Source organism: Corvus hawaiiensis, chromosome 4 (assembly GCF_020740725.1).
Source record: "Corvus hawaiiensis isolate bCorHaw1 chromosome 4, bCorHaw1.pri.cur, whole genome shotgun sequence".
NCBI classification, from domain to species: domain Eukaryota; kingdom Metazoa; phylum Chordata; class Aves; order Passeriformes; family Corvidae; genus Corvus; species Corvus hawaiiensis.
The window spans coordinates 20,018,142-20,075,667 of record NC_063216.1 but is presented as its reverse complement, the minus strand read 5'-3'; the positions used below and the strand labels follow the sequence as shown (position 1 = coordinate 20,075,667).

The following is a 57,526-nucleotide window of genomic DNA, read 5'->3' as shown; positions in this document are numbered from 1 at the left end:
CATTGAACGTCCAGGCTTTCTCATAACAGGGATTTGTGGAACTGAATTTATAAACTATTTGGCATTGATCACTGTGCTGATAATATCAGGAGGGAGTCTGCTGCATAGAGAGCCTGGATGAAGGTCTTTATTTGGATGCTCCGTGTCCTGGATGAAGGTTGGTCTTATACAATCATTCATAGAAGTTGGTCATTCCAAACCTGTTGGAGTTCAAAGTTCATTCCAAGAACTAGCCTTCTTCTTCTTTTTTTTTTTTTTAATGCATACCTGTACCTTGGTTTGAAGTCTGTTAAAATTGGTACATATATTTCACCTCCTCTTAATTCAGAGCTGTGTTAACCCAGGTCTGGATTCTGCATATTCCAGAAAATGCCAGCAAGTATTCCCATTGCCTCATTCCTTAGGTAGTTTGAGGGCACCCAAGTCATGGTTTCAAGGCAACCTGAAAACAGATTTACCTCTTCCCTCCTGTCTACTGCTCTTCCTAAAGTCCAGCCATCCTAGGGTGTTGCCTATGTTTAGAACAAAGGCTTCATCTTAGTATTTTCTGGAGTGACTGATGGCTTGGATACGTTTAATTTTTTAATATATTTCCAGGGAGAGAGGCAAAGTATCAGTAACACTGCACTGACAGGCTTCTCCATTCACCTTGCCCCTGCGCCCCTGCTTGTCACTGTCTTTTCGGAATGTGTGAAGTGCTTGGCTTAAGGCTCTTGGCAGTAGGAAGCCAAGGGCACCATGTGGATCAGGCAAACAGTAGTTTCACAACCAGGATTTATTACAGAATCACAGAATAGGTCCGGTTGGAGGGGACCATAGTGAGTTATCCGGCCCCACCTCCCTGCTCAAGCAGGGTCGTCCTGGGGCACATGACACAGGATCGCGTCCAGAGGGTTCTAGAATATCCGCAGTGAGGGAGATACTAGGGCAGAAGGACGCGATGTGTCGCAGCCAGTTAGTGCAGCACTGGGCGGCTCGGTGCCAGCTTCGGGCTGGGCCTTTGCGGCGCCACTGTCCCCTTTTGCTCCCCACCCCACGCCGGCGCCACATCGCCGTTCCGAGCTGTTCCCTCCTGGAAAAGGCCCTTTCCCGCCGCCGGCTGATCCCGCCGGGGCGAGGCGGGCCCCGTGCCCGGGCGCGGGCCTGCGCCGGGCGCGCTCCCGCCGGCGCCACGGGGACGCGCGCGGGGCCCGCGCTCCCAGCGGCCGCGCGGGGGCAGCACCGGCGCAGCCCCGCCCCCCGGCGCGTTCGCGCGGGGCCGCCCCGCTCGGCCAATGGGAGCCGCCGCTCGGCCGGGGGGGCGGGGCCTCCGCCGAGCCCCGCCCCTCGCGGCCGGAAGGATCCGCTCCCGGAAGTTCCGGCGCTGCCGCCGCTCTGCGGGATAAACAGTAATGGCGGAGGCGGTGGCGGCGCTGGAGACAACGGCGGGCGCGGCGGGCGCGGCCCTGGGGTCACCCACGGCGGCTGCGGGAGCGGCGGCCGTCGCCTTCGACTTCGCGGCCGTGCCGCCGCCCTCCGCGGGGCCGGCGGGAGGCGGCTGGACCAAGCAGGTCACCTGCAGGTACGCGCCGGCCGCGGCGGGTGGGGGGGGGGGATGGGGAAGGGAAGCGGGCGGGCGCGGCCGCCCTTCCCTACTCTTCTTTTCCTTTCCCTTCCCTTCTTCCCGCACTGCCCCCCCCCCCCCCCTGCCCCGGGGCCTTTTCCCCCACCGCCGCCGCGCCCCCCCCCGCCCCTCCCCCCATGGTCACGTACGCGCCGCGCGCGCCCGCCCGCGGCGCGCACCGGCCCCGCCCCGCGCGCGTCCCCGGGGGCGGCGAACGGACCCGGCCCCGGGCGGGAGTGGCCCCGGGCGGGGCTACCGGCGGAGGTGGCGCGGCCGCGGCGCCGCCATCCGGGCCCGCCGGTGGGGGCGGTGCGGCCCGCGGGCTTTCTGCAGCCGCGGCCTCGTGCGAGGGTGTTCTGCGGCCTAGCGCCTGCGGCTGCCGCGCCGGGAGCGTTCCCGTCGCCTCGCAGGGAGCCCTGGGCCGCTCTGCATTGTGCGCGAACGGGCCCGGGGTGGTCGGCGCGAAGGACGCCGTGTAAAAGGAAGTCCTGCAGCCGCGTTCCGCAAAGCGCGACAAAGCAGGAAATGCAGCGTAATTTAAATGCTTGTGCGTTTCAATCGAAATTTAAAATTGGGAATTCATTCGTGATTGATATAGGGAAAACCACTCATTAAACCGGAGAACAGGAATAAGTCAGGACATGTTGCAAAATGTTCGAAGTGGCTCTGCCTGTGTCACATCGAGATTCTGTGTGCTGCGTCATTTCCTATCTGTGTTTTGCCTTAAACTATATTTCTGATAAATCTTCTCTCTGGGGTTATGCAAGCCGAACTGCGTGTTTTAAAGCTTGCCAGATGGACTATTTTTAAACCTACACTGCTGGTCGGTTGGCAAGCAGAAAGGAATTTAAAACAGTTTTGTGAACGTAGACATATATTAGTTAATATAAAAGCAAGGGGTAATCCAAGATTAACATCGAGGAGCGTCTCCTGATTTTTTAAAATGTACTTATTTAAATAAATTTTAAAAAAATTAAATTACATTTAACATGTTTCTGGGCAAATGAATTCCAAGTCACTTGGAAGCAAAAAGGAGCATCCCTTGATTAGGAAGGAAGAGGGTCTCGATCTTGATGGAGTGTTTTTTATATCTCTTCTGCTTGTTTTTTCCCCCCATTTGTTCCAGTGGCAAATTGCAGCAGCAGCATGAGGAACCGCTGCTCGGCTTTCGCAGGGAGCTCGCTCGCTGTGTCTGTTTCACGTGCCCTGCAGTGTTGAAAGCGTCCCTGTTCGCTGTTGCCCCACATTTATTTTGGCTAATGCCCAGCTAACTGCATCCCTTTGGGAAGCGCCGTTTGGCAGCGCTCTCGGGCTGCTGCTGCAGGCAGAGAGTTTCGCCTGCGAATCCCCGGGTTAATGTTTGATGCCGGTGATGAGGAAATGACCGGGAGCCGTGCTTAGCTCAGCTTTAAGTGAGGCGCAAGGTCAGTGCTCGCTCTATTTAACTTTGCCTCGTAATTTCTAGAGATCGAAAGGCTCAATTAGGCAAATTGGATTCGTGAGACAGAATAGGTATAGATGCAGGATCGATTTACCGAAGACAGTGACTGCCGTAGTACAGATGCAGTCAAGTTCACCAGTGTCCTGCAGTGCAGAGAGTCTAGGGAATAAATTTATTTGCAAACACTCAGGCCGCGTGGGAAGCTAAAGCTACTCTTTTGTAATGGTTAATGTGCTTTAATGTGAGCTTAAACAATGGGATCTTGGCCTTGGATCTAATGAACGTCTCCATTCTTTGTTCTCTTAGGCTAATCCTGCTAGTTATCCCATTGCTTGCTTTATTAATTTTTATGGGAGCATTCAAGTTAGAGGGAGAATAGCTTTACTCAGGCTTTAAAGTGAAATTAGCAATTTTGGCTTGCCCTTCTGGGAACCTGTGATAAAAGTTTTGGATTTTTAGGTTTGGTTTCGATAGGACATGTTCATATTTAAGAAGATAAGTTTTTTACTATTAAATTTTGTTTTACCTTTATAAATGAGCGGGAGGATTTAACAGTGAGAAGGAATTAAATTTCAAAACGAAGGTTTTTAGTGTAGGAGGTAGAGCAGTTTCTCTTTGAGTAATGCTGCACAATTCTTTTTGTTCGCAGGCTTTTTTAGTTGAATCATCATATGGGTGACAGTAAATGCTGCCTCAAAAACTTTTGGGAGATAGTCCCTTCAGTCTAAGGAGCTAGCATGTGATGGCTGGTGCAGAAATAACTGCTGTTTTATCGGAACTGGAAGGTTTAGAATTGGTAGCATAAGTTCTTGCTGCTCCTTTGAATGTCTGATATGATAAATAGGTTGGTTAATGAGTTTTAATACACCAGTGTGGTATCCTTGGGATGGATGATTAACATCTCAGAGTGAGAGACACAGTGACTAAGATGAAGGACTTCGATTTCTCCTACACGTACAGTTTTGCTGCTGTTACCCTTCTCCTTTTCTTGCAGCTAAAGTTTAGAAGTCTTAGGGTGAAATATAGGAAATCATGTTCCCTAAGAGATGATGAAAATAAGTTGGGTTTTTTTTTACTTTTGTGGTTTAGCAGTTTCAAGGCTTGCATTTTGTAAAAATTTATACCATTTTCATCTAGAATAAATAGCAGGGGAACAAAGCTAATTCCAAATTAGTTTAATGTTACGATCTTTTTCTTACTGATATATTTGAAATAAGAAAAAGAATGGTGGTCCTTACCAAGTTCCTCAGTCCTTCCAGTTCAGATGGCTACATGGTTTTATGGAGCAGTGCTATAGCCAACCTTTTTTTTCCAAAGGCTTGACAATGTTTGTTCTGTGCTTGTGTTTTCCAGATGTCATGCGACATTAAAAGTCATCAAGTTGACGTAAACAAATAACATTTCATTTATTTGTTTGAGAACTGAATGTAAATAAAACCCATAGTGACTAAGTGGTGTATTTTAAGAGCTGTCTATGTGTTTGTACCTTAGCTGTTTTTCCTGAAAACCTGGGTCAGGTATTTTTTTTTCTTTTCATGTGAAGAATGTGCATCAGTAAAGTAATGCCACCTTAATTCAGTGCAGCACCAGGGATGAGGTGTAGGGTACAAACCTCCTGGTAGCCTGCCTGGATTTCATGGCTGCTCTGGTCTGCATCTCCTGATAACTTCTGAAGGAGGTTATGGAGAAGGAACAAGGAGCTAAATGCTATTAAGATCAACTTTTTTTCCCCCCTTTTTCTTCAGGTTATTGACTCCAGCAGAATTTCATTAGCCAGTAATGTGGCTGAATGCCCACGAGCTGTGCTAGAGCAGTGTGCTTAGCCTCCTCTTTCCTGCTACCGTCTTCCCAGGAATTCTCGGTCTCTGTATGGCACCTGAAGAAGCTAATGAGTGCAGATGGCTGTTACCCTGAGCTTCCCTATCTGCCAGTCATGGCAGTGTCATGGGTTTAGAAGGAGGTTTGCTATTGGGTTGGGTGTAACATTCCTACTTAGCTGAACCAGTAGTTTGATAAACAAATTAACATTACCTGAAAGCAGAAACCTGAAGTAAAGAAGAGAACCCATCTGAATAAGGAAACCCATTGCAAGCTTCCTAAGCTCTAGAAGGAAGCATTGCCTATTGAGAAATACCCATGAAAATCAGGATATGCTATTTTGATCAAGGCATTCATAACTAGACACGTGTTGAACCTTTTTCAGTGATAAAATGCCAGTGCAGGCAATTATTAATTTTGTCTGGTTGTTCCATGTGTTGGTGTCACTCATGTCTTGTACAATCATGCAGTGAACTGAGCTGGGGAAATGATCTGGACTTAGACCCTGATGAGTTCTCTGGTCTGGTTCCCCAAGCAACTTAACCAAATTACACTCGTGTATTTGAGTTGGAAGGACAGAGAGCCCTGCCAGAATAAGTGCTTTTTTGGATGACAGCATCACAGAGGCTCAGCGAAAATCCAGTTATATACTTGTCTTGATCTAGTTTTATTTTTTCAGATGAAGTTACATGTGTTCTCTAACTACTTGACCAAATGCAAATTTCAGATGTCCTTCTACATGTTGCTGTAAAAGGCAGATAACTCATATTTCTCAGTTTTAAGGATGCTTTCTTCCTATAACCAGAATGAAGAGGGTGGTATCACTGTTGAGTAGGGTTAAATTGAATACTCTGCGTGTGTAAAGATGCTCTCCAAAATAAATTTCATTATCTTTTCCCAAAAATAATGCACTCTGTTTATTTTTTTACATAGCCAAAGTATGTTTTAGCCTAACACTGCAATTTGACATGTAAAGTGTTAAATTCTTTGTGACCTTAAAGTAAAAATCTTACCTCTCAGTGAGGAGGAGGGTTGTGGAGGAAGTTGGGGTGTAATCCTAAGACAAATACATTTTTTTCCCCTCCCACTCCAGCCTTCTTGTTCAAATAATGTTAAGTTTGCTGTATAGGATCGATGGCCTTTAAAAGTGATGTGTGAATTAGAGCCTGGGAGTGTTTTATGTTTATTTTTTTCCTTTTATAGCCTACTATTTCAATATAATAAATTATGACAACTTTTAGAATTGTGCAGAATCTGTATTTGCAGAGGATTTTTTAACATAAACTGGGAAGGAAGGAAAGGGATTTGGAGCTTCATTTTCCCTATCAAGCAGTGGGAGAATCTCATTTTGGGGCTTAGGTACTTAACGTAAGTCGTGTTGACCAAATAGTTTCTATCAGATGTCCTCACTTCAGGCAGGTACCTTTCTGTCAGTCACTTACTTCAGCTGTAGTGGTGTCCCAACACTTTGTTGGCTCAAGGAGCAGAGTGGCTGTGCAGGGTGGTTGGGCAGTGATCTGATCCAGATTAAAAATAACCATGGGGGCAGCAAAAGGAATGTCAGGTTCCATTGCAGCCATTTCCTGGTCTGTGTCAGCGGGTGGCTGTGAAGTTGCTGCCCCAGCACATGGGGAAGTGATGCTGTGTGGAAGTAAGCAAAGGGTGGAGACAGCATTTGTTGAAGAACAAACGTTAGATAAACTGCATTCTTTTCTTTTACCCTATTGGTGCAACTCCCACTTCTTGAAAGCAACTGAGCCAGAAATTCCAGTTATATTCTGGTTCCATTACTTCATGGGTGGTTGGGTTTGGTTTTGGTTTTGTTTTGGGTTTTTTTTTGTGTGTGTTTGGGGAGGAGGGGGATTCAGTAGGAGTTTTTTCAGTTGGTTTTGGTTTGGTTTTTTTTCTTGCTTTTGAGGTGGGTCTTTGTAGGTGGGTTATGCTGTTGGGTGGTGGGGGGGTTGTGGGTGTGACTTTTGGGGGGTTTTGTGTGGTTTTTGTTCACAGTGGAGAGTGCTGGTTGTATAGCAGGGATGGGTCTTGTTCTGTTTCTGCAACACGCTGCTCCTGGTGTGTGCTGGCATAGCTGTTTGTGCTGCCACCTGACCCCGCAGAGCCTCATCTGGGTCTTATAGTGCTTATTTTTTATGTAGGATCGCATTTCTTACCTGGTTAATATGTGTCTACAGGGTACAGACAGGGGATTTGGAGAGTGAATTTGAGTGTGAATTGCAGCCTGATGGCAAGTGTCAGCTTGTGGTCTGTAAAGCTAGTTTAGATTTTTTTTTATTCTTAGTATGTTGAACACACTGTTAGTATTGCACATGGAGGGTTATCAGCTCTTTAAACACTCAGCCTCAGGTTTTAATATTTCCTTAAAACTGGATTGCAGGGGTAGCTCTGCTTATGTCACTTGGTGCGTTGTTCACTGGCTTTATCTGACTTCTTAAAAGTACAGTAGACTAAGTAGCTCTGTAGGAGTGCGTGCAGTTCAACATCTTAGCACCTTTCCTGGCCAGGAATATCAACTTGAATGTACTGCTTTGTGAAGAGTTGTCCTAATCTTAGTTGTGGCTGCTGAAAGATGATCCCTGTGTCTCTTGTGCTGGCTGTGAGGCTGCACTCAGCTGATTGGAGGGCCTGGTTCTGCTGACTGCGCAAAGTGCTGGAAGTGTGCAACAGGAGGAGGGCAGGACTGCCCCATTCAGCAGCAGCGTGGGCTTAGATGGGTATAATCTGCTTCTCAGCCTTCCCTCAAGTGGTGTTTTGTATGAGACCTAAATCCTCACAAGTTTTCTTGTTTACTAGGTCTTCATATTTCCAGTGAGTTCAGAGTTTGCAACTTGGTACCTGGGGGCAGTGTGGCTTCTTTCTAAACTGAAGTGTTGGTAAACATTTATGGATTCAGTTTTTACACAGGACTTTTTCCCCCTTTTTTCTTGGCTAATACTTTTATGTGGATTGGGAAAGGTGTACCTGAACTTTTACTTTCAGTTGTGGTTTTGATGTGAATGTACTGAATCTGAACAATTATGGTGCATTAAATTCCAAGAAGCTTGTTCTTCTAGGTTAAAAATTTTAAAAAAATTGAAAACTACTCTTCAGTTTTCTTGAATAACTGAATTGAAGATGCTAAACTAAACATGTGCTATTTGACATACAAAAATTGATCAAACTGTCCTCAGAAGCTTTGAAACTGTCCACGTTTTTCAAGACAAGCAGGACAGTGTTGAAGCAGGGTGCTTTGATTATTGATTTGGCTCCTATTGCAGAACTAATGTGTGTGTTTTGTCAGATGTAATTATCCATCATAAACATGTTTTGCATTCTTGGAGAGGAAATCACATTTGATTGAATTATTTATGAATCCAGAATATATTTAAAATCTTGGGCGATTTAGGGTGTGTCTGGGTTTGATTCTTGTATTCACTGGAGAGTTTCTGTAAGGTTTTTTCTTGTGTCAGAACTTAGGGCCTACAAGTAAAACTTAGTGCCCATCTACTTGGTCCAAGACTCTTTCCTCTTCGTGTCCTAGCCCAGGAGAACTTTGCTTTACAAGTTTGGTTTTTTTCCGCCAGGCTTTTGTAAGAGCAAGTCCCTAAATGTGCAGCACAGTTCATTGGAGTAGCTGAGGCTTCATCTTTCCTCAGATGTTCTTATTTTTATGGTTATACTGGGGCAGGGTCCCATGAGTCTTTAGTGCTGTTCTTAATGCAGCATACCTTGATTTATAGAATAACAGGATCATCCACATACTTTGTTTACAATTTCAGTGCTTCTCCTTAAGCCACCATTTTCTTCTCTTACAGGTACTTCATGCATGGAGTCTGCAAGGAAGGAGACAACTGCCGCTACTCCCATGACCTCTCCACCAGTCAGTCTGCCATGGTGTGCAGGTATTACCAGCGAGGATGCTGTGCTTATGGAGATCATTGCAGGTAAAGAAATGCCCCAGGCCATCCTGCAGGAGTCGTTTCACTGTATTTCTGAGTAAAGAGCTCAGGGAAAAACAGTAAATCTTAGTGTTTTCCTCTTTTGTTGACACTTCAGAAATTTATAAGAATAGCTTTTCACAGACTGTCTTCTCTTGGTAAATACCAGTGTTTGCTATGCAAATAAATGGTTAATAAATAAATTGGTTAATAAATAGACTGGTTTTCATAAAAGTGATAGTTGTCAGGGCATGGAGTTTTATTTTTCATTAATAACATGAGTTGATTAACTGAAATCTGAGACTACATTCAGACTAGCTGAATAGATGAAACTGAGTTACACTATTCAAGTGATCATAATAGCCTGAACAGGTAGGAATTTATTTATTTTCCTGGTGTTGTCTCTTGAGGAATTGGTACTCTGACACTGGAACTACCATTTTGGAAAAATAACTGGAGTTTGTCATGTAAGTTCTAAAATGTTGCCCATACAAAATAGCTTTACTTTATGAAAACATATTATGAATTAATCTATACCCCTGAAATTATAATTAAAAAATTGTGAGGAAAGAAAACACATACTTTCCTGGTGGAGCAAAGCTTTACAAGGGCTTGGGAATGTTTGTATCATCATACATTCATTTTATTAAAACTTGTCAGAAGTTTTAACATTCTGTCTTACTGCAGGTCTAATTTATGATTAAACATTTGCATCATGATTTTATATGGGAATTCATAGTTGGCTTTGCTTTCATTTTAATGAAGGATTGCTATGTGTAAGAAAGATAACAAAGAAAACCTCTCTGTAGTCTTGTATTTGCTAGTGTTGTTTTTTTGGTCACGTAGTTCAGTGGTCTTCAAACTTCAGATCATGCACCCCATCAGCTCAAGGTTTTTGAGCTCCCACCAACATGCATATTTATTTATAGTTTACATATATATATATATATATATATCTACATCTACTACTGTACTAATGTTATATACATTATAAAACATTATTAAAAAATCAGAATTTTAAGAAGGGTGTATTAAAGGTGAAATGAAAAATATTTAATAAGAATTTTATGAATAGTTCAAAACTATCTTTACTGTCACTAAAAGCCTTCTTAATATTTTTTTTACTGACAGTAATGTTGATTCAGTGGCCTTCCTTATTTTTTTTAAAATCTCAGTGTAACATTTTGTTAAACAGTTATTTGAAGGTCTCATTCTAAGTTCAGTTTATTTCAGTCCTTGGTTTTAATGATGGTAGTAGCTGAAAAAGATCTTTCACAAAGCTGTGCAGATCCAAAAGGAAGTGTATTGTTGGCTGCATGTACTAATGTGTGATAAATTTAGCTAGTAAGTTTCCACCTTCCCTGATGTCAATCAGCTGCTAGGGCAGATTAACTGGAAGGTGTTGCATTTTTATATTTTTAGCAAATGGGTTCAAAATACACTGGAATTCTGAATTTGAAAGATTTTTAAACATGTTAGAGAAATCACTTTCCAAGTTTTTAAAGTGTACAAGATATGAAAGGTTTTTCGTAGTTGACGCATTTGGGTAGTTTTTGGCAATAAAATCATATAATGGTGGAAATACTTAATTTTCTAAATGTTGTCTCCATACCACAAATTTCCTTCAAAAAAGCAGTTTTCTGTTCATAGAACGACTTTATCTTGGAGGGACAGTTTGAATGTGGTTGAGTTTGGTTCATTTGGATTTGTTGGGGTTTTTTTTAATATCTGCTTAGCAGCATACTGCTGGCAGTGACTTTTCATCACAGAAAAGGGCAGCACATTTGGACCACTTGTCTTTGTGAAATAAATGTGCATAACTCATTTGTGATGCTTTTTAAGTGCTTTACCATGAGATAATCAGCAAACCTCTGTGTGGTACAGAAGATTTTCCTGGTGGCTCTCCATCTTATAACTGGGGTAAACATTTGACTGATTAAAAGTCTATATTGATGACATTCTCTTGGGTGCTTCTGGATCCATCTTTGCTACAGTATCTTGCCTATGAGTGATGCAGTGATGATTTTCTGGTGGTGTGCTATCCTTGTAACCTTACCCTGGAATCTCTTTTTGTGATCAGAGCAGCTGCTCCTTCAGTGATTTTCCTAGCACAGTTTTTCCATAAAGCATTGTTTTTATTCAAGTAGTTGTCTACTGTTGAGAATATATCTCCTCCAGTGAATCTTTTTGTCTTTATTAAAGAAGCAATTTGTTGAGAATGTTTCTCTTCTGGTGCATATTTTCCTTGGTGTCTCACAAAAAGTAGTTCAGCATTGAAACATAATCTAGCAAGTATCATAAGCTGAGACATGTGAAAAACATCTGTACTTTTCCTTCTGCCATACAGCAAACTTCCCACACTGCAAAATTTGTTCTACTACTTGTTTTTTCAAATCTCTAGCAATGTTTTCTGTGTTTCCCAACAGTATTTGCTGACAAAGGAATGTGTTTTACTTTGTCACCATATTGTTTTCCATGAGTTACTCAGTCATTTTTACCACAGCAGGAAGAAAAAGTTGACCAGTGGCATATGGTTTTTTGTCTTTCATTGTTATGTAACAAGCCTCAAAAGAGGCTTCTAAACTCTTATTGTGAAGTTCTGCAAAGTACTGGATTGAATGTTACATGATTTGAAACATCTTGGAAAAAATTGTGGAGGTTTGTCTTTGTGTTCTGGATGTTTTGATTTTCAATGTCTTGCTAGTGGAGATGGCTTCCTACTTTCAGTAGCTAATATCTCAAGGTATAGTATACACTGAGGGCATGGTTCTTCATTAATAGTAGTGGATGTAAATCCATATTTCAGATTGCCTTCTTGGTAATCTTGATTTATTCTGTGGTTCCCCTCCCCCTGAGTTCAAGATCTGATTAGGTTGGCATTGTTTTACTTTGGAGTGTGACTGATGAGGAGCTTGTAGTAGGCGTAGAAATGTTAGCTCTGACATTTTCTTGTTGGCTTTTGCTCACATTATCAGTGTTGTCACCAGCCCACAGTTGCAGGCATCTTTTCAAGCCACTTGTTCACTTTGTCAGGGTTAGTTTAGGTGCAACAAGATCAGATAATCTGTTGATTCATTAAGTGGGTACAAGCAAACTGCAATATGTCACAATATGCTGAAAGTGAGCAGACAAGGGGGGTGCCACTGTCGACCCACTGGGTGATGGAACACCTGCTCCTTCAGGGCACCTCACGCGTACCACACATGGGCACTCTGGCGTATGGACTGTGAGGACACTGCCATCAACATGGATCATAATAATAATAATAATTTATTGTATTTTTTAAGGGGAAGAAACCCACTAAGTTGTAGTATTTTCTTCCTGCACCCCAGTGGGTTGCCTTGGGCACCTCGTATGGTGGACACACATCTGAGGCCACAGATGTACAGATCTGAAGGCTTGAATTTTAAATTCGTGCTTCATAGGATTAGGATTTCCAAGCTGACATTTGGTTGGGACCACCTCTTTAATATGCAAGAGCTGGGACACTTCATTGTTTCTAATCTGACACAAGCTAAATGAATCACAGTCACATCAAACTTCTGTATGATCTCAAAAAATTACCTCCCGTTGTCCTTGAAATTAGTCAGCAAATATCTAAGTCTACAACAGTATATTTGTAATTTATTTTTCCCATGTAGCCCCCTAGTTGCTGGAAGACAGATTTTTGAGGGAAATGGTGCCTTCCTGCTTACTGTGGGTGGTAGGGCTCAAAGTGTTCTGATTATCATATTCCACAATGAGCTGAAAGAGGCATTAGAAATAAGTGCTCAAATTCAGTGTAAGATCTGCATGAGGCAAGATGCTTAGACACAGGAAAAGAGTCATTTATATTGGTGGGGATCTCTGAATCTGTGCCAGCAGAGGCCAGGTTGCCCAAGGCATTGTCCTGTCAAGTTCTGAATATCTGCAACCATGAAGACTATGCACCCATTCTAGTGTTTAACTACTCTTACAGCAATTTTTTTTCCTGATATCCATACCTGTAACTTCCCATTTTGGACTGATGTCTACTGACTGTCAGCCTATCACTGCCCCTCTTCGAAGACTCTGGCTGATCTTTCCTGTGGCTTCCCATGAGATAGTTGGAGACAGCAGTGTCTGTCCTTAGTCTTCTCTTTATAAAGCTGAACAAATTCATTTTTCTCATTCAGTAATACTGTACATGTGCAATAGGTACCTGACCACTTTGGGACATATTTGAAGCTTGTTCTGTGTAAGTTAAGTAAGAATTGTGTACACTGCTCTTTTTTTCTCCAAAATTTCAGAATACCTTGTGTTTCTTTGAGCAGTGCTGACATATTGCACAAGTGGAAGCATATCTCTATAAGGGGTCATCAGTGTCTTTCTCTTCCAAGCCATTCTGGATCCTCCTTGCACACAGCATGTTTACATCTTCCTTAGTTTATTTTCAGTACATGGGGCTGCTGTCTGGAGGTATTTTCTTGTGGAAAGTTGACACAATGTGTTTTTAACTTTTCAGGTATGAACATACCAAGCCTCTAATACAAGAAGAAGTGGCTGATGTGAATCCAGAGGTGGAAATCTATCCATCAGTGTCCTCAGACTTTGCATCGCTCCCTGAAACAGTTGAAGAATTTATTGCTGAGGTAGAAGATGAAAATACGGATCTGGCAGCAGCAGGAGTCGGGGCTGAAGACTGGGTGAATGCAGTGGAGTTTGTCCCTGGGCAGCCGTACTGTGGACGTGGTAAGCTGATCATGGGAAAACAGTGAATTCCCATCACGGCTCAACAGTTTCTGTGTAGTGCATTTATTTTCAGGCTTTTGAGTACAGCTGTTCATATTTATTGATCAGTTCAAGTGAGCTTAGGTTTTCCAACATGAGTAGTCGGACTGACTGTTCCATTCTGAAACCAGATAGATGTATTTCATTACACTCCCTGCATGACTGGCTTTCTCTTGCTATGTTTCAGAATGACTTGAGAATCTCCTTAGAGGTTTAGTTTGCCTATGGGATGGGAGACGAAATTACTGGTCATGCAATTAATATTGCTACTCTGGAGAGATAATCTGCTGCCTTTGTGTTTTGGGGTTGGGTGATTTGGTTTGGGGTGGTTTTGCAGTCTTGTAGAGGTTTTTCAGTGGAGATACAGGTTCCTGTAGAAGGAATTGAAGCCTAATGCTTACTTTTATGAATCCTGTGGCCAGAGGCTGAAAATGATTTATTCTAGTTACCTTTCTGGAACTCAGCTTTCTAATACTGTGACATAACGAGCTATTTCTAATAGCTCATTATGAGAATGAGACTGAAGAAGCTCATTGAATGGGACCAGACTGTTTGAGTAGCATATTTGTCATCTGTTTTTCCTGCCGAAGGATAAGAGAGTCTTAAAATTTAAGTGAAAAGTAGGCTGAAGGTGTTCACTTTACCATAATTTCTAATATTTGTCTCTCTAAGGCCATGAGTACTTACATAATTGTTTGAATTGAAAATGGACACCTTGCATCCAGAAGAGTTTGAAGCAGTCAGAGTGCTCAGATTGTACTACTTTGTCTCCACAGCACTGCTCAGATTCTCAGGTTTGAAAAGAGAATGACCTCAGTGTTACAGGGTGCTGCTTGGAGCCTCCTGCCTTCCAATTTGAGGAGGGTGAAGAGAAATGGTCTAGTGTTGTTGAGAAGTTTGATGATGGAATTGTATAATAGATCTGTGACTGGAGTATATCCCAAAGGAATGAAAACTTGACCACTACCTGTTAATGTGCCACCTTACTGTCATAAAAGATACCGCTTCTGTGCTTGTTGAGACAAAGGATTTTTGAAAATATTTTAATCAGAATATATTAGTTTAGATTGGAAGGAACCTCTGGACTTGATCGAGTTAATTTCCTGCTTAAAGGTTGCCAGGGCCTTTGTTCAGCTGAATCTCTATCCTCAGAGATGTTCAAAGGGCCATAACCTCTGGGTATCCTTTGCAGTGTTTGACTTCTTTCACAAAGAAAGCCTGTTTCCTAGTATGTAATTGGATTTTTCCCTGCCTCAGCTTGCCGTCTGTCTCTTGTCATGTGCACATCTGAGAAGAGTCAGTCTCTTTTCTTGGGCTTCAGCCACATTAATGACTGGCTGGCCCTCCACTGGAATCAGTTCATTGCTAGTTTGAACAGCCAGAGATCTTTTAAATACACACAGTCCTTACAGAAGAGCTGGTGCTTCTTCCTGAAGTCTAGGTAATTCATTATACTGTTAACTTAGTTACTAAAGCAGTTCCTTTTTCTAGGGGTTAGGCTTATTTTTCATGCAAGCTTGTGCCAGATTAGGTTAAATAATGTTCTCTTGTGTGAAACTTGTTGCAAATCTCTGTTTTACAGCCTTTGAAACTTGATGTATTTTAATGTACAAGCATACTGATCTGTTTCTGTTCTGAACAGTGCTACATGAAGCTAATTCCCATGGTGACTTTAAAAAACACTTTACTTTTCGTAAGCAGCTGTCTTTGTTAAGCTACAGAAATAAAAATGTGTGCAGTGTGTTCTAGTGTATGCCTTAAAGCAGATTATTCTTGTCACATCGCTGGAGAAATGCACAGATACTTGGAAACTTCAAAATTAAACTTATTTCTCAAGGTTGCCTAGAAGCCTGTGTGTTTAAAATTGTCATACAAATGATAAAGATTCAAGGTTGCCAATCTAACTGTACATAGCTTGGACTATAATGCTCACCTTTTACCATGATTCTCTGATTTGGGACTAAACCTGGTATCTTGAAGATGACTTCAGGACCTAGCATAGAAAATAGTGATGGTTCTTCAGGTATGAAGAAATGGAAATATGACACATTTCCATACTTTTTCTGCAGCTATTGCTGCTCAATGTTCTGCAGTAATTGAGGAAGAGTAGAAAGGCAGAAATACAAGAAACACTCAACTGGGTGTCTGCTTGCTGTTAATAAAAGATTAATGTGTTTGATGCTACAAAGTGTGTCCTAAAGTGCAAGCAGGTGGTGTGTGAATCAAAGGTAACAAACCAGTTTTTCCACGAGCATGAATTTAACCCTGTTGACTGGGAAATGGGCAGTGAGAAGGTGGGGATTGAGTCCACCTGCTGGTGAGCAGAGATTTGGAAAACAGCAAACAGAATCCTAGAGAACAAATGCTACTCTGAGGGATGTTGGATTGGTAACTGCTGAGACCAGGAAGCTTTCTGACTTTTTCTAATTGTGCTTTCAGAGAGGAAGTGAAACAGTAACTGATACAGTGCAGTGCATACAGAGGATATACACACTGTTCTAGCTTCACACTAAAAGAGTTTCTTCTGAATATCTAATCTATACCCACCCTCTTTCAGATTGAATTTTAGTTTGAAACTGTTACTCTTGTGGTATTACTACATGCCTTTGTAAAAAGTCTCTCTTCATCTTTCTTTTAGGCCCCCTTCAGGTCCTGGAAGGCTGCAGTAAGGTCACCCCGGAGCCTTCTCTTCTCCAGGCCGAAGAGCCCCAACTCTCTGAGCCTTTCCTCATAGGGGAGGTGTTCGATCCCTCTAACCATCTTCATGGCCCTCAACTAGGTAAAAAAAAATCTGTGACAACATTAACTCGAGCAAACACTGGCAAATGCAACGGTTGAGGGAATAGAAACTGAATGGTAGTTGTGATTTTTGTTATGTCTTTTGGAAGTGGAGACCATGGATTTCAAATGGGAGGGCAAGTGGGATTTCAATAAGTAAGTACATATTTTCATGTTACGCTGAGCTACTCAGAAGAGTATGTAGAGCCTAGTGTATGGTTTCTTGTTACTTTTCTTGGTGCTGGTTCACTGGAACTTGTTGGGAGGAAGAGGTAATGAACTTACTTTGTTTGAGAATCTCTGACTGAAAATGAGTGAGCAGGTTGCCAGGTGCCCTGTTACTTAGTTACTCACTTGCTTTGAAAAGTATGTTTCTAACAAACATTGCTCCAAGATCAGCCTGAGTGACCCCTACAATTAGAGGTAGTTCAAGCAGCAGACTTGATCTTATCTTTGAGAGCTAATACTTTTCTGCACTAATCTTCGATACTTGCATGTTCCTCAAAACTTAAGTCACAGGGAGCTGCATTGCTTTTTCTTTGTCCTAAAACTAACAGACTGATACATGCCTACTGTTATGTCCTTGCTCCATGGGGATGAAAACTGTGCGAGTGTGCAGCCTCTGATTAATTTTGAGAAGGAGTCTGTCCTTCAGTTTAGCTGATCCAAGTATGCCTTTGGTAGTTTTTGCTTGTTTCTCCAAATCTAGTGCTTGAAGGGCTTCTGAAAGTTACACCTTCTTATAGCATCGATGACTTGTTACTCTTGTAACAGCTTCTGGTTGTGTAAATGAACTCCAGCTGTTGTTCTGCCTGGTGTTTACTCTGAATATAGTAATACTTTGTGTTTATTACATCTTCAGTTTCACACTGGCTGCTTTTGTCTTGTAATTCAGTAATCATCCTACTTCTGTAACAATCTCAAAAGGCTGATTTGTGGTGAGGCAGGCAAGCATGTGTTTGAGGTACAGGGAGGAAGTGTTCAGCTGTCTAAAGGGCAAAAAGATACAGATTTCAGTTCAGATTAGAATTAGGTAAGGGAATTTACTTAGGATTTTGCAAAACTGTTGGCTAGCTTAGAATGCAGTGAAAATAGCCTGAATTTCAGTTTCTTAGGTTCATGTGTCTGGTTAATTGACCAGATAGATACCTGTTTAGGACAGGCATTTTGACAAATAAGTAGAATGGAGTTAGTTTGAGAGGCGTGGACACCACTTTTCTGTCAATCCTAGAGATGCGTGGGAGTCCAGAAATGAAAGTTTGTTCAGTGTTCGGGCTAAACAAGAGTGTGCTCATTAGCTTGCACATAAACTACTGATGTGGTGTTGCCATACTAGCATTTTGTTATGCTGGATACACCTTTATTACTTCAGCTGTGTAATTTCTGGGAAAAACCTGTTAACTTTAGCTGATGTGAAAATTTTAGCTGAAGTGAAATTGATTCAGTGAGAATCAATTGAAAGCAGTGAGAGATTTGTAGCCTTATTTAATGGTTGCTGAACCAGAGTCTGTCTAACAGTGTATTTAAGCTGCTGAGGACTAGTGCGATTTTTCTAGTGTGGAGGTAGCCTGTAAATGGATCTTCCCTGACCACTAAAACTTTGATAGCTTTAATCTTGTCTGGGTTGAAGGATGAAGAAACTGGTCTTGAAATTTCTTGAGTGGGGACAATAATTTGGTTCAGGTTGAGGGTATGTGAACTTGAACTGAAATGAAGCTAAGTAGTTTCTATTATTCCGTTTGGGTAACCTGAGTGTTCTTACTCCCGGTGCTCAGAATCTGAATGTGCTGCCTACTGTTCTTAATTCTGTTCCTAGCTGCTCCTTTCTGTGCTGAAGCACCCTTGCAGGAAATGGTGATTGAAGAAGAATACGAGAAGCAGCAGGCAGATGTGGAGATGAAGAAGGAGCTGTGCCCCTACGCTGCATTAGGAGAATGTCGTTATGGAGAAAACTGCGTGTACATCCATGGGGATGTGTGTGATATGTGTGGCCTGCAGGTCTTGCATCCCATTGATGCTGCACAGCGATCTCAGCACATAAAGGTAAGCAAACAACTGTCTGGTGTTTAACAGCTGTAAGTTATTGCTTCCTAGCTCCCCTCAATCACTTGTTACTAATTCCCTTTCATTTGAAGGTGTGTGCAGGTCAGGCAGTGAATGACACTCTTGGTTGTAAACTAGACTGTTTCCTGCCAGGGCCATACTCAAAAGCAGCTGGATTTCCTTATCTGTGTTGGGAGAGCAGTCTGCTTAAAGATACTGAAGCTTTGTTCTTTGCCTAGTAAAAGTGGATGGTCTTTTAGATTGCCTTTTCATGTTTAAAAGCAGTGTCTGAAGGAAGGAATTCGAACTCTGAATTGATTGTTCCCCATTACTTGAGCAAATTTTGAGGATAAAGATTTTTTTCAGCTTAATCACACTATTTCAATATGCAAAACAGCAAACTGAGTTTAAAAACCTGCTTAGACCTCACCAGGTGACCAGTTGTCTCTGTAGTTGTTTTCTTTGTGTCTCCTTTTCAGTCTTGCATTGAAGCTCACGAGAAGGACATGGAGCTTTCCTTTGCCGTCCAGCGTAGTAAAGACATGGTGTGCGGGATCTGCATGGAGGTGGTGTATGAGAAGGCAAATCCTAGTGAGCGCCGCTTTGGGATCCTCTCCAACTGCAGCCACACTTACTGTCTCAAGTGCATCCGCAAGTGGAGGAGTGCTAAACAGTTTGAGAGCAAGATTATAAAGTGAGGCACTTTCCCATTTCCATTGTGCTTTGTTACTGTGGAAGAACTTAGTAACTTTTGACAACTTGCAACAGACTTCCAGATGCAGACTGCACAGAGACTGCATTTAATGCATACTAACTTTTAGTTTAGGAGTGAAATAATTGTTAGGGATAACATTTACACTCTGATTTGGTTAATAAGGGTTAAGTTTGCTAAACGCAATGGTAGTAAATAACTGTTGTTTATTTAGTAGCATGTTGTCCAGTTGTTACTGTTTATGTCTTGGACACCCAGGCAGGAATCTGGAAACAGATTAACCAGTTCAGAATGTATTAAGAATGCTTAATTCATTTCTGCCTTAGAGCATTATTCAGTTGGCAAAACATTTCTCCATTTAAGCCTGTTCTAGAAAATACAGAGTTCCAATCAAATAAATATAGGAATAATACCAAAATAAATTTATTTAATTCTAAAGAAAAAGGAGTCTGTGTGAAGTGTTTTTTCAAGCTTTTCTGAGCCAAGCTGACCAGCTGCCATTGCCATTGAGTTCTTGAAGAACAGTTTAGGTTATCTTCATGTATAAGAGAGTCTAGAGTATATGAGTACAGTACCTCTTTAAGGATGGATATTTGCCATGACTTATTATATAGGAGAGAGAGCGCCCTGTAATGTGGAATTTTGCAGCACAGTCTGTTCATTTCCCAGGTCCTGCCCAGAATGCCGGATCACATCTAACTTTGTCATTCCAAGTGAGTACTGGGTGGAGGAGAAGGAAGAGAAGCAGAAACTCATTCAGAAATACAAGGAGGCAATGAGGTATGACCAATGCAGCCTTTTATCAAACTGAGACTGCAGAGATAGACACACATGGAGAAGAAGGGTGTTGATGTAAAGTCCCTTGTCACACCTCCTTTCCACCACCGTGTGAAATGCGTCTTTACCTATCTGCCCACAGATGCATGCACACAGTCCCAAAGGTATTCCTGTGTTCTTTCACCCCAGTCTGTCCCTTCTCTACACAAAACACTGGTGGTGTAGCCATAAGACAGTCCTAGCTCATGCACTGCACACCACTGGTGTCCCTCTGCATGCATCAGTCCACACATAGTGTAATAAATAATTTCTGCATGTAGGTCTTTTACTCACAAAATACCACATGCTCCTGGTACCTGAGATCCTTGTGGGCTGCAGGTAAATGCAATTCTGGAATCTGATTGGGCTCTGCTGTCAGTAAGGCTTGCGATATTTTCCTTTCCAGCAACAAGCCGTGCAGGTATTTTGATGAAGGCCGTGGGAGCTGTCCATTTGGAGGGAACTGTTTTTACAAGCATGAATATCCTGATGGCCGCCAAGAGGAGCCACAAAGACCCAAAGTAGGAACCTCAAGTAGATACCGGGTCAGTGCTGCTGTTTAATTGCCCTTTCCATAGAGAGAGAGCAGAAGAGGGGTGTACATTATGTCCTCTGCCTTGAGAAGAGGATAGGGAAATATTGACTCTTCTTTTTTCCACTTCTAATAGACCTCTGTAATGGTGAATTTGAAGGAAGCAGTGCTCTAAAGTTTGTGAATGCTGGAGGCCAAGATGGAAAGACTAAATTTTAAAAACTTTCCTACAACATACTTGAAGTAGAAATGTTGGGTAGCATTAATAAGGGTGTGTAAGGGTAAATTCTGCTGGAGGTCAGTATCTCCCTGAAAGAGAAATGTGATTTCTTGCATGTCAGAAAGTACTCCAGGGGCACTGTCAGCCTCTGGAAAGGCTCCTGCTTTGTACCAGTTGGTTACCTGGGGAAATCCTTGTGTTCCATTTGCAGGCCCAGCGGAGGAATCGGTTCTGGGAGTTCATCGAGGAGCGAGAGAATGGTGATCCCTTTGAAACCGACGAGGATGAGGTGGTGACCTTTGAGCTCGGTGAGATGTTGCTTATGCTGTTGGCAGCCGGAGGTGATGATGAGCTAACGGATTCCGAGGATGAGTGGGACTTATTTCATGATGAGCTGGAAGATTATTATGATTTGGATCTATAGCACCTGTCAGTGGAGTGTGGACTGTTGTCTTGGCTTCAGGCAGTAGCTATTACCTGTGGTGTTGTGGCAGTGCCTGTGTTTCTCCTAGGCAGGCCGATCAATTCCAGGTGCTGTTGTAATAACTTTTACCCAGGGTCTGTCTCTTCCCCTCCCCTCCTCTCCCACCCCAGGAGTGTTGTTTTTCCTCTGTTTAAACAAATAACAAGAAATAAATCTTTAAAATGTTAGTTTTTGTAAAAATAAATTTAACTGTCAAACAGTTAGCTTAGGTTTGTTGCTTCATCTGTGTACCCAACAGAGTTCACCCAGTTCCAGGGTTAAAGTGTTTACAGGACTTCCACACTCATTTTGAAGAGCCCAGATACAAAAATGAGCAGTGGCCATGCAGTGGGGATGTAAATTGGCTGATGGCCTTTATTCTGTCTTTGTACCAATATTTCTGATTTCAGGCCAGATAAAAATATTCTTTCTGGAATCAGCTCCGTTCCAGCCCCCTCATGTACACGTCTTCATTTGTGACTTTTGGTCTCTGTTTACTTGCACATTACTATTACTACTGTGTAACCAGAACCAGGTGTGAACGTTCTGGATTTTTACTGTGTTTAGCATGAAAGGAAAATGTCTTTGTGAAAGGAGAACTCTCTATGTGTATATACAGATAAATGTAGAGTTGGACCTCAAGGATGGGGAGACTCTGTGTAAGTTAAAAATAACAAAACCATCTTTCGTCCCCTCTTGGTGCATGAAGTCTAGCCTCCAGTTGGACATGAAACTGGTCTAGTGGTCTCAGCCCAGACTGGGAAACGATCCTGACTATCGCTTAACTTGATAGATGGCACTCCCTTAATACACCAGCTCTCTTTCATGTGTATGATTAGGGTTGTCCAGGAGCAGAAATCCGGTTAGCCAAGGTGGGGTCAGAGGAACACCAGAGAGGACCCTTTAGCTTTATCGCTCTGTAAGTTTTAGAACTTCATGTAAACACTTAAGCCGTGAGCTTTGCTAGAAACTCGCTGTGCCTCCCAGCTGCTTTGGGGTACCTGTGCCTCTCTGCAGCTGAGATGGGCAGGTTGCCTGGTAAAGCTGTTCAGTTTATGTGAGTTACTGCTTACAAAGGCAGTCGTGCAGTTTCTGGCTGTAATTTGCATTGAGAAATTACTTTGCCACCAAAGCCCCAGCACAGGAATTTTAACCTTGCATTACATTATTGCTGTTTTTTATTGACTTGTGGATGCCCCGTGATCTGTTCTCCTGCTGCTCTTGTCCCCTAGACTGCCTCTCCTTTCACTTTTAAATGGAATGAGAAATTGTTCTGAGGTCTATAATGTATTGTTTTGCAGCTGCCTTTTGTAAGAAGCACTTTTCCCAAATAAAAAAAGTTAAAAAAAATTAAACAAGAAGTCAGTCTGTTCTTTTAAGTTTGAAGTGTCTGGTTTTTAACTTACTTTTGTGTGTATTTCTGTAAATACCAAGACATTTATGTCACTTATTCTTAACTCCTGCAGAGCCATGTTATGCTTAATACAGGATTCTAGCATTGTTAGAGCCTTTCCAGCAAAGAGCCTGTAACGCAAGGGACACATTCTGAACAGACAGCTGAGACAGCTGATATATTGAAGGAATATCTGGGGCCATTAGTAAGAACAGACATGTCTTGCTTTCTCAGAAGTAAGTTCTACACTATTGTGTTCATTCTGTTTGCACTGAACAAAGCCAGCTGCAGGATATACCCTTATCCATAGTTTTGTATCATAATGCTGTTTGGACAGCAAATCCAAGCACTGCTACAGGCAACTTCCTGAGGCTCCACGTGCTTGAAGTCTGTGTGTGTTCAGATAGAAGCATTTTTCTGCAGAAATACACGAAGGTGGAATTAAACTGCTGGAAGCATACTCAGATGCTGGGGGATATGATTAAAAAAAGTTTAAGTGAGCAGAGTAAAAGCCTTGCTGCCCTACATTGTGAACATTAGTTTTTACATCCTATTGGAAAGTTTGATTCAAATGTGAGTTTGTAACAAAGCTGTGTTCTGATGGAAAAAGATAATGAACTTACCAGCTAGAGCACACATGTGAGCTTGCTTTCCTAAGGGGTCAGGAGGGTATGCTTTACTCTCTGCCTGGCTGTACATGTGGCACTGTGGTGGCTGCTGCTCCCGAAGCTTCTTCCTGTACGTGTTAGAGAGGAGGCTGAGAATACCCAGATGAGTGATTTGCTTTGGTGGAGGCTGGTGGGTGGAGCTGCACGGCCACTGATGTGTTCATGTGCATCATGACGAGTAGTTCCTCTTGCTTTGAACTGTGCTGTGGTTCCTGTTGTGCAGGTTCAGGAACTGCCTGTATTTGTCCCCAAGCCAGTACTGCTGGGTGCTACTTCCCGTCTGAACTGTGCTCTGGGAGGCTTGTTTCTCAGCTGCCTGGAGCATTGTGATTCCCACCCCCACCAACCCCAGACTGGGACAGCTGAAAACAGTAGGGCCTCTGAAATAAGTATGTTAGTAGGCTGCTTTTCTTCTGTGAGAACAGGAATAAATTCAGCAGAATTAAGACAAGCTTATAATGTAAGAAGATTGAGGGTGACAACTTGGCTGTGCTATATTCTCTTCAAGGAAATACTTAAAGTACAGAAACTGAAGAGGCCAAAGAGAGTACTGTCAAGATGAAAAAGGTATAAAGTCTCCATAAACTTGCACCAGCAGAATCTTAATTTCACATCAAAAATCTTAAGAAAAAGATGGATGCTCTCACTTCAGGTGCCTTGACTTTACTCCCTAGGCCAGAATATATACATTTAGTTTGATACAGACCTTTTCCTCTTGTGGGAAGTGCAGAGTGAGTGTGCTACCTGTTCTCCCTGCTCTGAACGTGATCATACAAGGTAAGAGCACTTGTTAAAACTTCTGCTGCTTTAGTTCAAATGGTGGTAGCACAGCTGGCCTTGGTGGCCCAAGGTGGATTGTAATCTTTGAGGAAATGCTTCAAAGGCGCATTTAATGAAATATTAAGTAAATTTCCTGCTACTGCAGGTACAGAGGAGCTTTCTGTTTGGAGGGTACCATGAGCTATGGGGTGTCTCATGTTTGGAACAAAACTTGTGTAGATGAAATTATTAATGCTGCAGCAACTTAAAATGAGGGAATCCACATGTAATCCTTTAGGATTGAGATACAATACAGGGCTGCGCTGCAGGGATCAAGGAGCTACACAGTTTAATGCTAGCATTAGAAAGGCATTAAACTGTAGTTGTGGTGAGCCTCACTTCACGTTAGCAAAACTAGACTTAGGAGTGAAAGCTGTATAAGCAGTGGTGGTCATGGACACAGCAGTAACAAGGAAATGTGGGATTGCAAATATGCTGACCTCTTGCCCTGTTAGCCAGGGGTGTGCTGTTTGTCACTCGCTGTCAAGCTACAGTCAACCCTTGTTTGATGTGACTGCATTGACAGAAGCTGTGCAGGCAGCTGAGTGAAGGTAGATTTACAACCGCAGCATTAGAAAAAGTGCTTTAAAAGATTTTTGAAAGCCCTACCCGTCTGAAACTGAATTCCTATTACAAGGTGAAATACTCTTAAGACACAGGGGCCCTTGGCCTGTCTAGAACTATTCTCAAAGGACTGTCATATCCCAGCATTGCCTGTTGGTGTAGTTCTAGTTCTTAACACAGTTGCCTAAGAGTGGTGCTTGAAAATTTTTTCAGGAGCCAGTTTGCTGAGCAATGACTATTTAGGCCCCTCACAGACACCTGCAGGCAAACGTGGTGTTCTGGGAGCTGAGAGCCATGAAAATGCCTGCTGGCAGCCCACATCAGGAAGGGGCAGCTGTAACAGCACTGCTGTTAGAGCACTCACCTGGCTGGGGGAACTGCCAGTTCCTTGTCCAAAACCACAGGCATGCATCTTATTCCTGAAAGAAGGCTCCAGGATAGAGTGCTCCACCACTGTTCAGAGTCTGAAAATTGTCTCCCTTCCAACTACACTTAAACATTAACTGGAGTGATTAGATAAGAACCTCAAGCTTTTGTAATTGAGAGCCTGTCCTCTGCATATGAAACAAAGCTTGACCACATAGGCAGTGCTGTGTACCTTCCACATCATTTGGCTGCTGTTGTGTTGGCTTTTAACTAGTCAGCTTCTGGGAGGTGTCGGTTTGGGACATTTTAAAATATTTCTAATTATTTTTTAACCCTGTTCCACCAATAAGTACTGCTTCATCTCATTTGGCCTGGTTGTGACACCAGTGCAAGTAATGTGCCACAGCAAAGATCCAAATACTTCTTCCCAGTAGATAAGAACTTAATAAATGAGCTCATCTTCAAGCTGAATGTGCAGCTCTTAAAAGTGAAACCTGTGGGACAGTAATAGTTTTCAAAATAGTGTTGTAAACAACTTTATAACCCTTTGTACAAATGCATTAATGATGCTGTCAAGAAGCACTTGGAATTTGATATGATTTGCATATGATGCTAGGGAACAAACCATTAACAGAAGGTTCCATAGCAGTTAATGCTACTTTGCCTTGTCATAGCTGTGTGTTTCCATCTGCTCTCTGATGGGGAACAGCAGAACCACAGAGATTATGCTGAGCTTGTATTTTAATCTAGTGGTTCTCACAGTCTAGAATACCAGGCTATAGTAAGGGGATTTTTTAAGAGTTCATAGCTTCATGTATTACCTCATGAGTAACAGTGTTACCAATATACTCCGAAGAACCTCCTTAGCAAGTGCTGCTCTTCACTCATGCCAGGACATCTGGAAAAGCGACCATGTGGAAACCATTCAGTGTAACTGCCCAAAGGCCTCGTGGAAAATGCCAAATGGAACCAACCAAAAGAGGTCACGCTCCTGGTATTGCTGCACAATGGGTAGGTGTCTAAAACTAGTTTCTTGGAGGAGTAGGAAGCCTGTTAGACCTGTTAAAGGAAAGGGAAGAGTCACAAGCCTGTTCTCCCTGATCCTGTGTTGCACAGCTTTCTGCCAAGGAAGGTCTTGCTTTGCCAGTAGCTCCATATGTGCGGGAAGGGAATGGCAAGAGCCCTGTAAGCTGGCAGTGCTGGGCACTCAGGATCACATCAGCCTGCAGAAGTCTCCATAGTGAGGGTAAGCAAAATAACTTCATACAGTAGCAACTAATTAAGATGGTAAACCAAATGAACCGTGCAAAGTTAACACACTTGCTGGTACCATCCTTCCTGTAACTCTTGACCAATGAAAGATTGTAACTGGAGATGAAAGCAATACTTTTTCTATTGCAGTCTTCTGGAAGATACTACAAAAAAAAAAAAAAAAACAAAAAAAAAACAAAACCAAAACCAAAAATGATGGATTACAAACTACTACCAGGAATAGAAATATTAAGCTTACATTTGACTGCTTTTGTAGTGACAAGAGCTGTAGAAACTAGTTTGTTTGGAAGCTGGCTTGCCACTTTGAAAGGCTATGGTATTTACAGTTGTTTAAATGTGCAAACTGAAATGCAAGTACTAGGCTAGTAAAAATGAAGAAGGAATAAAGATTTAAAAAGTAAACATGAGAAGGAGGAAGCCTGAAGATGAAGCTTTCTCCACAGCAGGCTATAGTAAAGAGAGTAGCATGGATGATTCCTCCCTCAGTTTACACAGACCTGCATTAACCCCTGCTCTTTGCGTGTAATAGCAAAGAATCTAGCCAGAGAAAGCATTAAGAATATTAGAAATATATCCAAGACTATTATTCAATGATTCATTCTCCTTTATTTTTTTTTTTTTGTGCTTCTCAGACAAGATTTTCCAGCAATACTTGCTACATGTTTTTCCCTATTTTTCAAGGACTTAGGAAAGAGGGGCAGCCAGCCATTGGGTAAGCTGGCAACACTCCAGCCTTCCCAAGGCTGCTTTGCATGTAACACAAACTGTGTTTTATCATTACAGAGTTTGAGTTGCAGTTCATAGCTTAACAGTGACTAAGTGATACACTTTGGTGCACATGGACTGCAGTCAAAAAAACTTCATCTGATATTTCTTTCTTCCTCCTCCTTCCCTGTTTCCATCTACTGGGAAAAAAAAATTGCAAAAAAACAACAGAAAAAAACCCCTCAAAACCCTCACCAAAAAAAGCCTCAGCCCAAAGCCTTCGTTCAGCTCAGGTATACAGAAAAAGTAAGCCCCAAGTAGCAGAGCTTGCAACTGGGAGGAGCAATCCAAACCCTTCCATTGCTACCACAGTGTTCAGTCTCCACGGCAGTAGCAGATAATTCACCTAGGGTAGCTCTCTGGTGCACCCCATACCATTGCCTTACCACCCTAACACAATTAAAATTTTTAATTTTTTACCTAATTTAAACCATCTTACCCTTTGCTGAGTTTTACAGGAGCTTGCACCCATCTTTCACACTCCCTTGAAAATCTACAGGCAAAACTCTCAAGCTGCCATTGGCCCATCGCACAAGCTACAGAAGGCTTTTGGTTAAAATCAGTACATCAAAAGCAGGACAAGGTTAGCAGGAAGGAATGAAAAAAAAGGTCCTTTCACTGGAAGCTTCGCTGCTCCCAGCAAGTCCCTGTAGCAAGATGCAGATCAGGATTGGAAACAATCCTGACTATAACAAAGTGAAAGGCAACTTTTCTCACCCCAGGAAGAAGTGTATCATATTCTGCCTGCTACGCAACCCCAGAGATGTCTCCAGGTTTGTCTGGTGAGGAGCTCAGGGCAGATGTGAAATCCTGTACTCTTTCACAAATGTTATTAAGCTCCTTGGGATGGGTGGCTACCTGCCTGACATCAGGAGAGCTCCTAAATGAAAGTTTAGGCAGGAGTGGGTTAGTGCTGTCCAAGCACGTGTCATACTTTTTACAGCTACTGGCAGAGAGGAAAGTGCTTGTACTTAAAACCAGCAACGCAGCTTAGAAGGGTCAGTGCAGAGCTCTGGTGCAAATTTATCTTCTGACACAGCCAGAAAGACATGTAAGGATATAATTAAAGGCAATAATTTTTATAGTTCTCTTTGGTTAAGGCAAGGGCTGGCAGCTTCCTGAGTCCTCTCAGCTCAGAAGTTGCTATGTTCAAAGCAACCTGTGCTACCAACAGCAACAATGATCTCTGAAAATACTCACAAGCCAAACTGCAAGGTAGAAATATCAAGAGGTGGCTTGAGGCCACATAGAACACTTTCATCAACTGAATAAAATTGAATCAAACAGCCTCAGAAGAATGGCAATTTCCAAGTTCTCCCTGAAGTCTCTCTTCAACAGGAACACTGGGTCTTCTCCACACTTGGACTGGCAATCACTGGCCTGGAGTCAAGACTGAAGCTGTTTGGAGGGTTCTCCCCATGAAGTTTTAAGGTATTTCGGGCTATCAGCTCCTTAGCCATTAACGTGAACACCTCTTCTATGTTTTGAGCTTCTTTTGCTGATGTTTCCAGCACAGCTAAGAGCCCATGCTTCTCTGCCAGGGTGCAGGCATCTTCAAACAGCACTTGGCGCTTGTCCAGCGAATCTGATTTGTTCCCTTAAAAGAAGGCAAAGAGATACTTCAATCACTTAGTCTTTCAGAAATTTATTTTTAAATGCCATGCATTAATTCAGTTTTGTTAAACAATAGATTTATGTTGGGAGTAAGAGTTACTGGAAAGAACAAGATGTGAGTACATCAGAGCCACAAATACAGACCGCGGATCAAAACTGCAGCAAATCATATGACAGCAAATGAGACGAAATCCAAGAAAAAACTAAAAACCTGTGTTCATCTAATTACTTAGTGTAGGTAGTGGGGCTAAAGGATTATTTGGCAGCAACTGTTGGTCCTATTCCCTAGTGGGTTTAAATGTTAAATAGCATTTAAGTTGAATATTTTTTAAAAAAAAATTTTAAGATTATGTAAAAAACCAAGAATTCAGATCAGCTACGTTAATGCCTACAATATCTACTTAAGTTGTTGTTGCACATATAGATTAAACTTCTACTTGCAGCACTTTAGTGAAAATCAACCAGAAGCCATGAAACACCTCAGACAAAATACCTTTGTATATTTAGGCAGTTGCTGCACATGTGGATTCATCAGTTCTAGTAGCTGGCTGAAGTCTACATTTGTAGTTTCAAGACAGCTCTTCATGAAATTCATGTCTTGAATTTGAAGCATATGTAAGCCAACTACCCTCCCATTAAGTCCCTTTCAGTTCTTCTAAAGGAAAAACAAAAAAAACCCGCAAAGCCAACCCACCCCACAAAAGAAAAAAACCCCAGCAAAACAGCCAAAAAAACCTAAAAAGCTCCAGCTTGAGGGTTATTTGCCTTCTTAAAAAGAACCCACCCACCTTTTCCTCCTTCAGTTCCATATAGGAAAGTTAGGTTTCTTAGCCTTACCCTCCTGCTAGAAAGGTGTATAACATGACTAAGTGTAATTAAACGTACAAAGACTTCTGCCAAAGTAAGTAAAGCAAACAGCACCAGCTTTGGAAGAAAGCACCAAGCTGGATCCTTAACAAAAGCTTTATTTTTACTAACTTCAGAACTTATCTCTTTAAAAAAACCCCAACAACCACCACCAGCCTCCACCACACACAGATAAGTCTCGTCCTTTAGATTCATGACAGAAGTTAGAAAAACCCTGCCAAAGTGTAGTGATTTACACCTTCGCTGCCCCCAGTTCCAAGCACTGCATTAGACGCAGGTCAGAACTTATCGTGTGCTTCTTCCAGAGGAAGGACAGGCGGAACCCCCGCAGCACAAGCACGGAAGGTGCTGGGAACAGAGGCAGCAGCTCAGGGGCCCTGCCTGGGGCTCAGCGCTGCCCCAGCCCGGGCTGCGACGGCTGCATGCGCTGCTCTCTGCACACTGCGACAGCTCAGCCTCGGGAATGTAAACAAACGCTCTGGCGTCTCACCACACCAGCGCTCTCACTTGCAGCTTCGTCCTTGGGGAAAGGAAGAGCAATAATAACCATGAAACCCAAGGGAAAGGAACCACGCGGCTTCCTACCAGCTCCATTCCCGGCAATTGCTAGTCATTGCTTTCCTCAGGAGGCAGTTTCCTGAGTGCTAGGGGAATGCAAGCAGACTGCTCCACGCTCTGCAAAAGCCGTCTCCCCATCTATTGTCTTACCTGCTCGGAATCCCATTACAGAGCAATGTGCATGCATATCAAGAGAACAGAGAAGAAAGATGAGAACCGGGAGTTGTGTTGCTCTGTGCATTCCCCTTCACCTTGAATTATTGAGCTGCTACATTCCTGTGCATCAGGAGTACAGCATCAGGCTTACTGCAATTCTAACCTCAACAAGGTGGTCCCTTGCCTCCAGCCTGGCACCAAAGCTTGTTGTGTTATTCCAACAGGAAAGGAACAACTGAAAAAGGTTTTGCTGTTTGCAATGGGTTTGGTCCTGACAGGACCAGGCTGTGACTTTCCTCATTTTTTTAAGCTTACGCTAAATTGACACACTTTGTGATCTCTTTTAATTAGAACTGCATTCTTCCTTAATGCATAGTGTATAGATGCTTCAAGTAGTGGTAGGAAACAAGGGAGATTTTATATTAAAAAGCTACATAACACAAGATTTAAAACTAAAATCCTACCAATTAACATCATGACCAAGTTTGCAGCACCATACTTTTCAATTTCATGAATCCAATGAGGAATGGATTCAAATGTGGACCTCCTAGTAAGGTCATAGGCAAGGATGGCCCCATGGGCGCTCCTGTAATAAGACTGGGTTATTGTCCGGAAGCGCTCTTGACCGGCTGTGTCCCACACTTGGATCTGTAAGAGAAAGGACAGAAGTTGTAAAGACCCGTGAATATCACTTTCCTACATGCTTGCTGTCAGCATTTGAAACCCTTTGTCTAGAAGGCAGCCAGACCTGTCCCAGCTCACTCTACTACACCAGTGTGGCTTTGCCCTCTCTAGATCTGAAAAGCCATTTACAAGCCTGTAAAGTCAATCTACACAGACCAAAGAGGAAGCTGCAAGGGTAAATCCAGCTTTGCAAAGAGGCCAAGAAGCCCAGTTTCAACAACTGTAGTAAAAGATGTAGAACATTACAGGCTTTTAATAGCAAAAGAACAGCAAAGAACCCTAATACAGGACTGGGCAGAGCAAATCTATATATAAAGGGCAAGCATCCAAAATTTCATCTGCACACAGAGGGAAGTTCTAGCTGACAATTTCTTCTGGTGTTTGTCTTGGAAGTCTTCTTCCTTCAAATTAAGCATACATCAAAGTGGAGCCTTTGCAAACTTTGGGGGTTTTCCCTCCTTGGTGTCCCAGCTCAAACCCCCACACCTCTGGAGGGAAGAGACATCCCCTCCCAACTAGAGCCGTCTTCCAAAGAACTCCCTGCATGCAACGCACGAGTCCTCTTCTCAAGCAGAGAAGTCACGAGAGCAAGTATGTACCCAAATTAGGGTGACTGCTTCCCCCAGGGCATCTTCCTGAGAGAAAGCTCCACTAGCAAACTACCCTGGTTAGAAAGGCAGTCAGCTTTCTCCAGCTGCCTTCAGCAGGGCCGAGCAGGAGATGCTGTGCATCCCGCCACTTCCTGGCACCTGCACGGGAAGGATGGCACGACCAAGGTGCTGCTCGCCAGGAGGCTCGGGCTCGCTCCCGCCACCGACCTTTACTTTCTTGCCGTCGATATCCATCGAGCGCACGGTGAAGTCGACGCCGATGGTGTTCTGCTGCTTCTCGTTGTACTGCCCTGTCTTGAACCGGTGCACCACGCACGTCTTGCCCACGTTGGAGTCGCCGATCAGGATGATCTTGAAGAGGTAGTCGAAGGCATCGTCCGTGCCGGAGCTGGGGAACGGCATCGCGGCTCCCGGGCGGGCCTGCGGCGAGGCGGAGCAGGAGCCGCGGGCCCAGGAAGGAGCCCGGGCCCAGGAAGGAGCCCTGTCCAGGCGCTCACCTGCCGGCGCTGCCCTGCCGGGACAGGTAGCGCCGCTTGGCCCCGCCCGGCCGCGGGGCCGGCGGGAGCTGTAGTCCGCCCTCTGCCCTCCCTTCCCTTGCCCGCCGCCCCGCCCCGAGCTCGGCCGGGCCGCGGGGCCGGCGCCGCTCGCTCCCGCCCCGCGCAGGGGGCGGGCAGGGCCCCGGCGGCGGCCGCGGCCGGACTACAGCTCCCGCCGCTCCGCGGGACCGCCCGGAAGAGCCGCCGCCTCCTCCCGCCGACTTCCTCCGGCCGCGCTGGGCGCCGCGCACGGTACGCGGGGCCGGGCGGCTCCCGGGGCGTGGGGCGGCGGCCGAGGTGCGGGGCCGGGCCGCGGCGGGGCAGCGGCGGTGCCGGAGCCGCAGCTGGGGCGAGCCCTGCGCTGCCCGCTCGGCCCCGCTCCCCGGCCCGCCCAGGACGCGGCCCCAGCGCCGGGAGCGGAGCGGTGGGGCTGGGCTGGGCTGGGCTGGGCTGGGCGGCCGTGCCCGCGGCGGGAGCGCGGCCCGGCAGCCCGGATCGTGGTCGGAGCATCCCGGTGCTCGGGGCAGCCCCTTGTCCTTCCCGGACAGCATCCGGCCGGGCATCCGCGGTGACAGACGGTGTGCTTGCGCTGGCTGCGGAGGGCCCGGCGTGGGTTTGGGGTTGTGCCACTGTTCTGCTGTCTGCCTGGAAAAATGGCATACGAGTGCGGGGGGTTGTTGGTTTGGTTTTGATGGGGTTTTGCTTGGTTTTTAAAATTACTATTATTTTAAGGAAAAAAAAAATCCCTTCTTTTGTTTTTCACATTGGAAGTCCCAGGAATGTTAACTGGGACAGGAATGTTAATGCTGCACTTTCCTGCCGGCTTTGGAGGGCAGTAGGGTAGCATTAAGGATGTTTGTTTTGAAATTAAGGTGTCTTATTTTGACTTTAAGTGAAGGGATAAAGCAGAACACCGAGGAGAGCTTAACAAATAAGGGTGAAAGCCTAACAAAAGCTTACTCAAAATACCAGCTGGCTGAAGGTAAATAGAGCTAAGTAGTTGGACAAGGCAGTCTAACATTCTAAAAGCATGCCTTTCTTTCTTAAAGGTATGTGCTTCATTGTCTTGAGTTCTGTGGGTCATCTTGCTGCCCAGTTCTTGCTTCTCCTCCACTACAAAGTTACTGTGGTGTTCTCACAATAATTAGAAGACTAACTTTAAGGAATGAACTGGTTGCACACTTTTCTAGCCTAGGGAGAATGCCAGTTTTGAATACAGAAAGGGCAGGATGAAGAAAGAGGGAAAACACAATATTTCGTGGTTATCTCTACGCTGTGAAAGTGTCCTGTGCCAGAAGGCCTTCTAGAAAACTAGCTGAGATTGGAAAGCTCTGAAGAACAGATTGTTTCAATAGTAAATGCTGTTAAAAAAAAAAGAGGTGACTCTAAGGTCAAACCAGGTCTTAGCTTTAAAAGGGCTCAGTATCTTGGACAAATAAGATCTGTATTTGCATATGTTGACATGAAGCAAGTAGTAAATCTTGTGCTTTGGGCTGCAAACTGATTACTCAAGGAAGGAACTTTTCCCCACAGCATTGCACAACTAGCAGTGTTTTGCTTTCCTCAGGACAGCTCTGTTATCTGCCTGGTGGGAGGGGAGGGAGAGGCAAGGAAGCTCTTGTGTTTGACCAGCAGAGCGTGTGGTTCACAGGCCCGTGAGGACCAGGGAGCTGGGAAATTGGAGTGCCTTGGCTTCCCTTCTGCGTGCAGCTTGTATGGGGGTCAGCCCTGAGCTGTAGGGGTACTGCTGCCTGGAAGGGAGTAGCACTGTGTGATACTTCTGCAGCTGCTAAGTCTTCATTCACTGGTGCTGAGAAATGGTCTGGGACCTCAGGTGAAGGTAGTATCAAGACTACTTGCAAAGCTGTCTCTTCCAGGGCTAGTCTTGCCTTCTCACAGCTCCAGTTGTAGGCAGTTTTTTTTCCTCTGTGTGAACCCAAGCACTCTAGGCACATGTTCCTGCAAGGAGGTGCCGGTACACCAGGGTGCTCTGTGCCAGCTGGAGCAGTGGCAGTGTGGCTCAAGTGCACCTGGGCTGTGTAGATGGAGACAGATGGTGTCAGGTCTTGTACAGACTCACTGCATTTGTGCTGGATGAGAATGGAGGTGTTCAGGTGTGGTGTAGGATAAACATGACTCCAGTGTCTCAAAGCTGTCATGGCTGGCCCGTGTTACTCAGAGGGTCTCTGTGCCACACTCCGTTTTGGAGGTCAGATGTGATGTTGGTTTCCATGATAGTTCATGTATCCAGCAGTAGCTGGATATTGCTGTTAGTCAGGCATGTGTCATCACTGAGAGAACGGGGAGGGGAGGCTGCCAGCAGTGAAAGGTGTCTTGATGAACCTTTAAAAAGGAGGAACAGAAAGTCTGTGTGAAATAAATGGTTTTCAGCAGCAGTAATTTGGATGAGAGACTGGGCAATGACTTCCAATTTCTCCAAGTGAGGTTATGAAACTGAACTTGTAAAATCTTCTATCAGATGTGCAAATAATTACAAACCATGCCTGTAGATACAGAAGAACACAAAGGCATTATCTTCTGTCTTATTTCAGTGCTGATCCTTTGGGGAAACAGGGGTGGTGCTTTATTGTACCTCTCCTCAGCATTCAGAATGTTTGTGGTGTTGGCATGTCTTCTGAAACATGTGGAGAGAGATTCACCCGCTTGCTGGCAGTGGGGCTGTTTCCCAAAATCTGTTAGCAGAAATGGTCCCTCGGCCATGCCAGTGCAGCTGGGGGAGTGGAGCAGTGTGACATGGAGCAGCATGAGGAAATTGTTTGTCTGTCATGGCCTTTCCTCAGTGCTGATAATTCCTGGTTATCTCGAAGTTGAGGCAGATGTCACCCATGCCCTACAGGTAGGGACAGGAAGGTGTGACTTGTCATGTGCTGTATTAATGAGTTAGTGACAGATGGAGCTGTAATGTCAGGCTTGAGAATAAATAGGCAAAGATTCCAGCTGTTGGATTTCAGCACTGTCCTCACAGTTACTTCCCTTTTTCCATCTATGCAAGTCCACTCTTGGAAATATTCTTTCAATTAATGAGGCAGTCAGATTGCAAACTCTTCTCCACCCATAAATGCTGCTCTTGTGGCTTCATCACCCATCTGTGTCCAGCCAGGTAGCAGTGGAAAGCTCTTACTTATGGCCACTCTGTAGTGCACCATGTGTGTAAGTGGTGCAGAATGGTCTTTAATGGGGGAATGCTGGAAACTGGTAGATCCAGGGGATACTCTTTGGTCCTGGGCACTGAAGAGGCATCTGCTAGGAGAGAAACAAAAAAGAAGTGCCATGAGGGTACTGGGAGAATGGGAATAACAAGACACCTTAAGCCATAGAAGGTACTGAGGAATGTGCAAGTGATGAGATGGGTAGTGGTGTGAAACTGGTGGAAAGGCATGGCATAGAGTTGTTCCATCTGAATTCGAGCTGTTTGGGGAGCAGAGCTGTACTTCATATATGTGTTTTAATTCAAATATGTTTTCTCTTCTCCTCCCTTCCCACCTTCTTCTATTTAAGTGAGAAGAAAAATGACCTAATCACCATCCAGCCCTCGTGGCCAAGGCAGGAGCAGGGATAGGGCTGCCAGGAACATGGCTGTGCCTGGAAGCTTCCGGAGGCAGCCTGCCAACAGAGGCCTTGTGTCCCACTGCACCCACCATCATATTGTTGTGTTCCTGCTGACCTTCTTCAGGTAGGTTGAGTGTATCTCTGCTCAGAGATTTGTATTTCCACCCTTTCCCCCTTAACATCCAGAGAAAATTCAGCCAACCTGTGTCTGTGTGTTTTCCGGCAGTTATTCCCTGCTCCATGCCTCCAGAAAGACATTCAGTAATGTCAAAGTCAGCATTTCCAGCCAATGGACTCCCTCCTGCCTAAACAGCACGGCCCCTGAGCTCCGGCCATACGAGGTAAGGACACAAGGGAGAAGGAAGTGCAAGGAAAGGTGGGCAGCTGCCAGTGGGCTGAGCTTGTGGGGCTGAAGAGGCCCCTTAGGTGTTCCTCACTTCTCAGAATGTGAGGGGGAACTTTAGGAGTTGGCATTGTAGTATTATGGATCACCAGGCAAGGCTGAAATCTTCCCTAGTGGTACCCAGAGGGAAACTTCTTGAGAAGCTACAGTGTTCCAAAGGAAATGGGGGCCCCAACAGAGTCTGCAATAGCCAGAAGCATGGAGGAGGGGGAAACAGGGACTCTTCCTCTGGAGCGTTGGAGGCAATAAACCAAAGCAGTTAATGGGCTTACAGAGAGTTCTGTGAAATCCTGACTGTGCTTTCTCTGTGGCAGTGGTGCTGCTGCCACTCTCTTAAAAGGATAGCCAAACCAGGAGAGAAGAGAGCTATCTGAGCATGCTAGCTGCTTATCCTAAGTTGATAGTGAAGAATGATGTTTTATCTTGCATCTAAAAGGTCTGATTTCCATGCTGAGCATCCAGTACGCCTTGTCTTTAAAATCCTGGCTTCAGTGAAAGCAGAGGGAGTTTGGCAGTGCTTGCTTGCAGGAAAGGAAGTTTTAAAGTGCTTGGTTCTCACAAATGGGAATGCAAGAACTATCTCCTGGTTCCTACCATAGGGTGTTTAGGGCCATGCTTGTTTTTTGTAATGCTTTGTCCCGATGCTTTTGAGAAGTGGAAGAAATCTCACATTAACAGCTTGGTCACAAGCCATGAGATCTATTAGAGCAGGGAGTTACAAGTCAGCTGCTGGAGCGTTGCCTGCATTAGAAATCATTGGTTATTTGAATGTTTGACAGAAGGAACAGAAGGATGATAAATGCTGACTTCTTGTGATAAGTGAGAATAGTAAATTTCACTTGTAATGTGTTCAGGATTTTATAGTATGGCCAAAAGGAGCGAGCATCCCAGGGATGCTAAAACAAAATACGAGGTGTTTCTATTTAGTTCTTTAACTGACTTTCAAACAACTAGTATATTTTGGAAGCTGTTTTGTTTTGGTTTTTTTAATATATAGATGATTTGGTGTTTGCTGGATGTTGAGATGCATGTCTGAACAAGAAAAATGGTCAAACTGGTCCTTTAGGTATCAATTTAGGTTCCATCTGTTAAACTAAGTGGATGTATGAGTAGTGTTGTCTGTGCAAGATGTTCTCCTGGAGAGCTAGAATCAAGCTGAAACTGATGATATTTGGGTTAGGCATATCTGTAGATTGGGCTTGGGTTGTGTTTGTTTGTTTTCTAATGGAGGCATGGTGAGAAGGGAAGAAAACTTTGTTCTGATTAACTTTATTCATTCTTCAAGTTATCCTCAAAGCTTGCTTTTTTAACCTGATTTCATTAATCTTTCTTTGGGGACAAGTGAGACTTTTCCCCTTTTTTTGATCGTATTGAAAGTAAAGTGAAACTCAGGGTAAGCAAAAAACCTAACAACATTAGTGACTGGAGTTTGTTGTAAATAGTTTCCAACCAGTCTATTTCTTCCCCTTGTTCTTTTTGTGGTCTTTCTTTTCTGTTTGTTTTCTGTCATTTCTTATTTTGGCTGCTGCCACAAATACTTCAAGGGAATTATTTATTTAATGAAGACAGCGAGAGAAGTACAGAAGAGATGCTGCACATAAAACAGAATATGCCTTTATTGTATTATTCATTAAAATGCTCATCAGTGTCTCAGAGTAAGAAGCTGTCTAACAGTTGCATGGTTGTTAGAAGTAGGGTTTGTTTTGCCAGTCGTTTGTCTTGATCCAGGTTAAAGGAACATTTCTCCCTTCTGGTTTGCTAGCTTGCCTTTTAGAAGTGAAACAAAGTGTCAGTGGACATTTTCTGCCAGAAGATAATGCCAGAATTGTTCCTGATTTGATAATTAAAGTCTTGGAGGAATGGGAGCTTGCTTGGGCCAGATGCTGTTCTGCTTTGGAGCTGGGGTTTCCACTGAAAAAGAGTAGAATGAGCTATGCCTCTCCCTGTTCACCTGTCAAATTTTTCTCTCTTTAGCTCTGGAACAGCAGCCATTTATTTCCTAATGCAGAAGAAGCAACTCTCTTCCTAGGGACACTGGACACCATCTTTTTGTTTTCCTATGCTGTGGTGAGTAAAGCTAACCCCAAGCTGCTCAGCTTTGGTTGACTCTTACTGGGAACATCTCACCCACAATAAAAAGCTTAGTTCAGAGGCAAATCTTTTCTCTTTCGGTTTCTGTTAGTTCTGCCCATGCCTGTCACCCATATGAAGATGCTTGTTAGCAAACACAAGGGAAGTACTATCACTTCAGAATTTCTTACACTCCTGTCACCAGGGAGGACTAGTTCTGTCTCTCCAAGAGTTCTCAGCTGAATTCTTTCAAACAAGAAATGTAATGAGCAGCTACGAGCAGGGTTTCTTTGGTGACAAGAGAAGTGGTTAGAATCAAACTGTACGTTGGTATAATGGCGGTGTTTGGATTAGTTTGGCCTTTCTATGTCATTTTAATTCTTACAGCTATGGGGTGTAAATCTTCTGGCTTTATTTAATGCTGTGTTTTGTTCTCAGGGTCTCTTTGTCAGTGGCATAGTTGGGGACCGCCTGAATTTACGCTGGGTTTTGTCTTTTGGCATGTGTTCCTCTGCTCTGGTGGTAAGTTGGAATGTAGTAGTGGGATTTAAAGATCTTCCTTAGGGTTTCTGGGCAGGGTGTTGCTGTAGGGGAGAAGAGGCTCTGTTTCTGTGTGAATCTGCTCGTGAGCTGTAGCTGTACCTCAGTGTCTCAAAGCCTGCAGGTATAACTTGGTGCTGGATGCATGTACTGCATTGTCTAAAGTACTGAGCGTAGATGACTCCCCCTTCCTGAAATGTCTAGTTCTGGACACTGTGTTAGAAGGAAATTCCTAAGTCTGAGGCACTGCCTAGAGACTTGATGAACAGCTTTTGTTCAAGATTGGTGTATTTGGACTTTTGGGGACTTAACTTAATCTCTGAGACCATGTATGTTGTTATCGAGGCTTTTGCTTCCAAACACAATCTTCACTCTGTTCTTTAAAGGATGTGCTAACAATCCCAGGCACTCATGTACTTATTTTATGTAATTGCTGGGAGGGTATGTGTCAAAAAAGAGTATCTGCTTAAAACAAAAGCGTTCTTCAAGTTCAAACCACTGCAGATAAGTGTGAATCTGTTTTATCTCATGGTGGTTTTCTGGCTATTAAAGTAGTGGTAAAATGTGTGGAGTGTGTTTGATTTACCCAGTGGCTACAAACCCTACTGTGACCTATTGGGCTCTGCAAACACGTGACTACAAGTGTGCCTCAAGCACCCTGTGCCACAATGTGTGTTTATTTTGGCTGGTTTGGGTTAGAGCACTTAGTAATTTGAGACCTGGCTGTAGTATTTATGTTAAATTTGGTGAAGATCCATGACCTGTGAGGGTTCTGTGTTTGCAGAGAGCCTCATGGATTAGGATGTCAGTACAGCAGCAGATCAAGAGGCTACTCTATTTTTAGTGTTGTCACTGAAAGTATTTGTCTCTTCCTTCTCCTCTGCTGTTGTAACTGTGCTGTTTGGGGAGACAAAAGTCTTTTGGAGAGGAAGTGCCATGATAGCACGTTTGTCTCTGGAGTCAGAGCTCTGCTGGCTCAGCAGAGGGTGCTGTGAGTCCTGTGCTGTGTCTCAAACAATGCCAGCCTGGCCTCTGCCCTGGCCCTGCACAGCTCCCTGAAAGCTTGTTCCTTTTTTTAGCACCGCACTCCTGAATGTCTTTCATCAGTAGCCTCAGGGTGTCTTCTCTGTTTTCCCCCTGCTCCTCTCTAGGTGTTCTCCTTTGGCACACTCACAGAATGGTTGCATTTCTACAACAAGTGGTTCTACTGCTGTCTCTGGGTTGTGAATGGCTTGCTGCAGTCCACTGGCTGGCCCTGTGTGGTTGCTGTCATGGGAAATTGGTTTGGAAAAGCTGGGTAAGTTGAGTTGTCTTCAGTGACTCACTTATCTGACCTGCTGAGCAACAGATCATGCTGAAATTCTCAAATCAGAAAGGCCAACTGTTAGATCATAATTAAAATTAGGTAGGATGAAATGTGCCTTCCTTGTTACATTCTCTCTCTCTTTCTCATTTTTCTGGAGCCACAGCACAGCCTGGTGTGAACACAACTGTGTGTGTTAAAAGCACAGAGTCAAACTTCAAAAATCCCTTAGAGTGACTCAATTTTAATTTTCATACCACTGGAAAACCTGTTTCTGTCTACTTACCAATAAAGAGAGCAAATAGTAACTGACTCCTGGTAGATTCTACTCTCTCTCTGGGGTATTGCAGAGGAGTTCTAGTCAGTTTGTAACCTAGTTGCCAGCTCACTCTGCTTTAACACAGATGTTTCAGGGTTCCTTGCTTATCTATTTGACCCCTCCAAGTTATTATGTGTTTTGTTTTAAGTGAACTTTGTGTCTCTTTGAAGTGGTCAGGGAAAATGGTGTAACTTTATTCATAAGTTAAAGTTCACTTGAATGTTTTGTTTTGGTCTTGTTTGTAATGTCATCTGTCCTCACATTGCCTGCTTCAAATCTTTTTCCCCTTCTGCAGGAGAGGTTTTGTGTTTGGACTCTGGAGTGCCTGTGCATCTGTGGGAAATATCCTTGGGGCATTCCTTGCCTCCTGCGTTCTCAAATATGGCTATGAGGTAGGTATTGCTGCCTGGCTTCTAGCTGCACCTGCATGTCTGAATGGGTTATGAGACACTGGCTTCTTATCCCATCTTTGAGGGGCAGCAGCCTCATGTGTCCAATTTCATCTTACTGAGTTCTGTGGAGGTAAGCAGTAGGCAGAATAGAAAGGCTATTCCTTTCCTGACTCTTCCAAACTGGGAGAAATGAGCTTGAGACTCCTCTGTAAACAGGACTGATGTTACTGAGGAGCTCTAGTGTCACATTATACCTTCTTCTGATTTGGGTGGCTTCAAGTGCTCTTCAGAGTCATCCAGCACAGGTTCTCAGTTGACTGGAGTCACTGGAGCTGGAAGGGCATGGAGGCATAGCTGCTGTGAGTGGGAAGAGGCCAGGCTGTCCTGTGGCAGTGGACAACTGAGCACAGGGAATGGGAGTGACCCAGCGCATCTTGCAGCATGGGGTCTCTGAGGACAGGCTGGCAGAGCTGAGCTGGTCACTCTGGACATGAGAAGGCTTAGGGTACCAAGAGCAGCCTTCCAAAGCCTGGGAGAAGATTGCTGAGAAATCAGAGCCAGACTTTTTCCTGGACTACACTGTGAGAGAGCGAAAAAGCAGTGGGTATAAAGTGAAGCAGGGATGGTTCCAACTGGATATTTGGGAAACTATTTTCCTATGATGTAAAGCAATGGAACAAGGGGACAGAGCCTGTAGGATCTGTCTTTGGAGGATTTCAAGATCTGATTGACTAAAGCTCTGAACAATCTTGTCTGAATTTGGTGCCTGACCCTTCTTTGAGCAGTCCCCTCCAATAGAGCTGTATCTCTGGTTGAGTTGTCTCAGCTGCTTCCTCACTGCTGTCACCTCAGTACAGATAGGCCTAGATAGGACCCAGTCTATTCAGGAGATGCAGAGATCACTTGTTTCCAAGTGTTAGGGATGCAGTCTGGGTTGTTGTAGCTGTGTTTGCTCTCTAATGAGGCTGGAATGTAAAGAAACCCTCATTAGTGAGGGAGGTGTGTGTGACTGAAAGTGCTTTAAAGAAGAATGCTTTTTTTATTCCTCTTCAGTATGCTTTCTTGGTGACTGCCTCCGTACAGTTTGCTGGAGGAGTCATTGTGTTCTTCGGGCTCCTGACGTCGCCGAAGGAAGTGGGTGAGTGGAAGAGCTGTGCTATTTCAGTCCCTTCATGGAAAGCAGAGCTGCAGCTTTCCAGGTAGTTCTACTCATTCTGACAGCATTTATCCTCAGGGCTCTTACCAAATGGTCTTGCACCTTAGTGCATTTAATGGAGCAAATGCTTTACTTGCCAAGATCACACTAAATGCTACCCTGCATCACGTGAATAGGGTCTGGATATTTTTTAAAAGCAAAATAAAACGGCCTGGCTTTAACATCTCCATTAGGATATGCCTAATTATCAGTTTTTCTTCACCTGAAACATCAGTATTTGTTAAAGAAACAGCAGACAAACTGATAACTGGTTGTTGTAGGAGAAAACTATGGCAAGCCTTAACTGTGCAAAGGGAAGGGAGAGTAGTTTTGGTCTGCAGGACTGCCACAGATAAATAACTCTTGGGTTGGATGTGTTTCTTCTCTGAAAAGGTGGCAGGCAAGTCAGAGTGTAGGAGGAAAACAAAAGAACTTTGGGGCTTTGACAGGGCCATGGAGGAGGTTTCCCAGGTGCCTGCAAAGGCTGTAAAGTTGGTAGCACTAAAGCTGCCATAAAGAGTGCTCATAAGAGTGCTCTGCATCCCAGGAAGCACAATGCAGTTCCCAGGCCTTCCATTCCAGCAAAGGCACGAACAGGCAGCAGGTGTCTGTGTCCCTGCTGCTACACTCAGCCTCCACATTCAAGGGTGGTGGCACCCAGGAGCCAGGGCTGAGGATCCCAACCCCTCAATAAGGGGGGAAATGCACTAATTTGTTGTGTCTTCCAACTAATGGCCAGACACTCAGAACAGACAAAGCCGACGCCAGGATCAGACAATACTTTCAAGAGCCCTAGAAGACAAAGGGTAGAAACTGGCGGCACTGCAGAACACCATCTAGAAGAGTTTCTAAGCCAAAGGAAGATGGAGGTATGGGAGAGCAAGGGAATTGCTAGAAGGTAGAATTGCTTAAAAGAAGTAAGCATAGCTTTAGAGTGGGGAGAGGGTGAACAGGCTGTGGTCCGTTTTTCCTGTTGCTTATTCCTTGTAAAACTTAGGCCTCCCTGAGCTTGGAGCAGATGAAGATGAAGTCAGTGTGGAAGAAGATGCCAACAGACCTCTGATGGGCAATGACGATGTAGATGATGATGACCGGAATTACTCCATTCAAGCAACTGACAATGACAACCAGCCCAAGGCCATTGGCTTTTTCCAAGCTTGTTGCCTTCCTGGTGTAGTACTGGTGAGGACACAGGTTCTTAAGTAAGAGCTGACTTATCTGTTAAACGTAAAGCTGGCTTTTTGCGTTGTCAGGATTTGTTCACATCATTGTTAATATGTTGACCATATGTTGTAGTGGTTGACATCTGATGTCTCACACTGTTGAAATGTTGGGGTTGGGCCTGTTATCCTTGTGTGCATGGATGATACTGTCTGGGTGTGTGGTGTGTGTTGCTCTTCCCATCCTGCTTCATGGAGTGCATGTAATGAGCAGGGGAAGGGGAGCAGAGATCCTGCCCTTCCTGCTGTGAATTTGGAAGGGAGACCATGAGCAAAGGTGGCTGTAGGATGCTTCCTTGGTAAGATAGATGCTTGCCCTGAGGAGTGGGGTTCTCACTCCTAACTGAGCATCACACAGAGCTCTGTGGCACTGATACTGAGATTTGGGGTTTTTTAGTTACCGTAAAGCAGAAAGCTGGCCTGAAAAGCCTGAATTGGCATGATGTGACAGCTGGCAAAGTGTGTGGGATTTCTTAGGAACAACAGGAAACCGAGGCCTGGTGATGCAGTTTCCACATATCCTTGTCCTGACCCTTGAAAACTTGTGCTTCTGTATCAGCAGTATTGCCCAATTCATGTTCAGCTGAAAAGTTAACCTGTCATTAAAAACCAATGTTAACCTTCTGCGTCTGTGGGCTGTCCCCTCTGAGTACTACAGCCAGTACAAGAAAGGGGGCAGAGTGGCTGGCTCAGCAGAACAGTGGGAACTGTCTGGATTTGTCATGGAGCAGAGCTACTGAATGGGCAGTGTTGCCAGGTACCCTTAATGAGCAAAGCAGTTGACTGTTGTGATTAAAGAAACAGGAAATCTGGAAGGGGTGGGTGGAAACCTAGAAATGTCAGTGTGTTGAATGCAGGACAACCCCAGTTCTGTTGTTAAGGCCTTAGTTGAGGGATGGCAAAAGAGAGCAAACCCATCTTGAGTTCTTTCCTCCTCTGGTAAATGCCTTACACAAAATGTTAGTGGTGGCATCTGCCTCAGTTGATGTGTGACCTTTTTCACTGGCCTGAGCAAAAGGAGATGGCAGCAACTGAGGTTGCTGGCTTCGTAGTTTGGGTTTTGAGGACACGTTCCACACCCTAATCCAGCAACCTGAACACCTCTGAGTTTTATCTGATGTCAGATTAGTGCCCAGCCAAACAGGGATACCATGTCAGATTGGTGAGAGACCAAATACTGAGAGAATCTCCAAAGCCTTGTCAAGATTCTACAAAGAATTTATTTGACATATTTTTTCTGTAGCTTCTCTCATCTCCTGCTGAGTGATACAGTGGAAGAGTTTTAGTGCAGACAGCTTTCCCCTGAGCCTCTAGGAATTCAGTGTTTAATCACTCAGACAATCTGGTGGACAGTTTCTTAGTGCATTGAAATAAATATCACTTTGTACAGTGCACTTTTCACACCCAGAGGCAGGACAACTCTACCAAACATCCCCATGTCTTCCATATATGGTGGAAATTAGTTTGTGTCCTGTAAGAGTGAAAAAGCGTTAATAATACAGCTAAAAAGTCTGTATCTATTAAAATAATATAAATTCAGAAGAGATGATTTTGTGGAATTTAATATGTAAAAAGATCTGCTTTTTAAAATTCAAAATCAAGTGTCCATATGCACACAGTCTCAAAGGCTGTGCTTTAGCATCTTCATCCTTGTTTGCCTCTTCAAGTGGGTTCCTTGAACTGCTGTGTCGCTGTTTGTCAGGCGGCTTTACTGAAACAGGGTGACCTGTCCCTCCACATGCTGGGCCAGCAGTCCCTGAGAACTAATCTTGGCCACACACATGAGGGCTCTGAAGGAGGAGATCTGCTAGCTAAGGACAAATTGAGCCCAGCAGCCAGAAGAAGGAGGTTGTCTCAGTTGTTGGGTTTGAAAGCCTGTGCTCAGCTTTGGCCACACCTTTCATCCCGTGTCCGGGAATACCTGCCTGGGGATTACGGATGAAGCTTTCTCTTTTGGTGCTGTAAGCAGATGAGCCTTTTGAGCAGCACAAGATAGCACAGAGGAACCACTTCACAGAACTTTTCTCAGCATGATGCACAGATGACTAAATCTCAAGCTTGTTTCATGTCACGTGGTTGGCTCCCTTCTCTTCAGAAGGTGAATTAAATTTTCTTTTTTTTTTTTTTGAAGCCTGATGTCATCTCCTCTCAAGATTACACTGAAAGTGTTTTAACCCATTGCATTCAGTGATAAAAAAATAACCTTCTTGTCAGTGATTTTTGTATGCCTGGGTTCCCTTTGATGTTCAGCATTAAGCTTTCATGATGCTGCCTTCTTACATGAAATTCAGAAGCGCTTTCCCATGAAAGCTTTAGCTGGATCCAGAGCTTTATGGGAATAAGCAGAAGTGCTGTTTGCATTTCTCAAGTGCTAACTGCTCGCTGGCCCTCTCTTTGTTCCAGTACTCCTTGGCCTATGCCTGCTTGAAGCTGGTGAATTACTCATTCTTCTTCTGGCTGCCCTTCTACCTCAGCAACAACTTTGGATGGAAAGAAGCAGAAGCTGACCAGCTCTCGATCTGGTATGATGTGGGAGGAATCATAGGTGAGTGAGCAGGGGAGTGACATCTTCTTGCAGCTGCCTGCATAGTGTTTGAGAATGAAAGACAGTGAATGCAGCCAGAGCAGTAGTGTTCAGTGGGATCTCGCTTTCACTGAATGTGGGAAAAGTCTAGTTATGTATGTGGCTGCTTGGCTTTTTTTTTTCCTTAAAAAAGTATATGACCCCCTAAAGAGTTTACATTTAACTGAAGGGCACTGTCACACTCTTGAAAATTACCCCCAGCTGGCACTTTTCTTCACTGACTAGGACTTCTTGAAAAGTGCTGTGTACAAAATGGGGCCCCTGCTTGCTACTTCCTTTCTGACAGGTACCCTGGGGGAAGATTTAGATCTGGGCTTAGTGGGTTCTGTACTGTCCTGTCTGTCCTATGTTTTTAAGGACAGACTCATTGCAGATCTCAGCAGAGCAGGCACCAACTGTGTTATGTTCAGAAATTAAATGTAATTGCTCTTGTTCCTGCTGGCTGCAAAATCTGACCCAGTTCCTCCAGAATAAAGAATATATTGTATATGTGTTTAGACTTCCAATCTCCTGTGCGCAGGTTCTTGCTTTATTCCCTTGTCCAGTTAGCTTTCCTGTAATAGACATCCTCATTTGGGTCTGTTCAGGGTCAGTGTTTTTGCCTCTGTGGCCTTTTCTGCATTAGGCTTTCTCAGCATTCTGGCTTTTACCAGCAGAGCAGTTCCTGCAGAGGTAGCAGTGGTACGTAAGGTGATTTTTATTGGCCTTTGGCATTTGTTGCATTCAGTTGCACCTGCCCTACGTAGGTGAAGACAGCAGGGAATGTGAGGCCCCTGTGTAACAGTGCTTTTCCTGTGAGAAAAGAGCTGCCTGTTCTTGCACTTTCGGTTAAAGGAACGAGCCACAGTGTTCAGCTTGCTTAATCCAGCGTTGTGGTGGTCGTAGAGTTGTGATTGTCCTATATGGGAAGAGAAGGAAAGTAGGAGCATTGGCTAGTTGCATGCCAGAAAAAAAGAAGTAATACATTCCCAATAGAGCACTATGAGTAGTTTTCCCTGCTTTATCTGAGACACTTAAATTTACTGTTGTCTCTGTGTCCTGGGCAGTAAGGGCAGGAAACGTAGCTCTCAGGATTTTAGAGGGAATGTGTATTGATGAGGAAGCCAGAGGCCACTGCACTCAGTGAAATGAGCTTTGTTCAAGGTGTCAGCATCCTGATCCTGACAGTGATATTTTTCTTTTTGAACAGGTGGGACTATCCAGGGCTTGATTTCTGATGTGCTGCAAAAGAGAGCCCCAGTGCTAGCAGTGAGCCTGCTCTTCGCTGTGGGCTCTCTCTTTGGATACAGCCGTGAGTATGCGTGTGCTGCACAGGGATAAGAGGTTCATTCAGTGCATCCTAGAGAGAACCAGAGTACAGGCTGTTCTCATTATGTTTTCTGGTCTTGAAACTGCTTCTGGATCAGAATGGTGCCTTTTGATCTATTTTGCTCAAGTGCGGCTCTGCACAGAAAGAAATCTGTTCTCTGGTTAATGGGGTGGAAATGAATTCTCTGAGTGGCTGCATTTCCCTATAGTGGTGAGTTATGGTACTGATCCTTCTGGTACTGATCCTCCTTCAGTGTCAGTGAGATTTTTGGCATTGTCATTGTGTCAACACCATAACTGGTAGAGCAAGAAATCTCGGGTGCTTCCCTATACTATGAGGAAAGAGAATCTGTGGACAGATCTGTACTGGAGTACATATACACTACACAGAGGCAGGAGAAGCTCTTAGACTTCACTACTTACACTTCTGTAAGTGGTGAAATTGGAGAGTTTCTGCCTCTTTTATGATAGATATAGTTCTTGCTGTCTGGCTATTGAAAGGAATCTCAGGAAAACAAGAGTGTAAGGAGATGGGAAGATGTAATTCCTGTGAAACATCTTATGAAGCACTTCTAGGGGTGACAGGTATGTGTCTTCAGACAATGTCCTGTGGTACCAGAGTGATTTAATTCACTGGGATGCTGTTTCACTTCTCTGTGTGTTCCTCCAAAATGGGGTGGTGGTCCAGACAGACTTTTATAGAGCACTTTGAGATCTGTGGGTAGAAAACTGCCAGAGCTGGACATGAGAAGTGTGGCTTTTGGAAGCATGCAGGCTTCCTCAGATGGTCTCGAAGTAAGGTCAATAAGTTATTGAATAGCAAGGATTGGGTTTGGTGGAGTTTTTGTAGGCTCTTGTGCTAACTCATTGCTTTAAAAAGTGAATTGGAAGTAAACATGAAATTACTGCTGATGAGGTTTGAAGTTTGTACTAGACAGCAGAGCAGCCAGAGCACCAGGTGCCTTGTGCTTAACTCAAAATGTGCTGCTGTCCAGACAGATACAGAAGTCTCAGGTGATCCAAGGTTCCTGCAGTGTGATAATTCAGCTTCCGTCAGCCAAAACAGGAAACCTTATTATGCCCATAGTGTGTTGCACCTAAGAGTAATAATGGCCTGAGAATCTGTGAAGAGGGTGCACCTTGCCTTGCACAGGAACTTGCCATGTGTGGGCCCTGAGTGGAAGTGAGTAAGGAATTCAGGTGATGCCTGGAAGTGAGGTATCAGGGAAAACTGTCAGAAAAGCACTGAGGGACTGTAATGGGAAACTAGCTGCATGTACACGTGCTGCTGGAAAGGCAAGGAGAACCTGTAGGTGCTCAGACATGGCTTTGTAAAGAGGAATTAGGAGATGGGGGTTTGCATGTTTTGCTTTATTGTGCAGCATTGTTTGGGAAGTTGCTGGGTTACTACCTCCAGGTCCAATCTCTGTACTTTAAAAAATGTTTTGGAAAATGGAGAATGAGTGAAAAGGCTTATTCAAATGTTGAATACTTTATGATGAGAGAGTTTGAGCTGAGCCTGACTTCCCCAGAGAGACAGATGAAGGATTCTCTTACTACTCAAGTTTATTTACCCTCACCTGGTCTTTCTCTTGCAGGTTCCCCAAACAGCAAACCTATCAATGCTGTGATCATGGCAATTACAGGTAACTTCTCAAAAGCCGCTGTTATGCTGGTAGACATCTAAATGTGTTGCAGAGCAATCAGTAACACCAGCCAGGTGGTGGTAAGGTGTTTGTGTGTGCTGCCATCTCTGATGATTTTGCAGAAAGGGTGAAAACTGGGGTCCAGTTTCTGTTACCTTTGGAAAACAGCTGTAGGAAAACTGCCTTACAGAGGGAGGTATAGAATAGTGGCCTGGAGCTGAGGGGATCTGCCTTGGCTCAGTATGATGAAGGTGGATTTATGCCAAAATACCAGTGATCTTGTATCTGAGGAACTGGGTATATGGCAGAGTCATGAGCTGCAGCTCAAATTTGAGGGTGTTTGTCAGAATCCAAAATACCCTGTGTACTGTGAGAGGTCACAAGCTTTTTGTGCCACCACACATACTGTGCTGTGTTATGGAATTAAGCCTGCATGAATAGAGCCTTTCTTTCCAAACACTCTTATTTCAGAACTCTCTGTCTTGTTGTTGTGGGTCCTTTTTTTTTGCCTTCCATCTCCTCCTCCATGAACTGTTGGAGACTGAGGCTGTAGCATGGGGGTATGCTACTCCAAAGTAATTAAAACGTTCTTGTTGGCTGTTTCTGTGTGGGTACTCCAGATATCCAGGGTGTTCCATGACTGTATGTTTCAGGTACCCCTCTGCTTGCAGTTACGCTCTGAGCACTGTCCCTAGACTTAATTATTGTCCTGAGCTTTGCATGGTAGAAAATCTGGGTTTTGAAGGTGTTTTGTTGAGAATCTGAGTATTTGTTTTGCACCAAGGCTGTTGTCTTGTCATTTTCAGGGTTTTTCATTGGAGGCCCCTCTAACATGATCAGTTCTGCAATTTCTGCTGACCTGGGGCGTCAGGATCTGGTGAAAGGCAGCAGCGAGGCTCTGGCAACAGTCACGGGAATTGTGGATGGAACAGGCAGTATTGGTGCTGCTGTGGGTCAGGTGAGGCTGCCAAAGGAAAAGAGAGGTCTGGGGAAGGAAGAAAAGTGTCTGTTGTGGTTACAGATGTTAGTACATTCCTCAATCCAGAGTTGTATGGGGAGAGAAAGAGAGAGTTGGGGGATTTTTAAAATAATTAAGAAACAACCAAGGGAACCTGTCTGTTTTAACAAAGTTTCCAGTGGAAACAATGTAATTAAGAACTAAACTAAGTATTAATAGTGCTAATGTTAAGGCACTTTTGTAGTTCAAATGAATTTTAGATACTTTCATATCCTGAACTTCAAAAAGCTTCGCAAAGAGTGAAAAAATATTTTGCAAGTTGGAGATTTTTTGTTTTGAGGTGATAGGAAAACCTTCTCTTACAGAAAAGCATATCTCTATAACTGAGTAAAATTGGAATACTTTGGAATGTTACAGCATTTATGGAGCGATTTAAAATTTGCTCTTATTTGTGCTTGCTCTTTTTATCTGTGGATATCTTTTACACCTTGTAAATCCAGCCCCACTTGCTTCAATAGTCCTTACAGTATGCTGCCAGAGGTCTGAGGACTAGAGTGTTGCAGAGGAGGAAGCTGACAGTGTGCCCACTGGGGATGTTTTCTTCTCAAATACAAGTGTTAGCTACGTGAAAGAACACAGTGGTGCTTTGGGGAGGATTTAGGAGAGGCATCGGAGCCAGTTCTACTCCAGGCATCCTGCAGTGGTGGTAAAATACCAGGGATGCAGGCAAGGCGTGCGAGTTCCTTTTCTAGAAAGGGATTTGGGTTTGTGCTTGCCATTGATTGCCTGAAAAATACAATCATTCAGTCGCTCCTTTGTGGGATAGATGCTGCTTATCTCCTCTGAACATGGAAAATTACAAGTGCTCTGAGGACATGTATAAGTGCACTGTTACACTCAGTGTTCTTCTGGCATCCTCTCGGTGTTTTTGTCTTCCCACACACATACCATCCAAACTCACGTCATCATAAAAATTGGGTCTTTGGTTCTGAGAGATTCCACCTGCCTCCCCTTCCAACACTGCATTTATTCCAGCAGAGACAACCACGACGTCATTCCGGGGGTGTGTGAATAACAGCAAATGCACAATGAGCGTGTTAGAAATTCAGATCCTGTCCTGATACACCCAGAAGTGAAGAAGGGAGGCCCTTGTGCAGCATCTGAATATAAATCTGCTAATAAGGGATACATTTTCTTGTGTGGCCTGGGCTGCCCAATTGAGCCAGGGTGCAGCTCAGAACAGAGTGTAGTCTCAAGTGTCTTGCCTGGATGAAGGGTTAAGTAGTTACTGGTTGCACAACCCTTGAAAATGTGTCTTGTGTAATTTATAAGCCATTCTAGAGCTTTTAGCTCTTCTGAGAGTACTTACATCCACTTATGTCCCAGTGTTCCGTGCAAAAACCTCGTATTCAGCAGAGTCAATTTGTCACCCTTTGAAACTGTAGTTCAGTTCTGTCTTTGTGCTGCTCTGAGTTACTGTAAAGCTTCAGGATGGTGTCTCTGCTTTGCTGAAACTGTGGGTTTCATACAGAAAAAGGCTGCTGTCCTGAGTCATCTCTTCTGACAGGAAAAGACCAGTTGGAAGATTTTGTGATCAGCTCTGTGTAGAGTGTCAACAGCCCACAAAGTCTAGGAAATGAAAGTGTTATGCCTGAAAGTCATGCTTATCTCCCCAGTTTGAATAATATTTTTTTCATTTCTATTTAGTATCTAGTGTCTTTGATCCAGGAGAACCTGGGATGGATGTGGGTTTTCTATTTCTTCATTCTAATGGTAAGAAATCACCGTTTTTAAAAATTCTTTGTCAAAGCTCAATTTGCCATAGGAGGTTTTTGTGAGAACCTGGGAATTGTGACTTCAGATACCATTCTCAAAGTGGCCTGTGGTGTGGCTTTGCCTCAGGTTGTCTAAGTCAGGTGGGTTCATTTTGGATCCTTTACAGTCCTGTTACCCAACAAGAACTGAGATTGTAGCAGAGACACAAAAATACTTGCCCAAAAATACCTGTATGCATTTCCTAAAGCTCGTACCACCTTACTGACTTCCAAGGCTGGACTTCTCCCTCCTGTGTCTCCATGATACACAGTTTCTAGTATTTTCAGAGAGCTGAAGTGAAGCTGCTTGTTTGTTAGGTCTTGAAGATTAGTGGAAGGAGTGATGAGGGTGTTGAAACTAAACTGAAAATGCCTTGCCCCTGTTTTGCTGCTGGGGCAGAGAATGGTTGAAGCCCTGATGTCCACTCAGCATCACCACAGTGGTGAACATTGCACAATTCACTTGGTCTTCCCTGCTGGAAGTGCCAGGAGAGGTCTTTGCATCTGTGCTGACAATGGAGAAGGCCACTTTGGTAACCAGCAGAGGTGGTGAGGAGGAAGGTCACTGAGGACCTGAAGAGCTCATCTTTATGAAAGGGTGATCATGACAGCTGAAATTGTATGAGCTTTCCTGCAAGCTCAGTCCTTCCTCTGCTGTGCCACTCTGTCATTCCTTCTCTTAGCCTGTATCTTTCTGGGATGGCCTTGGGTGCACATTGGAGTGGGGGTGGCTGCAGCTGTGGTTGCTCTGTGCTGACTGTCTTGGATTTGCTTCTTTCCACAGACGAGTTCAACAGTCCTGTTCATTTCACCGTTGATAGTGAGGGAGATCAGGTTGCTGCTGCACGAGCGGCGCCTGCGAATGCTGGCAGAGTGACTTCTGCTCCCCTCTGGAAGGACTGCTGTATGGAACTGACAGCTGAGACACTCATCAAAGCCCTGGGAGACTTGTTTGGTACATCCTCCAGGTTTGGACTGATTCAAAATGACTCCACAAGACTTGATTGAGTCGCCTTAGGCAAGCTCAGTCGTGAAGTACCAAATACGCATCCTGAGACCACCCTGTCACGGAGCTGCTGACCTAAGCCAGACAATCCATGGGACTGACGGATTGTCCCAGCCTCCCAGGCTCTTCCATGCCAGCAGTCACACCAGGGTCTTCTGTTGGGTGTCTCATTCCTCTACCTTTTCTTATTTATTTCTGGATGTGCTGACCAAAGTCAGCTGTTTGAAACTGACGGTTTTTGGGAGGCTGTCTTGCAATGAATCTTGATGCTCTTTTGTGCTGGTGAAATCATACAGTGCAGTTCATGGATAGTCCTAAATTTAAGATCACCTTAGCTTTTAGAAAGGGCAAAAATAATTATTTGGAATTTATGCTGTCCAGTTGTTTAAAAACTGCTGTTGCTAAATCTCTGCACAGATGGACCTCTGCTATCCCCTAGTTATTAACTGTTATATATTCCAGTAGAGTCACATGGAGAAGTTACCTCTGTACTTGTTTTTAACATTTTTTAATAATGTTACTAATCTCTGAGAAATGAGATTTCATGGTTTTTTAAGCTATTGAATGGCGTGCAATACTTTACTGTGATCTCTGAAATAGGCCTTAGTAGGTCCTTTGTGTCTAAAGGATCCTTGAATGGCTTCAGGGATCAGTAATGGGACACAAATACTTTCACTACTGCTTTGTTTATTGAACCTGATCAATACTGACCAAAATGGGTGTGAGGTGACCTTCTGAAGGAAACTGATGTCACTGACTTCATACTCCTTGGGCAATTGCTCATCTCTAGCAAAGAAGGATCAGAATGGAATTAAAGGAATTTAAGGGACCTGTCTGCTCTCAGACATGGGCTTCCAGACAGGGACTGAAGCGTACTCGTGGAGTCGCATTAACGAGCAACTGCTGCTCTCTTCCCCCATGCTCCTGTAGCTATGGCTGCATAGGGAACCTCAAGCTCCAGGGTTTGAAAGCTTGAGTTGTATCTTGAAGGGAAAGGTAGCTGCAAGTCTACCTGCAAGCACAAAAAACAAGTGGCTGCACTTGGTGTGGTGTTGTTGGAATGCTTTGCAGTACAGTGGTAAGCGGGATGACCAACTGACACCTCTAACATTTGTTGGTGATCTTAAAGGGATCACTGAGTAACTTCTCAAAAAATTGCTTTGTCTTTATGCCTTGAGATGTTTTATTGCAATAGGTCTGTGTTAACCTGCAGAACTTGTGAGCAAAGACTCCATCTAACTAGTCAGCAATGCCTGGGTGGGGGTGGGGAGCAGCGAAATTCTTGGAGCTGATAATTTGAAACTTTTAAAATGGGAACAGTTGCCTTTTCAAAATGTACAGTGATTTAATTTTATTTTTTAATTGATGAATGTCAATTTTTAGTCATGTGTTGATTGTAATGAGTGGAACATCATTAGTGCCTTACGGTTTTGCAGTTTTGAACAGTTGCTTGGTGATTGCTGCTTCTGCAGTTATATCTCCATGCACAGCTTTGCTTAATGTGGAACTCAGTTGCTCCATTTTAGACTTTTTTTGAGTCTTTCTCTCTGGGTGGAGGTAATTGTTGCATCTTTTTGTTAACCCTCAGAATATTTCAGTGCTTGGGAAAATGATGCCATTAAGCTGATACGGGACCTGAGTCCTGTTCTTGACTCTTCTCATTCCCATTCCAATTTTTGCCTGTATAATTAGAGCCGGAGACTGAGAATCTATCATCCTGTTCTCAGAATTATGCCCTGGGGTTAGTGTTCACATCCCAAGCTACTCATTAGCCCCTGTACAAATAGAATGAAAACTCCCTGAAATTTAGTTCTAAAATTGATGGCGGCACCGTTTACCCCAGCCACGGCGTCTGAAAATCTCTGGTTTCAAATTCCAACCTGGATGAACTTTTTGGCTGCCTCTCTGGGCAGCAGATAAGCAGCTGATGAAAGGTGGGGTGGGAAAGGGATGTTGCTGGGGTCGGGGGGAAGGAGAGGCCGGCCCCTGTAACAAATGGCTTCCTGTAAACAGTTCTGTCCCCTCTTGAGAAGTGTCAGGAGTGATGGAGCGCCGAGCCCGGGCTGCCCAGCCGCTGCATCCAAGCGTGCGGCACTTTGGGGCCACCCGCAATTAGTGAGGCGTGCCTATGGCCTCAGGATTGCTGCTGTTGTTGTTGTCCTGGATTTTCACTACTGTGTGTTTCTCCAGGGTGCTCTGAAGGAGAAAGGTTTTCAATCTGGTCATGTCCGAACTGATCTCACGTGAATAAACGTACTTCGACTTGATCTGGGCTCGTTCTTCCGTGTGCTTTATTCCACTCTCCCCGGTGTGGTTCTGCTGAGCGTCCTCCTCTTCCTCCTCCTCACAGGTCTGGCTCTAGCAGCTGCTTTTCACTCAACTGCTGTGAAGGCCTGAGCCCTGGCTAGTGCTGAAACCAAGCCCTCATCCCAGCCTAAAAGGGGACCATGTTCCCTGGGCTGCAGTTTGGCACTCTTCCTGATCAGGCTCATAGGAAGTTTTGTGCAAGTCCCCTAACAGAGATGCCCATAATGGTATAATTAATGGTCTTAAATAAAGGAACCAGACCATATACTTGGTTTTATTAATTTATTTCTTTGTTGATCTGCATGTAGAAGTCAGGTGTTCTTCCCCTGGAACTAAATGTACCATGTGCCTGTGGGCCCTGCTGTGCCTTCTCTCCTGTGGCTTGTTCCTTTAAACATGAATCCACATCCTTGCTTAGCTGTGTTTAAATGGACACAGTGGGGAACTTGGTAATTGTGTTTGTGTTTTATAGTTTATATTAAATTCCAAGTTGAGCACAATACCAGACCACTGGAGAAACTCCTGTGCCTGCATGTTCTGTCCCTCAGCCCTGAGTAGTTTGGTGGTGCTAGGATGCTATTCCTCAAGAAAACTAACAGTTCATATTTTTACCCCTTCTCTGTCACTTTTTTTCCCACCTACTCATCAGGAACTTTCCAGCCTACTCTGGAAGTACTCTGAGGAGTAGAGCTTTGCCTGAGTATCTGAAAATGCTGAGAGTAGCAAACCCCATCACCACCGCTGTGACTGTGATCTCCAGAGCTGAATGTGTGGGCAAGCAAGAGAGGAGGAATTGCTTAACTTCAGAAGTGCAAAGGAAATGCACAAGGAACTGATCTCTGAGTGTTTTAGACAACGCCAGGATGTGACAGACTGACCAAACTCGTATTAAAAGAAAAGGTGTGCTTCAGCCCCATAACACTTGTCTGTATCAAGGAAAGGCCTTGCAGTAGATGCCCTACAAGCAATGCTGCTGCATCCTGGTTTTCTTGGAAGCATGGAACCCTAAAGATCTGGATGTTTGCCAGGTGGGTACCACAGTGCTCTCCAAAGCAGGGAGAATTGAGCTGCTGCCCTAAGTGCTGGGCAGCCTTACGGAGCATGTGAGCTGCTTGTCCTCATCAAACCCAGGAGAGCAGCTTTCCCTTCTGCAGGAGAGTGGGAGGAGAAGCAGCAGCATGCTTTAGGGGTTGTTTTCTGCCAGAGGGAAAAGGACAAAAAGTATTTTGAGATAGTCCCACAGACCTCACCAGTTCAAGCACTGGCTGCTCAGGGATGTCTTGGACACGCTGCTCTTTGGTTATTCTCCTGTAATTTAACCCTCTATCCAGCTGTGGCCAAAGTGCTCTGCCAAACCTGTTTGAAATTTCTCCCCTCCTTCTTTTCTAGGTTCTTTTCTAACTGGAATTGCCTACGGGGATGTTTTGGGTTCTGTATTGCAAAAGTTTTCTAAGGCACAGCATGCCCACCTTCCTGCATCTTTGTCAAGCCTTATCTAATCCTTTTAGTAAACAGCCTCCTGCTCGCAGGAGGCTGTAAATACAAGCTCTTAGGATGCTGTGTGAGGCTGGACTGGGGCTCCCTGTGGTATCTATATGCCCAAGAAAACATCCCCCATCCCTGGAAGTGTTTAAGCCCAGGCCGGATGGGCTCTGAGCAATCTGGTCTAGTGGAAAGTGTCTGTGCTTACAGGAGGGGGGTTGGAACTAGATGAACATTAAGGTCCTTTCTAACTCAAACCATTCTGTGATTCTATTAAAGCCTCTCTAAAGGAGAGTTGCTTAGTACAAAGATGAATTTAGGCAATTACTGGGAACATTTCTTTTGGTTCTCCTGCACTGGTGATGATATTTGTATACATTTGGATCCCAGGAGGTTCTCTTGGAATGTCTCCTTTGTCCAGGGCTGTGACAGCATGCAGGTGCAGTAGCCAAACTGGAAAGTATTCCTGGAGCAGAGAGCAAGCTTTGTTACTCTCTTCTAAAGTTTAAGAGTACTGCCAGGAGAAGAAAGACTGCTGCTGAGAATAGAGAAGTCCAAGTAAAGTATTTGGAGACAATCTATTTTGTTTGGGAATAGATTTTGAAGTGGCAGGTGGAGTTGGTGGACTTGGAGGTGAGTTGGTGATGTCTCTGTCCTTTTGGTGTTCTTCCCCTGTTGTGAAGCAAAGGGAATCGGTACAACACCACCTCTTGTCCTTGAGGGCCACAGAAGTAGCAATAGAATTCGGAGTGTACCAGTGGAATGACAGCAGCTAAGGAGGAGATTACTTACATGTGCTAATTAAATCTTGTTTCTTTATAATGCAGTTAGCAAAGTATTGGGGATTTGGGCTGGGTTGCTTTCTCTGGGCTCCTGGATTCCAACACGACCCCAGAGAACTCCTATACCTGGACACCTATGTCCTCACTCCTTTTCCTGTTAGGTGGGACCCATTTCTAGAAACTCACTCATCTGCTCTGGGGTGCATGGCAGAGAAAAGGATGTCGGGCTGACAAGAGCTGGTGCTTGCCTGCAGCGAGTGCCAAAGATGACAAAGCAGTTGGGTTTCAGCCCACTGCACTATCCAGCCAGAAGGATGGGAGTGTTTGAGAGGCAGTTTCATTGGGACTGGCTCAGATATCCATTTATCTCTTCTTCATCCTCCTTGCTCTCTGCTGTAACTCCTGCATCCTTCTTGGAATAGTAAGATTTCAGTTCTTCCAGTCAGTAGCAGGTTCATCCCAGGACTGCTTATCAAGTCATGGCAACAAATAGGGCAGACGACAACAAGCAGCTGTGCTCATTCCTCTGGAAGGCAAAGGAGCTGTTCGTGGGGATGGATGCAAAGGTGGGAGCCCTGCCCGTGAGAGCAGTCCTGTGTCAGCATCAGGGACTTGGGAATCAGCCCACGCGCCCAAAATGTCTGGAG

At 44.3% G+C, this 57,526-nt stretch overlaps 3 protein-coding genes across 6 annotated transcripts; 2 read left to right on the top strand and 1 right to left on the bottom strand.

The window, feature by feature from the left end:
* The first annotated feature begins 1,376 nt into the window (after positions 1-1,376).
* On the top strand, positions 1,377-22,462 carry MKRN1 (makorin ring finger protein 1). 2 transcript variants are annotated; one of them, XM_048300620.1, is made up of 9 exons: positions 1,377-1,561; positions 8,672-8,800; positions 13,278-13,504; positions 16,182-16,322; positions 18,138-18,364; positions 18,844-19,058; positions 19,746-19,856; positions 20,299-20,413; positions 20,856-22,462. In XM_048300620.1, the coding sequence occupies exons 1-9, from the start codon at positions 1,392-1,394 to the stop codon at positions 21,066-21,068; spliced, it is 1,548 nt and encodes a 515-aa protein (XP_048156577.1). In that variant the 5' UTR covers positions 1,377-1,391; the 3' UTR covers positions 21,069-22,462. The 2 variants fall into 2 exon arrangements, with proteins under 2 accessions (XP_048156577.1, XP_048156576.1); XM_048300619.1 differs by having other exon boundaries at positions 20,299-20,437.
* Positions 22,463-26,775: 4,313 nt separating this feature from the next.
* RAB19 (RAB19, member RAS oncogene family) lies at positions 26,776-32,023 on the bottom strand. The gene is made up of 3 exons (XM_048300621.1): positions 31,652-32,023; positions 30,614-30,797; positions 26,776-28,551 (listed from the first exon to the last, which is right to left on the bottom strand). The coding sequence occupies exons 1-3, from the start codon at positions 31,844-31,846 to the stop codon at positions 28,286-28,288; spliced, it is 645 nt and encodes a 214-aa protein (XP_048156578.1). The 5' UTR covers positions 31,847-32,023; the 3' UTR covers positions 26,776-28,285.
* Positions 32,024-32,151: 128 nt separating this feature from the next.
* On the top strand, positions 32,152-54,575 carry SLC37A3 (solute carrier family 37 member 3). Of its 3 annotated transcripts, none has more exons than XM_048301420.1 (15): positions 32,152-32,232; positions 35,500-35,674; positions 35,777-35,891; positions 37,928-38,020; positions 38,462-38,545; positions 39,715-39,860; positions 40,481-40,577; positions 41,631-41,715; positions 42,770-42,954; positions 45,396-45,537; positions 46,766-46,867; positions 48,483-48,530; positions 49,337-49,488; positions 51,196-51,261; positions 52,087-54,575. In XM_048301420.1, the coding sequence occupies exons 2-15, from the start codon at positions 35,574-35,576 to the stop codon at positions 52,177-52,179; spliced, it is 1,509 nt and encodes a 502-aa protein (XP_048157377.1). In that variant the 5' UTR covers positions 32,152-32,232; positions 35,500-35,573; the 3' UTR covers positions 52,180-54,575. The 3 variants fall into 3 exon arrangements, with proteins under 3 accessions (XP_048157377.1, XP_048157378.1, XP_048157376.1); XM_048301421.1 differs by lacking the exon at positions 32,152-32,232 and adding an exon at positions 32,260-32,277; XM_048301419.1 differs by lacking the exon at positions 32,152-32,232 and adding an exon at positions 32,476-32,558.
* Positions 54,576-57,526: the final 2,951 nt, after the last annotated feature.

Excerpts from the sequence above, each read along its gene's own strand:
- RAB19 (XM_048300621.1), bottom strand. The coding sequence starts at position 31,846 with ATGCCGTTCCCCAGCTCCGGCACGGACGATGCCTTCGACTACCTCTTC. Across the intron at positions 30,798-31,651 it reads TCGACGGCAAGAAAGTAAAG|ATCCAAGTGTGGGACACAGC; the intron begins GTCGGTGGCGGG and ends TTTCTCTTACAG. Across the intron at positions 28,552-30,613 it reads CTTGGTCATGATGTTAATTG|GGAACAAATCAGATTCGCTG; the intron begins GTAGGATTTTAG and ends CCTTCTTTTAAG.
- MKRN1 (XM_048300619.1), top strand. The coding sequence starts at position 1,392 with ATGGCGGAGGCGGTGGCGGCGCTGGAGACAACGGCGGGCGCGGCGGGC. Across the intron at positions 16,323-18,137 it reads TCTTCATGGCCCTCAACTAG|CTGCTCCTTTCTGTGCTGAA; the intron begins GTAAAAAAAAAT and ends TTCTGTTCCTAG. Across the intron at positions 20,438-20,855 it reads GAACCTCAAGTAGATACCGG|GCCCAGCGGAGGAATCGGTT; the intron begins GTCAGTGCTGCT and ends TTCCATTTGCAG.
- SLC37A3 (XM_048301420.1), top strand. The coding sequence starts at position 35,574 with ATGGCTGTGCCTGGAAGCTTCCGGAGGCAGCCTGCCAACAGAGGCCTT. Across the intron at positions 39,861-40,480 it reads AATTGGTTTGGAAAAGCTGG|GAGAGGTTTTGTGTTTGGAC; the intron begins GTAAGTTGAGTT and ends CCCCTTCTGCAG. Across the intron at positions 46,868-48,482 it reads CTCTCTCTTTGGATACAGCC|GTTCCCCAAACAGCAAACCT; the intron begins GTGAGTATGCGT and ends TTTCTCTTGCAG.